We start from the raw sequence: 70,832 nt of genomic DNA on the forward strand, positions 1-70,832 counted from the left end.
TTTTAAATATATATGAATCACAAAAAATATGGGAAAAAAATTATGGTTTAAAATTTTTGTGTGTCAAATAAAAATTGAGGACCGTTATTTATAAGCCAAAAATTCTAACCTTTATTTAAAAATATAGTTGTTGGAGTATGGATAGCAGTTGATGATTCAGGAAAAAAGTATAGAAAAAATAATGAAAAGTAGTTGTATTTTGTAAGCTCGAGAGGGAACTGATGGGCTGAAAAAAGAACGGATGCATAATCAACTTTTTTTTGCATGTACGTATGGTCTAACACCCCCTTACACTTTGCACTGCTCGTACCCTTCCAGAATATCCACTTCACATTTTTATTAGCAAAATTACTCGAGCTATAACAAAAAAATATTGATCATACGCTTGATCTCAATATATAAGGATGTTCATAGCAAAAAACAAGACATGCAATAGTCTGGAATCGATTTAATAACATTTTTATAACTAGTTTACCTCCTTAAAAACATCTCCAATAGGGCACCCTCTAGGGATGTCAAGACTTGCCAACTCACTAAAAATAATAGTTTTTTATTTTATTTTCCTTCCATATCAAATGCAGCAACTTTTATCTCCAATAGTTAGAACCTCTTCAAGTTGCCTAAATGGTTCCCACATTTGATAAATAAATGAATATGATACAATAAAAGAGGAAGTTGTAATTTACACACATCTAGTACAAAATGTATTTTAGCTATTAAGAGGGGTGTCAATAGGTTGCCAAAAGTTGGCAATTTCTCTCGGCAACCTTTGAGCACTATTGCCTCTCCAATAGGAAGGCACGCAAAGGTGCTTGACACATAGATATTGACACATATGCAAGCACCCTTGGAGATACTCTAAGAAAATCAAAAGATGTCAGTGCAATAAGTCAAAACGTAATTCCTCAAAAAAAAGTCAAAACGTAACTCAAAATTTAATAAAAAAAAATAGCCTATAAGAGTTGATACTGGTTACTTTTTTGAAATAATCTAATTCTTTTGTAATTTTATTTATTATTTATATGTACAACCTATATTAATTATTTCATTTTATCTTTTTAATAACTTACAATTAATGGTGTTCTAAAAATCCCCGATTCAACATATTAATCCCCGATTAATCCCCCGCAAAGTACTCAACTGATTCGATTTTGAAATCGGATTAATTATTACGGAATTTCCTTTATTGGAGTATATATAATTATTTATTAAAATTAAAATATTATATTAATTTAAATATAAATAATTATAGAAATTATGATATAATAAATATATATTCGTTAATAAATAACTAATATAATCATAATGGGGTTCTTGGCCTGACAACAGTTTTCCAGGGAGTTGTTATACAAAAAACAACTTATATCGCTTAGGTTGACGTGGTTTGCAGGCTATTACGTGAGCCCGTAGGGTTTACTCAGTACGGCCCCGAAGAGTAGTGGCTGCGGGTTACCTACGATAAAAAAAAAACAACTTCTAAACCCTTGGATGAAAGATTGAACGGTCTGGATTTAAAAAAAATCTATCGACAGCTGACATTGTCCGCGGTCTCTAAAACTTTTTTAAACGTATCGCGCACAATGTTGGCGGTTGTTAAGTTAAGAAATGTAACAAGTGATTATCTGACCCACATTTTTTTATCAAATTAGTTTTTTTGTTAATTACATTTAAAATGTAATTAAAATCACACCTCAAGTTTTTTACTAAAATTTAAAAAGAGTACACATAAAAATTTGATAACACTCATTACAAATAAAATCTTACAACATAATTTATATTATCATTTGTAACAGTAGTATATATTAATATTTTTTAAATTAATAAAATTTAAATAAAAATGGGTTGCTTAAAATTATATAAAACTATCTTGTCCTTAATCAAATAAATTCAAAATGACGAAATATGATCGAAATATGATCACAGTTTTAAAAGTGATTACTTTAATTTCAATTTTGTATACACGGTTAGGTAAAACAAAATAAAATTTGAAGATACAATAAATAATAATGATTAAATCTCAAATTTCTTGGTATAATTTGAAAATACTATACACGGAAATTTTATTTGGATAGTTTTAAAAAATTAACTTTATTTTTTTAAAATAAATAAATTAATAGCATAAAATAACATTTAATATAAGAGATAAAAAATAATTTATAAAAGAATGCAAGAATGCAGATTAGATAATCACATGTTACATTAACCCTAGCAACCGCTGACATTGTTTGCGGTAGGTTAAAAAAAGTTTTAGGACCGCGGATAATATCGGTGGTTGGTAGAAGAGAAATTTTAAATCTAGATCATTCGGTCTTTAATTCAAGAGTTTACAAGATGTTTGTTGTATAACAGTCTCAGGCAAATCAGACCCCAATCATGCATATAATTTGATATTATAATATATTCGATTTTTACTCCGAATAATTCTTCCAATTAATCTCCAATTTTTAATTAATCCCAAATCGATAGATCGACCGATTTTCTCCAATTTCTGATTTTTAGAAAGCTGACAATTAATACAAAATATTAAAATTACCGAATAGTAAAATTTGAGTTTTAACTTTTCGTACAAGCCAAAAGAGCTCTTGCATGTACAAAAAGAACGGACGACAAAACATTGTACTAGTTGAGTGAGCGAGAACATGGCGAAACGCAACATATCACTTGTCAATTTTCACCGCCACTGTAAATTCATTTGTACATCCTCCCGATCAGATCAGCAGCGGCATCAACAAGTAAAAAACTTAACAATTCTCATTCAACAAAATCAAACAGAAACTGCTAAAAGACAGTTACGATCTCTTGTTACATCAAAATCTCTTTTCAGTTCTTCCTCTGAACTTTACACTCTTTTTCCGCTCTCTCCGCCTAGGTTAAAATTTACAATCTCTGATTTACTTTTAACCGTCTGTTCCGAAACTAAATTACCCAATGAAGCAACAGACGTTTACATGTTAATGAGAAGAGATTGTATGTTTCCTTGTGTTGCAACGTTTAATTTGTTTCTCGAGTGTTTAGTTTCGTCTCGTCAGTATGGTAAAACTTTAGAGATTTTTAATCAACTTGTTGGTTTAGGAGTGAATGTTGATGAGTTTACTTATGGTAAGGCTGTGCAATCAGCGGTGAAAATGGGTGATTTGAGAAAGGGGTTTGAGTTGATGAAGTGTATGAGAAGTAGTGGGATGAGTGTTAGTGGGTTTGTTTATAATGTTATGATTGGAGGGTTGTGTAAAGAGAGAAGAGTTGAGGAAGCTCGGAAGGTGTTCGATGAAATGACCGAGAGAGGGGTGGTGGGGAATAGTGTTTGTCATAATGCTTTGATTGATGGGTATTGTAAGGTGGGAGATGTGGAAGCTGCTTTTGGTGTTTTTGAGAGGATGAAGATTGGTAATGTGAGACCGAGTATTATAACGTTTAATTCGTTGGTTGGGGGTCTTTGTCGGGAGAAGCGGATGGTGGAGGCGAAGGAAATGGTGGGAAAAATGAGGCGTTGTGGGTTTTTTCCTGACGGATATACTTATAGTATACTGTTTGATGGACATTTGAGATGTAATGATGCGGATGCTGCATTGGATTTGTATGATGAAACGGTTAGGGAGGGCGTTCGACTTAATAGTTTTACTTGTAGTGTATTGTTGAATGTTTTGTGCAAGGGCGGGAAGGTGGATAAGGCGGAGGAGATTTTAAATGTGCTGATGGAGAATGGGGTTGTTCCAACAGAGGTGATATTTAATACAATTTTGGATGGGTATTGTCGGGTTGGTGACGTAGCAAAGTTGATCTCTATTTTTGAGAAGATGGAGTTATATGCTTTAAAGCCAAGCTGTGTAACTTTCAATACGCTGATTAATAAGTTCAGTGACTTGGGTGATATGGACAAGGCAGAGATATGGTTAAAGAAAATGCTTCAGAAGGGCCCTCCTCCAGATCAGTGGACATACAACATCCTAATGGAAGGTTATGGGAGGATTGGCAATTTTAACAAATGTTTCCAAATACTTGAAGAAATGGAAACCAGCGGATTAAATCCTAATGTAGTTAGCTACGGTTCGCTAGTAAATGCTTTATGCAAGGGTGGAAGGCTACTTGAAGCTGAACTAATGCGTGGGGATATGGTTAGTAGAGGAGTTATGCCAAATGCTCAAATTTATAATATACTCATAGATGGATATTGCGAGGTTGGAATGATGAAAGATGCTTTTAGGTGCTTTAAAGAGATGTTTGAAGTAAACATAGTTCCAACAGTTGTAACATACAATGCACTTATAAACGGGCTCTGCAAGGTTGGCAAAGTAGTGGAGGCTGAAGAAATGATTAATCAAATTACGAGTGCAGGTTTGAGTCCTGACGTTATCACATACAATACCCTAATTTCAGGATTTGCAAAGACCGGAAACAGCCTCAATTGTTTAAAGTTGTACAATAATATGAAAACTTGTGGCATTAAACCTACACTGAATACTTACCATCCTCTGATTAGTGTGTGTTACAAGGATGGTATGGAAATAGTAGAGAAACTCATCCAAGAATTGTTGGAGAATAAATTGATTCCTGATCGAGTCACCTACAATGAACTCATTCGTCGTTATTCTGAACAGGGAAATGTTGAGAAATCTTTGGCCTTGCATCAGGAGATGGTGTGTCGGGGAGTTCCTCCCGATTCGATGACTTACAACAGCTTGATTGTAGGACAGTTGAAGGACGGGAAAACCCAGGAAGCCAAAGAGCTTGTGAATGATATGAAAACTAGGGGATTAATACCCAAAGCTGTTACTTATATGACACTTATTGAGGGGCATTGCAAACTTGAAGATTATTTTGGAGCATATAATTGGTACACTGAAATGTTTGACAATGGGTTTTTCCCAAGTGTAGGTATTTGTAAGGAGCTTATGGCTGGCCTAATAAAGGAGGAAAGATGGGAAGAGGCCGGCTTTATTTTATCAGAAATGAGTAGTGTTAAAGGATTAGATAATTGGAGCCCTGATAACAATGAGGATCTTCCTGCTGTTGCCAAAATGCAGTGAAATATATCTTCAGCGGTTATAATCTAGTATGTCTATTATACGAGAACATGACATTTAGTCCTGAGCAAATTAATTGAGAGTAAAAGACAGTTATAACCCTCCGTGCCTATTTCCGAACCAAATATGCCTTCTCTAAGTCCACATTTACCCATATTGAAATCAGGCTCTATCCACCATCTGTCTTCTGATTTCATCCTCCCGTTTGGACAGGATTTATGGCATGGTTCGGTGCGGCGCCAACGTTTGCTCTGACAGAAGGCTGATTTGCCTCTCTCAACTCTACAAAGGTGCGAAATCTTTTAAGCCATGTCTGCTTGCTCTTACATCAAGATGATAATAAAGATTACCCTTTAATGCTTTATACATGAACAAGCTTTGGGTTTGCAATTTCCAAGCAAGAACAAACTGACATTTTTTCAAAGCTAATGGTGAGCTGAGCACTGATAAAGATTATATCTTACAAGGCTTTATTTTCATGTTTATATATTTTTCATCAAGTATGTGTTGCAAAGAATATTTATATCATATAGAAAAATGTGTGATTGACTGATTGCTAAGAAAATTATATTTTGGCATAAACCTGCCATTTGATATGTAATGTTTCAATCGCCCATTTGGCATCACCATGCTATCATATTAGCGTTATATGTATTCGAATTCCTATTACTCTATTACTGTTAGCGGATTATTGGCTTGGTTTTTCGCCTTGCCAATTTTATTTATTGTATTGTAACTCTCAGAGTGTCCTTTACTACACCAGTTATAAATGAAGCACAATGAAACAGGATGCCAAGCCCCTCATGAAGGACCTATCTTGTGCAGCATTTATATTTGCGGCTTCTTTGAAAGTATGGTCATGATATGTGCTCCAAGTACCACATGGGCGGGATTTTAAAGAAAGGGCAGGCTAAACTTGCTGCAGCATCCATTCTAAACTTTGTTAATGGATCATCAAGTAGTTGTGAGAAAGACCCTGCTGCTGCATACGCTGTGCATATGCAAGTTGATTACCGGAAGTAAAGGTCATCTTGGTTCCATCACTTAATTTTTTCAGAAAAATGTGAAAGAAGGTCCTTGTCGCTGCAGTACTGGCAGGAAACTGGTTGGATTAACTGTATTTGAATGTCGTTACGGTAACCTTTACCTTGGATAGCATGGCTCTTCAAACAAATATGAGTGCTCCTTTGATTACTAAACTGATCAATAGTCAAGGCTAATCCTGGCGGAAAGGCTTGCTAAGATTTGAAGCATGTGGGTAAGTAGTGGTAATTTGAAACTTCTTTAATTAGAAACATCTTGCTTAAACAACTCTATTTTTATGATATGCATATCACAAAAACCGTGTAGGAATTACTATAAAGACACGTGCTACTGATATATTATTGAGCTTTTTGATGACAAATCTTTACATTTCTTTTGTGTTTCCAAAGAGCACTGAATTTAGTGGTTTTTGGTATGATAGGTAGGTATTATTGCAAAGTATGTGATTATCTTTTTGAACATTTTTTAAAAGGATGCCTAAGAATTTACATTGTCGGTTATGGTTATATTGGGATTTCTTTGACAAATCTGAAACATTATAATTGCATCAGTCAAGCCTGCTTATCATATACTGATTTTAAGAAAATAAACTCGTTATTAGCGTCTTAATATCACCTACTAAATATGCTTGATTTTAATAAGAACAAAAATAGGAAAATATGTTCTAAATTTTTTGTTAGTTAGCAATACTGCAATCATCTCGAAAGGAATTCCTTCAGCAGAAAGATGATATATTTCTATCACATGCTCTTATTTGTGGAAATGGTCTAAAATGTGTCCGTTTTGATTCGAAGATGATACCTTATCTGTTAAAGTCTTTTGCATTAATGATATTATTTCTTAACAAGCTTTCGATTTTAGATAGTTAGTTACTCTACCTTTATCATAGGTGATAGTTTATGTGTTGAAAACATTATTTTCTCAATTGAATGACCTTGGGATCGAATTCTCCCGGTGCTTCATTTTTATTTTTGGTTGAATTACAAGTGTTTGATATGTATATTAGCAACTTCAAATTATACATAAGGTCGTCGTAGATTATTACTTTTGTTTTTTGTGTTTCTTCTTTTTGGTTCAGGTTTGCTTGATTGAAATTTTTCACAATTTTATTTTTACTTCCACTTTCTTTAAAGTTCTGGATCCGTCCCAATAATTTTTTTAAGAAATGTAAATGCTACAAGTATTTAGGGAATGTAAATGCTATCCCTTAAGAGCCTCGGCTTCGTCTTTGTATCTGTGCAGAATTCTAGCACTGTCCAACCTCTCCTGTTTTCACACCCCCAAATATCTCGAGTCCAGGTAAGTGACAACACACACATCATATTAGAAACCCAACCTCTCATTAGATATAGACATTGGTTGCTACCCAAATTTGGAAATGTAAATTTAGAAGTGGATCTTAAGTTTATTTTTTCCCAGAAATTTGTAATACTTTATAGTCTTTATTTTAATAAAAACTTCACCTTCGATATTTTTCCCGGAATTATAAATTGTAGATTTAGTAATGTATATGTCATTTTTATAGGTCATTGTTGTATTAGTAGATAAAAGCCGAGGAAAGTGCAGAAGTGCCGATAGAAAATGCAGGTTGAAGTAGAGTATGCAAAAGTATGTTCGGTTTTTGGTGGTGTATCACAGTCATGGCTTGGATATGGTATGTAATATTCTTCTTTCTTTGCTAATCGAACTTGCAATCTTATTATGTTTAGATGCCGGACAACCCTTTTTTTGAGTATTTGTCTTAATATTCAACATCAATGTACAAGTAAAAGAAGTACGGTATAAATCCCTATTACATCGATTCTTGGTAAAGTTGTTTCCAACTTGCTAGAACTTCCCTCCGTTGGAAAATACGCATGTGCACATTAGTTTTTTATTTATTTCTCCAATTATATTAAAATACTGCCAGGCTGCCAGCCCCTCACTATAATACAAACAGATTTTTTAAGAAACATTTTTAAATAATTAAATAATTATTTATTTCTGATACAGTGGGTTAACAACAAAACCAAGCTCCAACCTCCATCTACTTATCGGTCAATAGTTTCCATGAGAATGGGATGATTTGTGTGAGATACGCGAGTTGATACAAGTATGAGAAATTTTAAATAATGGGAAAGTAGTAATTGATCATGAACTTGTTTCATGCTACATTTTTTGAAAGGCCCCTTTCTACATTTTGGGCTCTCCTGACGATGATGTGAGATAACGGGTGATCTTCGCAATACGAATTGTATAAAATGTTCTTTTAATTTATTTGTAAGCTCCAGTTGTCGTGAGTAGGGCTGAGCATCGGGCGGTTTGGCCGGTTTCGGAGTGCCAAACCAAACCAAACCGAAAATCACGGTTTCCTTCACCATGAAACCGTAACCGAACCGAAAGTTAGAAAAACCAAACCAAACCAAACCGATTACTAACGGTTTGGTTCGGTCGGTTTCGGTTTAATACCCAAATTTTAATAATTTTTTATTGAAATATTTTCTAGTTAAATTCTAATTAATTTTATATGTACTAGAAGTCTGGAATATATTTTTGCATATGCTAGCAGATTACCATTCATCATCACACATACATGTATAAATAAAGTAAATAACTTTTATAACTAAAATCCATTACAAAAGGGATTTAATATCTTAAATCTTAATCATAAAAAGATAATATAAAATGAAGTAGCACTTACAAGATTAAGAAGAAGAATGTGTTGTGTAAAGTTATTGAGTTGTCGTCTTGTTAACGTGGATGTTCTATGTACTCCAGTAGCCACCAACCAGTATAAGAGTAATAACTGATATGAGAAGCCGAGGAGACAGGAGAGAAAAAAGAGGTGTACACAGTACACTGTACAGTAGTTTAGAATTGGTAGGGTCACATGTATAAAGGTCTTAAATAATATTTCTGATAATATATATATATATATATATTATATTTTCGGTTCGGTTTGGGTAAAACGGTCGGTTTATTTTCAAAAACCAAAACCAAACCGAAAATTTCGGTTTTTATATATTATAAACCAAAACCAAACCAAACCGGTAAGAAACCGAATTTTTCGGTTTGGACGGTTCGGTTCGGGCGGTTTCGGAAAAATTATGCTCACCCCTAGTCGTGAGTGTTGATGATTCTTATTCATCTGCCTATTTAGAGCTTGCAATAAGGATCAAGTAGATGGTAAGAAGAAATGAATGAGTTATGGAACTTTAGCGGGAAACTTGCAGTTCATAGGGCAATCACGGGACTTGTAATGGTAATTTGTTGTTTCTGACTCATTCATCCTCATCCTCATGCATCAATTATGTTTTGTCAATTACTTATTGCTTTTCGTCATGCTCCTATTCGATATATTTTTGAAGTGGTCATGCAAATTCACACAAAGCTATCATCGAGTTTCACCTTTGTAGCATATGCTTAAGAGCAAGTCCAACAGCTTTTTAAAATGGGCTCTTAAGTTCAAATATAAGGAACTTGGCTTAAATTGGCACTACAACAGTGTCCTTAGTGGTTCCTTAAATCACTAAGACATCACCTTCATGCCTTACCTTCAAAGAACTAGTAGCCCTCCCTTATTTCACTTTTATTAATAAAATATTCATTTCTCACTATTTCTTCCACTTTTTTCTCTCTCTTTCTTCTAATTTTTCTTCGTATCTTTTCAAATTTATTATTATAACAATGATAAGGGATGGGTTTAAAGATCATTGTTGGAGTTGAAATGTAAAATTATGTCCTAACTTACTAAGAGTTGATATTTTATAATATTTCTAAGTAAGCTACTAGCATATTGTTGGACTTTCTCTTATATATTATTGATGTTTGGGTGTTTTGACATTAGAATAGAGGTAGAGCCACTGTAGAGGAGAAAACAAGCAATTGCGCCTTTAAACTAGTGGTTTCTAGGTTTGTTTCATGTACTAAACACAATTATTAAAGTTTAGCCTTAGGAACTTGGAGAAAACATCTAAGACCCCCAATTTATCGGTCATTGCCTGAAGATCTGTTGGAGTTTCTTTTCACCATTCCTTTTTTTTGCCATTGCTCACAAAGAGCTAGCAATGGATCGAGCTTATTATTTGTTTTTATTTCTTGGAGCAGGTTTACTGTTGCTATGCACTTGCAAGGGATTGATATGAAAATAAATTGATGAGCACGTATCTGATCTTTGTATCCCGTTAAACATTGATCACAATGTTGTTGTATTGAAAATCGATTCTTCTGGTCTTGTCACTGCACCTGCCACAACTGAATTTTTTAGTAAGATATCTCTCTGGTTGCTGAATCAATCAATGTGGATGGGCCAAACCAGATAAACAAACAAAATCAGAGTTACCAGAATGAACAAGTAGCTAATAGGAGAAGATCAATGAAGAAGATGAATGTTAAAACTACATTTCTGAATATCAGAGTGTTACAATTAAACTTGTTGTTTACAAAGAGAGATAAAAGCAGATTATATACAACTCAATAGAAGGTTCTACACACTTAATTCTAACTAACTTTCCTAACAGAATATGATGTCGCTGCGATGTAACATTCACTCCGCATCAGCACCTTTGATCAAGCTGGATATAGTACATATTTGTTGATACTGTTTGTTCTCATCATTAACTTCAGTATTACTATCATCCCCCCTCAAGTTGGAAGGTTGAAAGAGATTAAAAACTCCCAACTTGGTACAAAAATTTCGAAGCACAGAAGCACCTAAAGCTTTTGTAAACATATCCGCAGGCTGAAGTCGAGTAGAAATATGAACCAGGTTCAGCATTCCACGTTGAAGCTTTTCACGAACAATGTGACAGTCATTCTCAATGTGCTCCGTACGCTCGTGAAAGACAGAATTGTGAGCAATATGAAGTGCAGATTTACTATCACAATGCAGTGTAATAGGAGTAAGAGAATGGATACCAAACGTTTTGAACAAAGTTAATAACCACACTAACTCACAACAAGTGTCAGCCATGCTGCGATATTCAACCTCAGCAGAAGATTTTGATACTGTAGGTTGCTTTTTGCATTTCCAAGATATAAGAGAAGATCCAAACATGACACAATATCCAGTTAAGGATTGGCGAGTTTCTTTGCAACCACCCCAATCTGAGTCACAATACGCACTCAGAGTTAAAGAGGAAGTAGCTGACATAAGAATTCCTTGACCAGGGGCATTTTTAATATATCTAACAACTCGATGAGATGCAACCAGATGATCATGACGAGGAGTGGCCAGAAATTGACTCAGCACCTGAACAGCATATGCCAAATCAGGACGTGTGACTATAAGATAGATTAAACGTCCTACAAGACGTCTATAAGAGGATGTTGCAGCTTTATGCAGTAAAGGACTGGAATTGTCCTGAAGATTATGATTCTGTTCTATAGGAACCACTGAGGGCTGAGCATTAATAAGACCAGTGTCCTGCAATATATCCAAGGCATACTTACGTTGGCTAAGATAAATGCCTTGTGCAGAACGAGCAACCTCAATACCAAGGAAGTAACGAAGAGGCCCCAAGTCTTTCAGCTGAAACTTACTAGCCAGATAAGCTTTAATAATGTTGATAAGATCAACATGAGTTCCTGTAAGAAGGATGTCATCAACATATACAAGAACAGCAACGAACTTATTGTCTTGAGTCAATGTGAAGAGACTGTTATCAGCATGGGATTGAGAGAAACCATATTCCTTTAGGGCTGAAGAAAATTTAACAAACCAACACCGAGGGGCTGCTTTAACCCTTATAACGACTTCCTTAATTTGCAGACAAAAGCAGATGGATCAGTGATGTGAGAAACAGATGTAAAGGATGACAATTGTAAGTACCCTAGGGGCAATCTCATGTAAATTTCCTCATGAATATCCCCATTGAGAAATGCGTTATTAACATCTAGTTGAGAAATAGACCAGTTTTGAGCTGCTGCTATAGCAATCAATAAACGAACTGTCGTCATCTTAGCCACAGGGGCAAATGTCTCAAAGTAATCGAGACCAAAAGTTTGAGTAAAACCTTTGGCCACAAGACGGGCCTTGTAACGTTCAATAGAGCCATTAGGTAGATACTTCACCTTAAACAACCATTTACAATCAACAATATGTTTGTTTAAGGGTTTTGGGACAATCTCCCAAGTATGGTTGTTTTCCAGAGCATTTAATTCTAGTTTCATGGCTTGAAGCCAGTTGCTATCAGTAGAAGCTTGTCTAAATGTATAAGGAAGTGGAACAGCAGCAGTAGCCACCAAGAATTTAGAGTAAGAAGGAGAAAAATTGTGATATGACAAATAGTTATGTAATAGATAGGTAGAGTTGTGACCTGATAGAGTGGAGGAGCAGCTGGTGGCTATGTTCCTTGGAAGACCTGTATATTCTTTAAACTTTGCAGGCAGTTTTCTGGCTCTAGAAGATCGAACAGGAATAACAATATCACTAGGAGGAGAGGTATTAGTGATTGTAGGAGTAGGTGAATCAGTAGGTGGAGGCTGATCAGTAGTCTCAACATTAAGTTGATCAGGAAGAATCTGAACAGCAGGAGTGTCTGGATCGGAACAGGAGGTTGCAGGAAACAGACATGAATCTGGCATTTTGTTATCAGAAAGAAGAGTAAAAGGAAATACATCTTCAACAAATTTAATATGCCTTGAAACATGTTGTTTACGAGTGATAATATCTAAAACTTTATAACCCTTTTGATTAAATGGGTAACCAATGAACACACATTTTTATGTTCTTGGAGCAAATTTATCACTACTCAAGTCACAACTAGTGATATAACATAAGCAACCAAATGGTTTTAAATGAGTATAGTCGGGTGGTTTTTCAAAAAGTATCTCATAAGGTGATTTGAAATTGAGAATTTTGGAGGGAAGAAGATTTATTATGTGTGTAGCTGCTAAAACACAATCACCCCAGTAGGTGATTGGAAGACGAGACTGAAATTTTAGGGCTCTTGCTACTTTTAGAAGATGTCGATGCTTACGTTCAACAACCCCATTCTGCTGAGGGGTTCGAGGACAACTAGTCTGATGTATGATTCCTAAAGAAGCAAGATAATTTTGCAGAGGTTTATTAACAAACTCAGTGCCATTGTCTGAACGCAGAACCTTTACAGTTTTATGAAATTGAGTGGTAACATATTGTAAGAACTGTTGAATTAATATGAAAACTTGAGTTTTGTCAGAAAACAAAAATAACCACGTACATCTCGAGAAGTCTTCAACAATGGTAAGAAAATAGTGACACTGACCATGTGTGGGATATTTGTAGGGTCCCCACACATCACAGTGAATTAGATCAAAAATGGCCAAGCTATGAGAATGACTATCAGTGAAAGACAATTTATTTTGCTTTGCAAGATGACAAATGTCACAATCATTGAGTACATGATATTTTACAGACTGTAAATCAGGGACATGGCTAAGAACAGTTGCAGAAGGGTGACCTAGTCTATAATGCCATAAATGATATGAATGATCGGAAGTTTTAATGGAAGAAACAAAAGGACCAGATGATTCTTGAACAGATGCACATTGCAGCTTATACAGGCCTTCAGTTAGCTCACCAATCTGCTTCCTCTTCCTCATAGCAAGGTCCTGCATGAAGCACTTATTGGAAGCAAACATAAGTTCACAATTATTATCAGTATTGAACTTAGCTACAGAAATGAGATTGCATTGAAATGTAGGAACAAACAGCACTTGCTTGAGGCAAATATTGGAACTTAAGTGAATATCACCAATATGAGTAACACATGCTCTGATACCATTGAGAGAGAAGATCAAAAGACCTGCTCTGCTACCATGACAAAATCAGAGTTACCAGAATGAACAAGTAGCTAATAGGAGAAGATCAATGAAGAAGATGAATGTTAAAACTACATTTCTGAATATCAGAGTGTTACTATTAAACTTGTTGTTTACAAAGAGAGATAAGAGCAGATTATATACAACTCAATAGAAGGTTCTACACACTTAATTCTAACTAACTTTCCTAACAGAATATGATGTCACTGTGATGTAACATTCACTCCGCATCAGCACCTTTGATCAAGCTGGATATACATATTTGTTGATACTGTGTGTTCTCATCATTAACTTCAGTTTTACTATCACTCCTGGATGAAGATATACTTTAACTGTGTGAAGACCAAGAAGAGACATGCTACTTTGCTGGTCATGGAACAACTCAACAAATCAGAAAGTCAAGGATCATGGACTTGGCCATAATTAAATATATAATTTTTTTTTAAAAAGACCTAATTCTTAATTTATGGTAAAACATAGCTCAAACATCTGAACTGGGTATGGTGATTCTGGCAAAAATACCTCTACAGAGTCATTATAGCAGAACACCGGATGGACTGAATAATATTTTGCTCTTTGATTGTGAATTTTCTCATGCATAACTGCTTGATCCAATTAGTAGTGTCTCCTTATTGATCGTCTTGTGTGCATCAGTACTTAAAATCCAGAATTAATGTATAAATATCTTGTATGTATTTTCAGTATATACTTGGCAGATGTTTACGGCAGGGCTATAAACAATATTGAAATTGCAATGATTGGAAAGGGTGCATGTTTTACTTTAGTTTTGTGTAGTCTTATGACTTCTTGTGATAGCCTTGGCTTTGACAATTAAGTATTTATTTGCAATAATACTGGCATTCTTTACGATTTATTCTACTTCTGCCACTCTTTCCTTGCAGACGTTCCAGCACCTGCACCAGCTTGTTGTACATACCAGGTTGCAGCATTACCAATGGATGCAGAGATAGAGATTGAGTGCACAGCAGGGCTCTAATTGGCTCTCTTTTATTAGCACACCCAAACTCGTTGGCTTTTATAATAATTGGCAATATAAGAGTAAAATATCTCTTGAATGGTAAAAATCCTGCAGAAAATGTCCTACCTTAATTTGCATCTTATATTTGGGTAGCAAGCTACAGACTTGTAATTGTGGAGCATCTTTCAGAAACGATAAGTGTACCACATCTCATTTAGTATTATATTACAATTTGAGTTATGTTTTATCATGAATTTGATAGACTTCTTTCCATCTGTTATATTCTTTTGGCCCCTCCCACATTGTTTTATCACTAGTTTGATAGGCTCCTTGTGTACAAGACTCTTGTACATAATATGCGGATACCACATGGTACCCGTACTTAGCATATGCTCTATCTAATTAAGTTAATTTGTCTGAAGCATTGAAGCTTAATTTTGGTGAACTGACGGGAGTTTTAGCAGACGGACTACTTGCGAGTTTTTTTAGTTGTAGTCGTCTACTTTTTAGGCATTTGTTCAGTTACTGAAACATGTGTAACTGTATTTGAATGTACATGTAAAAGGATGGTGAGTATAAGGATGGTGCACTTAAAGCTCATAGTTTGTACCGAGTTACAACAGTACAACTAAAATTTGTATCTTTGCATATGCCTACAAACACAAAAATTAACATGATTTGCTATGCATTGCAAAGGAGTTTATTGATACAAGGAGAAGATGACATGTAGATATCAGACGTCAAGCATCAACGTTTATACCAGAGTATATTCTTTTGATTCCTTTCCTCAGCTAAGAGCTGTAACTTGTAACTTGTACGTATATGTTTTTGTACTTGTTAATATTAACTTAATGTGCAGCCAGCACTGCCATTCTTTTACCCTGTATCACATTTAGGATGCGAATGCACTTGAATATTAAAAGAAGCCATGCTAGTTGAATAAAAAGTGAGAAGGTAAAAATATCTAAATTGTTATGCCTTCCCTTGTTAACCAACTTTTGAATGTGCAATATGGCAGTTTGAGAAAATATGTAGCATGAACTTATCAAAAAAAAAAAATATGTAGCATGAATGCCTGACTAGTGACTACCCCAGCTTCTCAGAAAGCCTTATCCCAATTGTTCATCACAAGTTAGCCACACAATTGCCCTACCCTATTGAGATTTATATTCACATGACTCCGGTGAACAGAAGAACTCAAACCACATAAATTAGAAACAATCAAATCCACATTATTTACCGCTTCTTACGATGACTAAATATAATCATCAGAAAAAGTGAGATAAGTTCCGAGTCAAGATATGTCTCTCAATATTTATCAGGAGTTGTTAACAAATGATATCAGAGGCAAAGCGAGTTGTTCCTGTATCAGTACAAATAATCGCAAAAATCTTTCCCCTATGCATTAGGTTGAATTATGTCGACAACAGTCAAACAAGTGTTTTTAAAAGCCACTTCAAAGAAACAAAATATTTTCATCCCAGAACTCCAAACATTAAGCAAAGCATGAAACACAAACAATTTAAGCCAGCATTATCTAAAACCAAATTTTATTAAACTCATTGTCGAAACTCAATTTATTCGGAAATAGATAACTAGAACAATCTGAGAATCTGAAACAAAAGCTAGCTCATCATAATCATTTCCATAACTCAACTAAAAGATAACAAACAAAAAGGAGAACTAGTGAACCTCCTCAAAGGTGTTTGAGCATATCCTCGGCACTGCTGGAAGTAAAAGCCCCGCCTTCCTCCAAATTCAACACCTTAACAACTCCATCATCCACAAGCATTGCATATCTCCTGCTCCTCACTCCCAATCCCACAGGCTGATCACTCAAATCAAGCTCAACCCCGATAGCTTTCGTAAAATTCCCATTGCCATCACTCAACATCAACACCTCATCCCCAACTTTCAAATCAGCTTTCCAGGCCTTCATAACAAACGCATCATTAACCGAAACACAGGCAATTGTGTCCACCCCTTTGGATTTTAGTTCAGCAGCTTTTTCAACGAAACCAGGGAGATGTTTCTGGGAACAGGTGGGAGTAAAGGCGCCGGGGACAGCGAAGAAAATGGTTTTCTTGGATTTAGTGAGATCAGAGACGGTGGTGGTTTGGAGTTCACCGGCGGAATCGAAGTAGGAAAAAGTGGAGTCGGGGAGAGTGTCACCGACGGAAATGGTGGCAGAGATTTTGGGGAGGGTGGAGAAATTGAATCGAAGGGGGTGTTTGGGGGGATTGAGTTTGAGAGAAAAGGAAGAGAAGGAAGAAGAGGATGAAATGAGGGAGGATTTGAGGGGGAGGAGAGAGGGTTTGGGGGTAGAGATGAGTCTAGAGAGTGTGAATGTTGCGGATGCTGTGATGCTTGCCATTGATGATGATTATAGTGTGTGTGTGTGTGTGTGTGTGTGTGTGTGTGTTGTTTGGGGGGATGAAGAAGAGGCAAAAAGCAAATGACAGAGAGGGGGTGTTAAAATTAAGGGGGAAATGGGTGAATTGGGTTTTAGGTTGAGGTTGGAGACTTTGGGGTGTTTGGGCGGATGAAACGATGCTGGGGAAAACAACAAACGGATTTGAGGCAACGAACGATGAGCACAAACTACAAAGGGCCTCGGCCCTGTGATAGATACGCAAAAATTGTGGAAATATATACGGTTTGTACGCTCAAAAATCAACTAGCATAATAACTTATGCGAGACCCGGGACATTTTCTAGAGTTTTTATAAATAATGTAATTATAATGTTTGTAAAGCAATTTCAACGATGTCCTTATATAGGCTCTTGAGTCACCAACAAGCTCCATGTCCCTCTATATAACATTAGGAGTTTCGAATGTTTTCTCACTTTTATAAATGAATATCCCCTCAACTATTATTATATTATATTTTTCTTACCAGTTATTTTATATTTAATGAATGAATATTAACATGGTAGTAAGTTTACGTTTAAAATGAAACGATTAAACTTAATCTGTAGAATGTCGTAAGTATGTTTACAAATAAAAATCTACAAATTAACATATATGTTGAATACAAAGTTGACCAAAATCTTGAATTTTATTTAAATAAGCTATATGTACTGCTCTATATTATTACTGAGTTTACTACTAACTTACAATTAACTTACTCAATTTAAAAAGATAAAAAAATGCATAACTGAAGTCAGAATGACTTGCAATCATAATATACAAGAATGTGAAATTTCCATTATTATTAATATTAAAGTTGATTTTAATGAAAAATATTAATTTTTGAAATTCAACGTATGTGTTGGTTATAGGCCCAACAAGGCACATCGAACGAAGGCCCAATGTGCAATTAAGCTACTGGGCCAAAGGTACTTCAGGCCCGCGAGACGAAAGCCCACGGAAGTCCCAGACCAAGGCCCACTCTTCTTCCAGACCGTTGGAAAGGGCAAGGGACATAACGCCCCATTTTCACTCCCTCCTTAATGATTAGAAACGGATGAACATTCATGGCAAAATTGAGTATAAAATCCCTTGTGAAGTAAGACAATACAGACACATTCTCGCATACACTCTGTTTTTCTTGTATTATTACCACACCCTTACAACCAGATTCTTATTCTCACACCGGAGGTGAATCGGGGGTACAAACCCTCGCATTCTCTTCACTTTCAGGTATCAGCCGAAGCCACCTTCAAAGCAGCCGAAGCCTGTTCAAGCTTCCGAAGGAATCTGAGCGTAACATTTGGCGCCGTCTGTGGGAAATACGAGAGTTACAAGCAGAGAACGAGAACATGACAGAAACAATTCACGAACATTCACCGCCGCCTGGTTTCTCCGACAAAGGACAACCATCCACCCTAATGGACGAGGACGGGATCATCACATTGACTCCTGAAGAAGAGGCCTTACTCCTAAATATCCGGGCAGAAAAGGCGGCGGAGAAGGGCAAGGCCAAAACTGATCAAGTTGACAAAGAAGCGGAAGCACGAGCGAAGAAAATAGAGGCTGATGCACTCCGGCTAAAGGCCCTGCAGCTCCAAAGGGAGGAGATTGAACTGCAAGAACAAGCTTTGCGCGAAGCAATGCGGGCCGATAAGCACGGCAGAACCAATAAGGATAGAAGAGAACGTTGGGTGCATGACGAAGAAGATGAGCCAGACTCTGATTCGCATCCCCGAAGGAAAAGGACCAAGCAACCCTTTTCTTCTGATTCGGATGAGGAGCCCGATGGATCCAGCCTCAGGCTCAATCGCCTGAAGAAGGTCCTGTTCGGTGATAGAAGGCCCGATCGAGAACCGGTCGTGACACAATAAATTGAGCAGTATCGACCCCCCCCCCGGGCGAAGAGAGGCAATTCCCTAAGATGAGCGAGTTCAATGGAAAAGGAGACCCCGAGGACCACTGCGAAAAATATGAACTCCTGATGGTTGGGATGGGTCATAATGATATTATGTTGTGCAAAATGTTCAAGACTTATCTCAAGGGGTCGGCTTCGATGTGGTACAGGTCCCTCAAGCCCAGATCCATTGGGTCCTACGAGCAGTTGAAGAGGAAGTTTTTGAAGTACTACTCGCACCTGTACCGAAAGGCGAAGGATACTGAAGCCCTGGTCCACTGCAGACAAAGGGCGAACGAAGAGCTGGGGGATTATCTCGCTCGGTTCAAGGAAGAAGCTGGGATGGTCACTAATCTGGACAAAATCAAGGCGATGGGCTTCTTAACGGCGGGGCTGGACCCCTATAAAGGTAAGAAGCTTCGCTCATCTCTTTAAGATTTTCCCCCGAAATCCATGAATGATATATATGTGAGAGGCGAAAACATTCACCGAAAGATGGAAAACATTGGGGTATAAGGATTCAAGAAGGGATGACCGATCAAAGCGAGCCGACAGATATGAAGGCTCAAGATCAGGTGTTGACCAAAGGGATAGTAGGAAAGAAGGAATGAAAGAAGCGGATTGTGGGGCCGAACGAGGGCGAGATAGAGATTCGGCCGTATTCACCCCATTGAATGCGCCAATCTCCAAGATTCTCCATGAGATTAAGGGCAAACCAGGATTCGTCCGTCCCGCCAAAATGAAGGTCCCAAACCACAAGAAGAACCCCGATAAATATTGCGACTATCACAGGGACAAGGGGCATAACACCGATGAGTGCTACCACCTCAAAAAGCTCATTGAGCGTATGATCAAAGACGGCAAACTTAATCAATTCGTCCGAGATCTGAGAGATAGGCTTGGGCCGAAGGAGAATCAGGAGGAGGAAACAGAGGCCGAGGAGCCAGAGCGAAGGGACAGGATAAGGGGTGAAGTAAAAACTATATTTGGGGGCAGCATTCTGGACAAGGATAGTAAGACAGCAAAGAAGAAATATGCCCGACAAGTGTACAATCTATATTAGTTCGGACAGGCGAAGCCCCATATGCCCATGACCTTCAGCACAGAAGACTATGAGGACGTCATTCGCCCGCACGAGGACCCTTTAATCATCAATCCTATCATCGGGCAAAAAAAGATATGGAAGGTAATGGTGGATACAGGCAGCTCGGCCAACATACTGTTCCACAAAACCTACTGCAAGATGAACTTGGCCGGAGAGCAACTAGAGCCCTGTAATGAGGTTCACCTTTATGCCATTGGAGGGCATCCCATTCAGTTTGAAAGAACAATTACTCTATCGGTCCTCCTAGGCAAATTTCCATATACTGTCGAGAAGCCAGTGAAGTTCTACGTAGTTCGGATCGAAAGCCCGTACAATGTAATATTTGGTAGGCCGTTCTTGTCGACCTTTGAAGCGGTAGAGTCTATACCCCATCTTAAGCTCAAGTTCCCAACTGAGAAAGGGGTAGGAGAAATAAGAGGCGATCAGAAAGCTTCCTGAATCATAATGCTGGAGGATCTCGAGAAGGATCAGGAGTACGAGGGACCGGACGGAACTGGAAAGAGAAAACGGGTTGAGTCCGAGCCCAGCGGAAGCTGAGAAACATTAAACATTGAGTTGGAGAAATTTGGGGCCGACCTCTCGAGCCCGATTGCCGAACCTGTCGCAGAAACCGAAGAAGTGGAATTGTACGCGGGCCATTCGGGAAAGATGGTTCGGATTGGAAAAAACATGAGGACGGATCTGAAGACAAAGGTAATAGCTGTCATTCGGCAATACCATGACGTGTTCGCCTGAGGGCCGGAAGACATGCCCGGATTGGATCCCAAGACGGCAAAGCACTGCTTGTTGGAAGCTAAATTTATCGACGAAATTGAATATCCCGACTGGCTAGCCAACGTGGTGGTCGTCAAGAAGTCGAATGGGAAGTGGAGGATGTGCGTGGATTATACGGATTTCAATAAAGCATGCCCGAAGGATCACTATCCCTCGCCCAGCATCGACCAACTGATAGACGCCATGACAGGATATGAGGTACTTAATTTTTTGGATGCTTTTTTATGGTTATCATAAAATTGCTATGAATGACGAGGATGTGCCCAATACAGCATTCATAACTCTGAAGGGGACTTATGCTTATATTAAAATGCCCTTCGGACTGAAGAACGCTGGAGCCACATTCCAACGAATGGTAAACAAGGTCTTTAAGGAGCAGATCGGAAGGAACATGAAAGCATATGTGGATGACATGATTGTAAAATCGATGTTCCAAGATCATGCCGAAGACTTAAAAGAATGCTTCAAAATGCTCCGAAGGAACAACATGAGGATCAATCCGAACAAATGTACCTTCGGAGTCTCCAGTGGCAAGTTTATGGGTTACATGGTCAGTGCCCGGGGGATAGAGGAGAACCCAGAGAAGATCGAGGCAGTTATTAATATGGAACCTCCCAAATGTATCAGAGACATCCAGAAATTGATAGGCCGGCTCGCCGCCCTTCGGCGCTTCATTTCCCGGTCAGCCGAGAAGGCACTCCCCTTCTTCGCCGTGCTCAAAGGGTAAAAGAATTTTGAGTGGGGGCCCGAGTGTCAAAGGGCATTCGAAGAAGTAAAATAGTATCTTACAAAGGCACCACTCTTGATGAGGCCCGATCCGAAGGAAACCCTCCAGCTTTATCTAGCCGTGTCCGACAGAACTCTGGGGGCGGTACTTGTGAAAAACTACGAAGGCAATCAACATCCCGTGTTCTATGTGTCCCATGTCCTCAAGGATGCAGGGACAAGGTACCCCAATGCCGAAAAATTCGCATATTGGCTGGTTATGACCTCCCGAAAATTGTGACATTATTTCCGAGGCCGGACGATTCAAGTTGTTACTAGCCAACCTCTGAAGAAGATTTTAACAAGGCCCGAAGCCTCTGGAAGAGTCGTGGCATGGTCCATCGAACTCGGGGAATTTGATCGCGAGTACGTTCCCCGAACAACGATTAAGGCTCAAGCTTTGGCCGACTTTGTGGTTGAATGCACATTCTCGGGTCCGAAGGATCTTTCACCTGATCAAAACTAATCCGGATCCCAGGGAAGTCGAAACTTTTTGTAGATGGGTCGGTAGCCGGAAAAAAGTGTGGGGCCGGCTTAATTCTCTCCAGCCCCGAAGGATTCAAGATATGTCAGGCTATAAGATTCGACTTCCCCTTGACGAACAATGAAGCCGAGTACGAGGCACTCCTCGCAGGGATGGAGCTGGCCCGAAGCCTTGAGGCGAAGCATCTAAGGGTCTTTAGCGACTCCATGCTGGTTGTAAAACACTTCACGAGGGAATATGAGCAAAGAGATCCCCGAACGAAAGCCTCTGCTGTCAAGGTAAGAGATGCCTCTTTGTCATTTGAAACCTTTGAGCTAAGTCAAATTGGCAGAGTGAACAATGCTCCGGCATAGGGCTGTCAACGGATCGGAAATCCGGTCCGATCCGATCCGATTCGAAGGCTAATGGAGCGGATATGGATCACTTAAAAAAAATCCGATCCGGTAACGATCCGATCCGGTAAGTACCGGATATGGATTTAGGCCGATCCGATCTGTTAATGATCCGATCCAGATAATTTATTATATTTCAGATATATATATATATATATATTTATATTTTTACATATATATAAGAAATTATATATAAAATATATAATATATTTATATATTATTTTTGTTAACATTTTATGGAGCACTCTCACTTGATAATTCTAATGTGTGTGATGTCTAGCACGTGTTTAGTGGCTGACTAACAGTGAGGACCATTACCTAAGTGTGTGAAGCAGAGAGAAGGTCTATGGAGTGTCAAGGTCCATAAGTTAGAGAAATGTTACACTAATAAAACATGTATACAGAGACCCTTTCTTCAGTATAATAAAAAGCATGTGCATGCCTCACGTGTGGCTATTATGCATGGGAGACTCAATTCCAGGGTCTGAGAAAGAGTTGAAAATCCACTTTCCTCTTTTAATTTTTTCTGAAACAGAATTTTAAACATGGAAGTAGTTATTATTTTTATTCACTGTGCTTGGATTTAATGTAAGAAATTGTGTTCGCATTTCATTTTTTTTAAATATTAATGGATCGGAGCTCTGGTCCGTGATTCGTGATCCTAACGGATCCGGATATGGATCGGGCTATAAAAAAATCCGACAAAAATCCGATCCGGATCCGGTAAAATTAAATGGATCAGGATATGGATCAAGGCTGATCCGATCCAGATCTGATCTATTGACAGCCCTACTCGGGCAGACGCCCTTTCCAGGCTAGCTTCGGCCGAGACACAAAACCTAACTGGTTCTATTTACCTCACCGAAGCCAAGACGCCTTCGATCGAGAAGAAAGAATGTTTGGAGATTCACCAGGGGAACGATTGGATGACCCCGCTCAGGAACTTTCTGGAGAAAGGAATTCTACCTCCAGACCGAAGGGAGGCGCTAAAAATAAAATACAGAGCGTCGAGCTACACAATCATTAATGGGCGGATGTATCGTCGATCATTCAGTCAACCCCTTATGCGATGTTTAAACACCGAAGAACAGCGACAGGCTCTAGAGGCAGTGCACGAAGGAATTTGCGGCGAGCACCTGACCGGTCGGTCCCTCTCCTTTAAAATTCTCCGACAGGGATTCTTCTGGCACACCCCGAAGGCTGACGCCATCAACTATGCAAAAAGGTGTGTACAGTGCCAACTGTTCACCACTGTCCCAAAACACCACCCAGAAGAAATGACTTCAGTGCTAAGTCCCATTCTGTTCGCCGTGTGGGCCGTGGATATTGTGGGCATTCTCCCAAAAAGCACGAGACAAGCAAAATACTGCATAATTGCCATCGATTACATGACCAAGTGGGTCGAAGCCCGACCTCTCTCTGCCATTACCGAAGAGGCAGCGAAGAAGTTTTTCTTGGAACAGATTATTCTCAGGTTCGGGATTCCGAAGATCTGCATATCTAACAATGGGACCCAGTTCATTGGAAATAAATTTTGTAAGTTCCTGCACCACTTCGGAATTGAGCAGAGGTTTAGCTCAGTCTCCCACTCGCAAGGGAATGGAGCAGTAGAAGCGGCGAATAAAGTAATTTTTTAAGGAGTAAAGAAGAGACTGGGAGAAGCTAAAGGAAGATGGGTGGAAGAACTCCCTTGGATCTTATGGGCATACCGAACGACCCCTAGGACATCAACGGGAGAAACTCCCTTCAGAATGGCCTATGGAACCGAAGCCCTGATCCCAGTCGAAGTAGGCTTGGAATTATATCGAACTGAAACCTACAATGTAGAAACTAATAGCTTCGGGCTAAGGGCGAACGTAGACTTATTGGAGGAGGAAAGAGAAGCCGCCCACCAAAGAAACATGAAATACTTGCTACAAGCGGCACAACATTATGACTCCGATGTCAAGAAGAGGTCTTTCGGAGTCGGAGACCTAGTCCTAAGGGAGCTGGCCGCATCTATGTCGGCCAAACAAGGAAAGCTTCAGCCTAACTGGGAGGGGCCCTATAAGGTTATCGAGGTCGTTCGGCCCAGAATATACAAGCTCGAAATATTATCGGGCGAAGCAATCAAAAATACTTGGCATGCCAGTCGCCTTCAGAAATTTTATCAGTAAGAAATTTCTTTAAAGTTCGTACTTGAATTTTATATGAAGAATGTAAGAAGTTCGATTATAAATAAAGACGCATTTTCTATCACATTTCTTTATTTACCAAAGTTGTGACCGCATGAGTATTATCTGAGGGCGATCCCGAAGACGATAAACTCTTCGGCCGCCGCCCTTGTCTAATTTGTTAATGAAGCATGTAACATAAGGGGCAATCACCCAAAACTCAAACATCCTTCACTACACTACTATTATTTAATTTGCATGTGGAAAGGGCACACGAAGGGCCTTAAGGGGCGAACATAAGATAAGCCTGCATCCTTCGCCCTTTCCTTTGTTTGTATGATATTAAAGAAGTCCGAAGGAAACCCTGTCCAGGGGCAATCTTAGAAAGGGACATGATCCCTCGGCCTCAATCACGATTGTATCTACAAAAGAATACAAAATGAAGACGGCCTGGTCCAGGGGCAATCCCGAAGAAGACCAGCCGAAACTTCTTATTGACCGAACGAACAATGACATGTTGATCCAAGGGCAATCACTGAACGATCAGTATCCATGTTCCTTCGCCCAAGAGCAGTAGAAGAATTAACAACCCGAAGTCACCTTCGGCCTTTAACCCTTGGGGCCATAGGGGGTAGTAAGGCATTATTAAAATCGTCAAGGCGAATGGATAAAGCCGAAGATGTGATTCGTTTTATTAGAATTGTTAAGGCAAATGAAGTCGAAGATACAATTGAGGGTGGTAAGGCATTATTAAAATCGTTAAGGCGAATGGATAAAGCTGAAGATGCGATTCGTTTTATTAAAATTGTTAAGGCAAATGAAGCCGAAGATACAATTCATTTTATTAAAATCGTTAAAGGCAAATCAATAATGCCGGAGAGGCGATTCATTTTATTAAAATTGTTATGGCAAATGAAGCCGAAGATACAATTACTAAAATCGTTGACAAATAAAATAAAACAATGCTGACGAAAGATGAAAGATGCATTAAAATATAAAAACCTGAAGGCTAGTTAAATTACAAAAGGCAGGAGTATCGATTACAAAAAATAAAATTACAAGTCAAGAGGATGAACGAAGAAAGCCGCTGCAAGAGTTAGGTACGACCATGAAAATACCAACGACAAACTTCACAATAAGATCATCTTATGTCATGTCAAACACCTCAGTGCTGAAAACTTAGGCCTGAGGGTCTTCATCCGAGAGCTCTTCGTCTTCGCTGGAGGAGACATGAGGGGCTTCAACTGCAGGCCGAACGATAGGATCCTCCAGGCTGTCGTCCAGCAACTGCTTATAGTCCTAGTTTAGGCCATGGGCCTTCTCTGGGACATAGTCAGCGCAGAACTGGAAGCAACGCTCCTCTGTCAGGTCCATCTGCTTTTGCTTCTTCCGAAGCTCCTCACGGGACCTCTTCAGCTGGACGTTCCGGTGGGAGATCCTCTGGTTCGCCTTCTCCAAGTCATTTTCCAGTCGGGACTTGTCCACCTTCAGCTGGGTGGCCTGCCCGTCCAGCTCCTCTTTCTGGGTCTTCACCCTCCCGAGCTCCTCCTCGGCCGCCGTGGCCCTCCTCTCCAGCTCTTTTACCTCGGCCATCCGAGTTTCCATATCCCGAACTTTGTCCTCCACGGCTGCGGCCTAAGGAGCAGCCTGCAAAAAAGACAAGACAAAAGTATTAGAAAAAGGTGCTGAAAGAAAAAAGGGCGAGCGAAAGAAAAATTGAAGAAAAATTAAAAACATACCAGGGACAAAAAGGACAGAAGCTCAGTGCAAGCCTCAGTTGGAGAAACTGAAGAAAAGGCCGGCAGATCGGCCGGGAGCTGGAGGTCGTGGCACTGGTTCGAAGCAACCTCCTTCGTAGATTGCCTCACCGGGTAGACGGTGTGGTCGGACGTCAACACACCCCATCCGGGAAGATAGGACTGAACGATCCCTTCCCGGCTGCGAGTCCTCTTGGAAAGGTTCCCTTCCCTCACCACCACCGGCTCGTCCTCATCAGAGGCCGCTGGAGCCTGACGAAGCGGCGTGACCCTCTCCGCCTCGGGTCTCTCCTCCGACTCCCCGGAAGGATTCGGCGTGGCCTCTCCATCAGCAGCTTTCTTCTTCGCCGCCTCTTCTGCGGCCCTCTTTTCGGCCGCCCTGGCCTTCTTCCTCTCTATCAAGGCCTCTCTTGAAGACACTGAAATGTAACAGGATGCAAGTCAGCACGTGCATAAATAAGAATGCATAAAAAGGATAAATTATGCAGGCGAATAAAACTAATTAAAGAAAGAACGAAGGAAGAAGTTTTGTTACCCCCACCCCACAAGCTGAGGAGCCCGTCTCTATCCCGAAACTCCTCGGGACCCAGCTTGCTCACATTGACGTCTACCAGGGCCGCGTAGTCCTCCTTCTCCCTCTCTGTTAGGCTCGGAGCGAGGAGCAGCGAAGGGTTCACGTCCCTCCAGACGGACAATGGAGCCAATTTTTGACCACTCGCGAAACACCAATGAGTATGGGTCTGCTTGTTACTGGAGTTGGTGGTCGTCCAATCTGCCCAGCCAGCACGACGAGCAATGGTATGAAATCCCGGGCTCCTCGGGTTCTTTCGAAAGTCATAATGCCACCAGAATAGCCTCGGAGTTGGGCAAACTCCGGCATGAAGGCACCTATTCTGGAAGCAGTTGATATAGATGAACCCATTGGGATCCATCTGCCTCAGGGCGATCCCCATCTGTCTGAAGAGATACTTCGCCATCTTCAGAATCGGCACTCTAAATCCGCACTTGAACGCCGCCTCCGAGATCCCGACGGCACAGTCACCGTACCCTTCCGGCACTCCAGGCGTATCGTAAATCCGTTCGTTCTCCTTAGGGTCATAGAGCCAGAAGAAATTTCGAGGGACAAAGAAATCCGAATACATCTGAATTATCCTCCCCTTCGACAATTCCGACCGGTTATTCGCCGCCGGGTAATCCGCCACCGACCCAAAAAGATCCCGACCCGTTCTCTCGGGGGAATAGAAGATGTTCCCACCAAAGTGACCGACCTTGGGTCCCAAGTCTCTGGGGGGCGATTCGTTCGGTCCATGACCCTGTATTCGGAATCAGAGCGACATTAGTCCATGTACTCGGGACAAGACAAAGGAAAAATGAAAAATATTAAGAAGGCCGAGTACATGTCCCAGAACCGAGCGAACAGAAAAAAGATCTGGAGTCTTGCCCCCAGAAAACCCTTCGCCTGCCATCTTTAAACTCCAAACCGCCCATCTGCCCCTGGGTCGGCTCCCGAAGGACGTTCTTAGGCCACAAACCCCCCGAAGAGAGTTCTTGGCCAAAAAACGCCTCGCATGCCATCTTTAAACCCATAGGGGAACCCATAAAAACTTCTATTTCCTACCCAGAAGTAACCAAAAAATTAAAAGACTCCAAAAAACACAACAACGCACGCATAAAACCCAGAAATGTCCCATAAACTCAAAGCCTTGACAAAAGTCATTGAGCCCACATGCAAGCACCGTAAAACACAAAAACTTGCATGCAAATGTAAAAAACTACTGAAAAGCAAGAAAAGGGACTTTCTGATTTGAAGGTGTTCTTGGATTGAGATGGGATAGTCTGGAAAGGCGGAGTTATTATTGCCCGTGATTGAAAAACTCATCGCAGTTCGTTGCTGTGTGTAGAGAAACTGGAAATGATAAAAAGAAAAGGAAATGCACAAATGGGCTTTATATAGGCGCCTAAAATGAATTTGGAAAGACGACGTTTGGGGGGTTTTAAAATAGACGTCCCAGATTAAAACGGTTGAGATTTAACGGCTGAGATTGAGCCATGGAACGACGTGCCAACAGCTGTCACGTTAATGCACTACAAGTTCCCTCAAGCTTGCCACATGTACGACCGAAGATCGAGGTGGAACAAAAGGAGTCGCCCTAGGGTTTCTTCACCCCAATATAGGCCGAGACCGGTGTCCGTCGGCCGGCCCGAAGGCCCAGCCGAAGGACAGGGACATGTTGGTTATAGGCCCATCGAACGAAGGTCCAATGTGCAATTAAGCTACTGAGCCGAAGGTCCTTCAGGCCCGCGAAACAAAGGCCCACGGAAGTCCAAGACCAAGGCCCACTCTTCTTCCAGACCGTTGGAAAGGGCAAGGGACATAACGCCCCATTTTCACTCCCTCCTTAATGATTAGAAACGGATGAGCATTCATGGCATAATTGGGTATAAAAACCCTTGTGAAGTAAGACAAAACAGACACATTCTCGCATACACTCTGCTTTTTTTGTATTATTACCACACCCTTACAACCAGATTCTTATTCTCACACCGGAGGTAAATCAGGGGTACAAACCCTCGCATTCTCTTCACTTTCAGGTATCAGCCGAAACCACCTTCAAAGCAGCCGAAGCATGTTCAAGCTTCCGAAGGAATCTGGGCGTAACAGTATGTATGTATGGGAAATTGTTAGTTTTTTATTTACACTATTGTTAACAAAGTAAGATTAAGTTATATGTATGTGTGTGTTAGTATGTAAATTATTGTATGTTAATCTCTTAGTAAATTATTATGGTTTCAATTATTTATATGCTAAATATCTGATTTATGTACATGTATAATCATTATTAACATCTAGTGAGATAATTGATCACTTAAACAACATGCATTTATAATTATTCAAAAATTAAAATTATGTAATAAATAAATTGCTATAATTTATATATGGTATTCACATTATCACTGACAAACAATCCATATCTATTTTTTACGCAACCGGATATCAATCATGATTGTAACATAAAAATAAATTATATATTTTTAAGACTTATTATTGATATTCATGATTTTTTTCAAGAATTCGAAAGAAAAATTATATTTATATCGTTATTTAAACCGTTTTTAAGTTTCTTTCATTACGACTCTAATATTCCTTCATATAATAATTTGATAAGATTTATACTATTCTTCTAAAATTAAAAAATTTCAGTTCGATAAAGTTTTATAAATATCAGTTGAACTGGTTAATTCCTTCAAATTATTGAACAATATATGTTTTTTCCTTAAATAATATAAAATGCATTGAATCAAATGATATAATATAGTAAAGATATAACTTTTATTTGAATAATTCAAAATATTTTTACAATATTATCTTGATCAATGAATATTGCTGATCTAAAAGATTTTTTTAAAAAAAGTTAGTCTTTTTAAAGTGAAAAATGAAAAATAAATTGATTTAATATATCATCGTAGTTTTAATAAATCTAGTGAGATCTCATTTCAAATTTCAAATATTTTTAAAATTGGGACAAATCCCAAAAATAATAATGCGTTACTTGTGAAATTAGTAATTTTAATATAAATAATCAATTGACTTGATCCTATAAAAACCTCAAACACATTAATTTATATTAACATAAGATATTAAAAAATTTCACATTATTGGTAAGATATTCTCGCCGAGCTTGTAATTTAAATTTACTAAACGTAGAATGTGACGAAGTTTTTCGGCCGGGTCATGTAGTCAAATTTCGAGTATTTTTTGAACAATGGGCCAAGTTCTAAAATGCATTGACTCATTATAATTCGAATTTATCTAAATATGTAATACCAATATAGATTATTTATATACAAGAGATTCTATTTTCAATATTTTTTTTAAAATTATATATGTACATTTTAATTACTTTTTATAATAAAAAATATGTTAAAAGTATATGAGATATATTTTCAAACTAAAAAATGATTAATAAATAAGATAATAATCCATTCCTGTACTATGCCTAATTTTATATCTGGAATTCAATTATTTAAAATTAACCGTACAAATATTCAACTAACTATTCTTTTTTTTTGCGGAATTTAAATAAGTAAATTTAAAGTTAAATAAAATATTCATTTAGCACACTTACATATTATGTGTATGATAAAAAGTACATGTGACAATATGGTGTAGTGGTAAGAGGTTGTATAGTTGAATGAAATAACTTGAGTTCGATTCCCACAAACCACATTTTTTATATAAATATTAAAAACAGGGATAATTTAGTTTTTTCAATGAGACTTTTTAATCTCATGAAATTATACCTTTGTTCTCCTATTATATATAGAAGAGATGTTTAATCATTTTTTTTGAAAAAGAAAAATAATTCAATAATAAAAAATCATACGACATATATACATATAATTGAAATTGAACGAACGCATAATCATATCGCAGTTGAATCCTTCTTTCTTGAATAGGCAACAAAGCAACTTTTTGAAAAGTAATGCTAGGTACCCCGAATATCTTCCCCAAAAAATTTACCAAATGACGTGGCTGACACATGGCTGATTTTAATTCATGGGCGTATATGAATGCACGCGAGGTCTCATATTATTAATAGGAAGGTTGCCAAATATTCATGACACATCAGATTTGGGGAATTTTTTTGGTGTAAAAATTTGGGGTCTCTAGCATTTTCTCCTTTTGAATAGATATATACATGTTATAATCCTTCAATTATTTTTTTGAGCAACCAGTCATAGATGCATTACTATAAAAACCCTTATCACTGAATCAATACCATGAAAATCCCGCAAATCTGTAATTACGAACATGATCAACAACAAGATAAATCAAAATAAAAATCAAACTCTCACGATCACAATTAAGGAGAGATCAAACAAAATCCAAATAAATTGGGAACTTATTAAGAAAAATAAAAACTTAATCAAGAAAGATGAATAAGAAATAAATGTTTGGGGCTTTCCACCGATGAAAATTGATGGAAGCCCCTAGGACATCGATGGAAGCCCCTATAAATTTTTTTGAGACTACTCAATGGGGAGAAAGAAGAGCTAAAGTTTAATGAAATGTTAATTTGTAATCATTTATAAATTTAATTATAGAATATCATGATCTAAATGAGAAAGTCACCAAAATAACAAATACTACTATATAGGCATAGACTGTCCAATATATTGATAGTCGGGAATGGTGTCCTTTTTACCCGCCCAATTTTGCATTCAGGAAATGCGTGTATAATGGTAAATAAAAAAGTTATTTCCTTCTTTTGTATAATTTGGCTTGTGTGCCTTATAATTGAGTATATGTTCTAACATATTTCGGGACTAACCGACAATTGAATCCAAAACTTCCAATGACAAGAGATAAACCCTTGGTCACTAGACATATCTCATCGCGCTCATATTATTTCCTTTCTAAATCTTTGTACCTTGTCTCTGCTTTTTATAATATGGTACATTTTAATCGCCCACCTCTGCAGTGCACATCCAACACCCAGTGTTCTAAAAATTGACCGATTAACCGATTATTCGGCCGATTAATCAGAGTTTGGACAACTTCCATCTCGATTAATCATTAATCGGGTCAAAATATGGGTTTTTTTAAAAATCGGTCAAAATTCAGACAGTTCGGGAAAAATCGGTCGATTCAGGTAAAAAATTGATCAAATCGGTCAAAGTTTGAAACTAATTTAAAGAATTTTTTTAAGAAAAATTTAAGTTTTTGAAAATAATAATTAACATTTAATAATTAATAATAATAATAATTCAAATCTTAAGGTTTGAACTAGTATGTAGTAATTTTTTAGTATAAACTACTTAAATATCAATTATGGACTAGTGATGGTGGTTTTTTTTGTAAATCTTACTATTTAAACATCAATATTAAATTAATGATTTGTGATTTTATTTTTATAAATCCCGATTTTCTCTTTTTAGAATACTGGACTATGAGCATTTATACTATGATCCTATCATCCCATCTCCTTAATTATATGAATCCATTTCATTCATATACATAAATGAATAATCATAAGCATTGATAGGTCATTTTGATAATGGCCCAAGGAAATTCCAGTAAGAGGAGCTAAAGGCCCAAAATACAACAGAGGACACCTAGACACGTGTCCTCAACCCGACCCTCCAGATTTCCAGGATCTGGAACCTTCCAACGGTCCGGATCCAGGGACACGTGAGCCCATCACGAACGTCCACGTGCTCCATAATCTAGATTATTTCAATGGCCTAGATTTAAGGTACAAGCCCCCAAACCCTAAGGGGAAACCTATAAAAGGTCTCCCAAAAGGTGTTTTGGGGTTACTAATTCTATTCAATTACACACCTATACACACACCACATATATTTAAGTAATTCATATTCTACCATTCTTCTCCAAAATCCGTCCCATTCTCACGCTGGAGGTGTCGCGGGGCCGCCACCCCCCTCCGGTTCTGTTTTGCAGGAGCCCCACCTACAGCTCAACCACTTACACTCCCATTCATGCACAAATGGAGTTTAAGTCCGAATAGAGTGAGGAGAGAAGCTCGGGGAACGATTGGAGTTATTATTGGCGCTAGAAGGAGAGACCGAACCTCCGTTCAGTGGTGTTGTTGATTTCAGTCTCGTTACTCCGCCCAGGAGGTCAGAATCCCGTACCTCAATAAGATTATCGCTTTGATTTTCCCATATCTATTTTGTTTAGCATTCATACATTTAAGGCATCGCTTGTAGATCTAGTATGACAGTAGCTATTGTATTTTGTGAACACATATTTTGGTTATTACCGTGATTATCACAAATTTAGATCTATTCTTACTTGGTATTGAGCCTAATGATTATAAGAAAAAGCAAGGTTACCGCCTCTGGACCAGTTCTGATTGCCACCGTCCCACCCAGGGACGGAGATGTTGAGGAGACTGGAGATGGGCTCTGTGACGCCCTCAAACTCGGGGTTAGGAATGAGGACCCACAATACCACTAATACCAATATAATAACAACAGAAATATAATAAACCCCGAAACTAACAGGATCTAACAGGATAAAGTATGAGACAAGATTACAACTACCAACCAGAATAATATTATTACAACCCAAAACATAATTAAAACCAAATTATCCGATTCCGACTTGGAATCGATAGATAACCCAAAAGTATCTGATTCAGCTAATACATTTCCCGCCATCTTAGTATCGCTTGCTCACATAGCATCTACCTGATCTGGCATCTGAAATCCCACAATACGGTAGGGACTGCCAGGAACGCTCTTGCGAGTGGTGCGCCTAAGTCCGGCTATCTTCTTGCTTAACTGTCATGGTTAGATCAAAGCAAATAAATGAACAAAAGAAGCTCAGCAAGTAACTATATAAACATTTCTAAATTTTAACATAAGAAACAACATTTGAGGCATTCTATCTCAAAATAAAAATTAACTAGGTGGAAGCTTTCTATCAATTTATGGGAAGGGTGGGTTCCAAGGAAATGTTTCAAAGCTTTTAGGATTCAAGCTGGAATAACCAATGATTCTCAAGATCAAACGATATGGTTCTCGGTGAGTTTCACACTTTGAGATATAAATCGCTCTAAGCTATGAGCATCAATTTTAAAAGTATAGTGACAGGGTTCTCAACAAAATTCTCAAGACTTTAAAGGAGATTTGATTCAAACTATTCAATTTCAAATTAAATAAAAGCATAACGCTTGTTGTAATATTTATAAAACTTTTACTTTCATTACTTAATAACGAAGAACCCTTGATTGAAATATCCATCTTTTAAATATAATACGGGTGATCAACCCATACTGACCTCCATCCGGTCATTAAGGTACCTATGGCATTATTTCAGCCTTATATTGGACTAGCCCCGCTAGTCTCTTACGTGACTGGACTAGTCCCACTAGCCTCTTACGTCTCTATCCAATCCTTCAGGAATTCATGTGGAAAACCTCTATGTTAGAAGCATAGAATATTTGACTAAGTTCATTTTAACATTACCAAATATGTGAAATCATTTGGACTCAATCAAGTCAAAAGTCATTCTTAAGTTAACTTCAAGAATTCAAGGAAAGTGAACAAATTGAAAGTAAACGAAGATCGCAAGTCAAAGTTATTGATCAAATGTTAAACAGAGTATAACAAGGCCGTGATCAGAATAGTTCCAGATAACAACGCATAAGCATGGCACACTGATTATCAAAGGAATCTGGATTAACAAGATTTGATATACGAAAGGTTCGTTATGACTCTTTTTAGGGTCAAAGGATCATAGGTTAACAAAATACGAGAACAAGGTATAAATAATTGGAATAAGGGACTACTATTATGGTTTATCACGAAGATCAATAACGAGTTTATCGCAATGATCAATAACAGGGTTATCACAAGGATCAATAACAATTCTACGAATACTCTTTATTCTATCAGTGCATATCATCAACAATCTCTCTATAAGCAATTCATAATAGAAGGCAAAGTTACTTGCCTCAAAAAGCTTTCCTATTTTACAGAACCTGAGCTACTGCCACCTAGGACTTCTTTCCCTTTTCTAGCCTGAATGCTTCCGCTTTCCAAATATACAATTCAAATCAAAACCCAAATTAGAAACTTGATCGATTCTCGACGTTTCTCAGAACGTCTAACTTCTACCCCAAAAGCAATATTTGCTTATCTTATATACACATGCATAACACGTAGCACATAATATAATATACCTTTATACTCTATGTATCACCGACTATCTCGATATTTTACACTTAGCAAATAATCATGAATTCATATTATCTGACACCAAATCAAATAGAATATATACCTTATAAAACCTATTACCTTCTTTTCGAGAATCAGGCATGACATACTTATAATTACGCTTACCCTTCTAATACAATCAACCACAATAATCAAAATCGAGTATCCACAACACTTATCACGTAACGTACAATTTCGTTTTATATAATTCCAACTAATTACTTCACATACCATAAATAAACTATGACATGCAACTCCCTTTTCCTAGATTACTACTCTAATCTTCACTTAACCAACATGCAACCATTAAAATCAACATGCATGATCATGAATCAAGAACTGAACTTAATTCAAATCAAAACTAGTGAATAAAAGTCATACCAATCGAATTTATCAAATAATTCGAACCAAATTCTTTTAAAATCAAAAGTTTTATTCGGGCTTTTCATACCAAAAACGACATGCATCAACCTTTTTAGTATTCGATCACTAAACCTAGAACCAAATATCAAATTCAAATCATTCCCAAGAAATTAAATCTTAAAACCTTAAACACACACATGCATGTAAAGATACAAGTTTAAAACAAAGTGTTTGTGAAATTTTCAGACTCAAATAACATTATTGTCCCCGTCGGCTAACCGGAGGTTCACCGCCGACGGCGGCAAAGCACGGTGGTGCCCCGTTTCGGGGTTTCCAACCGAATACTCCACCAATTACTTGCTTTTAATCATCAATTACTCACATAATCATAGTAACATCAGCAAAATCGTGATTCAATTAATTATATCCCAAAACCGAACAAAACCCGAAGGTGGGTTTCAAAGAAATCGAAAAATCAACCACATGCAACCATGTATAGTCGTAGAGGAGGCAAAGGCCATCAAAATGATGGTCTCGAAATCGAAAACCACCCACACACGGGGTGAACGGAGAGAAGAGAGAGATTTTACCGAGATGAGAGAGAGAATGAAGAGAGTTCGAGAAAGAGAGTGAGAGACACGGGGAAAGGAAAAGATAGAGAGGGGAGAAGAGTATATATACACATGGCAAGGGTACAATGGTAATTTGGCAATTTAAATTCCCGAATTTTCAAGTAAAAACGATTTGTAACTTGTTAAATAAACAGCAAACAAGGAATTTAATGGTGAAACTTCTTTTTAAAAAAGATTCATAAAAATATATGTCCGTTGATATTTTAGATTAATATTTGAGCGAACAATTTACTTTTTATATATTTTACAAATAAATCCCCAATATTAGAAATAAACTTTGAAAAATCACTTAAAAATATAAAAACATCAAATTAAATCCAACTATCATTTTTAAAAAGTGTGTGAGATTATTGTAGAGATAATAAAATAAATTTCGCACCTTGATCATATTTTAATAATTTTATAAAAATGTATAAGGATCAAATAATCCTTATTTTAATCAAATAAATCCTCTGAAAAATATTATAAAACTTACGAATCACAGATTCATACACGTAATTTCAAAATAACATATATTCAATCAATAACATCAAATATATTTCACATTGGTATGCTCAAACACATTAATCCCTTTTTTAATAACTGATTACGCACATAACATTTACTCGATAAATCAAATAACAAAATAACTTTTCAGTTATAAACCCATATCACATAAACACACAGAGCACTCCACATTTATCATAACTTATTATAATCCTCAATTTTTATTATCTTATTCCTTCTCATTTAATCTATCATTTGAGTAACGGGTCCCGTTCTACTCGACGGACAGACAATCATAACTTAACCCTTTTTGCTGACTCATCAAACTGGAATGAGACTTTACCCGTTTCTTATTAGTATTTCACATAAATTCACATAAATCACAAAATCATATAACTTCATATAAAATAAGTCGTAGAAATAGAAAATAATACAAAATCATATAACTTTATCACAATGATCTTCAAATAAGAAATAGAAAATAATACAATATACATATTTTTAATTCATAGTTTAAATAAAAATAATATCTAGAATTTTTAAATAAATTAACATATATCACATTACATATTTATTTTATTAGATAAAATTTATAAACCCTAATTACAGAGTGGCTCAAGTGTTCATGACTGTGCAGCACTTGTCCCATTTCATATGATTCCTGAGTTGCCAAGTTTAAATGGGCGAGGATTCGTCATTGTCTCACCAATCATACATAAAAAAAATGTTTTTTTTGGAAGTAAAGTAAGATTGTGACTGTGAATGTTATTTATTAAACAAAAAATAAAGGAAGGGGTGGAAATTTTCAGGCAGATATCCGGTCACAGAGCGAAGAGGCAGTATTGTTTAATGTTTTAAAGAGTCACGCCCTCAGTGCCCCAAATTACGTATAACGTCAAGAAACACGCTCGAGGCCACAAGCTTCATGCCATTTCATCGTTGAGTTGTAGCATTTTTGTTATATATATATATACATGTCTTTATTCCGTGGAGAATCGAGAACGGTGAAAATCATTGTTTATCACCAATTGTAAAATTTTAATTTAAAAAATATAAAATTCGATACTAATATAAAATAATAAATATAATAAAAAATTTAAAAATTAAAATTTGATAAAATTACTTGATTTTAAATTTAATTCTACAGTGAAATAATTTTTAATAAGTGTGATTCTGCTATAAAACCAATTTAAACTTTTTTAATAATATCAATAATTTTTTAAATAAAAAATTGTGTAATTCCGATTTTTAACTTGATAATTAAAATTTATAACTGTATATGATGAAAAATAAAATAAAATATATATATTATATTTTTTAAATAATGATTCTCCATGATTCTATATATAAATGGGTAACCGGTGGAGTGCTAACATATATATGTATATATATACTACATAAGAGTATAGTATAATTGATACAAAACGATTCTTGTTTTTTTATCGTATTTACATGATATTTGTTTGGTCAGGATTTAGTTTTTAATTATTTGCATTTTGGTAGAGTCCATGAAATTCATAAAATTTAGCCACCAAACTTACTGTAATGATCCGAATTTTATATTAGGATGTTGTATTTAAAATAACAATCCTGTTAGATTAGTTTAGTGTCCTCTTCTCAGATTCAGGTTTTAATTAATTTCTTTGATTTAATATTCATGTAAAAAAATTTATTACAGTAATACAGGACGCAAACATTAGAAGTGATCCAAGTCAAAGCAAAAAAAAGGCTTTAGTTCTGCATGTTTTTGAATGTTCAATTTTCTTCCCTACTTTTCCATGTTCTCACCTTTTTCTTGGTACGGACTTTTTTTTTTTTTTTTTTTTTTTTTTTTTTTTTTTTTTTTTTTTTTTTTTTTGCCAAAATCTTGGTACGGACTTGATGAAAAAGCAAAACTAAAAACAGTTAACTTCGCCCACAGCTTTTTTCTAAACATAAATCAGGCTGCCTCTTGTTTTTCGTACTTAAATTATACAATCCAACATTATTCACTTTTGTATTTTAAAGTCAAAATTTCAATTTTGTATATCAGTGATTAAATATTATTTTTATATTTTGAAAAAGTGTTCAACGACAATTTTTTTAAGAAACAAATTATTATTTATTTTTTAAAAAGTGACCCTTAAATATATTTTTTAAATAATTAAAGCAATATTTGGACATTATTTTTAAAATTTTAAATTTCGGACATCAAAATTTAAAAACAGTTAAAATTTAATTATAATTTACTCTTAAACAGTCTATGAAATCAATAAACGATTTGTAGCTTTGTTTAAAAAAAAAAACGATTTGTAGCTTTTTATACAAGTCAGCCAAAAACTTCACTTATTTCACTAATTTGTATACATTAGATTCCTGCAGGAGAAGTTATCGAGAAGAAAAGGAAAGGACACAAATATTATTCCATAAATACTAATAATACTGCTCAAATTGTTATTAGCTAGCTAGCTTTTCGTAAAAAACATTTCCAAATTTAATATTTAGCTTAATATTGATGCGAAGTCCTCGAGATTTACAATGCAAAACCGCCACGTTATTTACTAAAACACCCCTGATTAATAAAATCAGACGGCTATAAATTAACCTAACCCCCACCACACCACCTCTACAAATACCAATTGCCCACCTTCACTCACTCTCTCTCAAATCAAATCTCTCTCGAAACACAAATCTCTCTCGTTTTCATCTCTCAGATCCAAAAACTTAGTCATGGCTACTATTCAATCAATCAAGGCTCGTCAGATCTTCGATAGCAGAGGCAATCCTACCGTCGAGGTTTGTTCAAATCTTTCTAATTATCGCATCACTTCTCCCATTTTGTGTAATTGGTTCTGTTCTAATGATAATTGCTGCTTTAGTTTTTCTGATTCACTCTAGTTAGTTTTAGCGATTCGTTGATTAAAATATGTTGCAGTATTATTGTTAGTAGATATTGTATGTAATTGCGATTTATATATGGACTACTAATACTTTCTCAATACGGTTTTCAATCGGCCATGATGATGTTTGAGTATGTTTTTACTGTGTTTTTAAGAGTCTGTTTGATTTGTTTGCAGGTCGATGTTGGTTTGTCAAATGGAACCTGGTGCAGAGCTGCTGTTCCCAGTGGTGCATCCACTGGTAAGATCAGAATTGTCTTGTATGATCGAGTAATTTGGAGACGAATTTTTATCGTATTGTAAAAGAGATCTTTTTTTTGCGCTATAGCTTTCACTATATAGTTTATATCTACAACTCCAGTGCTTTTTATTAGACATGTAGGGGTAACTCAATTACAGTAATTTTTGAAATTTAAAGTATAGAGTTGGGAGCGATATTTTTCAGGCACTAGCATAGTTTAATAGTTCAACTACTAATTTGCGAATTGCATATCCCTTGTTTTAGGTGTTTACGAGGCTCTTGAACTTAGAGATGGAGGATCGGACTACCTAGGAAAAGGTGTTTCCAAGGTGAGAGCAGCTCACACTTAATTGACGTTTAATATATATGTCTCATGTGCTAATATGTTTGCTCTCTGTTTATCTAGGCTGTTGGAAACGTAAACTCAATTATTGGACCTGCTTTGATAGGCAAGGTTTGTGGGATTTAAAATTATTGAAGTCATTTTTGTTTTCACTTTTTAGGTCTCTTTCGTAGTTCTTGGTGCTTTAGAATACTGTACTGTATAGTAGCTCACCCGTAATGATTGTTTGATCATAGGATCCAACTGACCAGACCGGTATTGATAACTTCATGGTTCAAGAGCTCGATGGGACTGTTAATGAGTGGGGATGGTGCAAGCAGAAGGTATTTAACATTTTGTTTACGATGTAGTCCTAATTAAACAGGTATAGAGGTACTTATAGTATAATGTGTATATTTATATGTTCAGCTTGGAGCAAACGCAATATTGGCAGTGTCTCTTGCTGTGTGCAAAGCTGGGGCCAGTGTCTTGAATATTCCTCTTTACAAGGTACAGCCTTTACGAAGTTTGTTTTTGCTGTGTGCCACGCATTGTGGAATAAATTCTTTCATAATGTAAAAAAATGAGGCTGTTTTTCCCATGGAATTCTGGATATTATATTGAATATAGTGATTCTTATAGTTATGTATGTCGATCATTATTTAATGTGAAGTAAAGATGATTTTATATTTTTGTCAAAAACCATTCTAGGGACCTATTATCTGACTGTAATCTTCTCATATGTCAACTCAAAACAGTGTTTTGAAAAAAATATATTAATATGTTCAATTAATGATTAAGTTTTTGCTAATGGATTGAATCTGATATTAGTCATTTCCAACTGCAGCATATTGCTAATCTTGCTGGTAACAAGAAGTTAGTTTTGCCGGTTCCTGCTTTTAATGTTATCAATGGTGGATCCCATGCAGGGAATAAACTTGCGATGCAGGCATGTCTTTATCTCTTCTGGTTTATAATTCATGTTATCAAGTTTTTGGTTCTCAAATATGTCTTTGCTTGCAGGAGTTTATGATTCTTCCAGTAGGTGCCTCTTCATTCTCAGAGGCAATGAAAATGGGAGTTGAAGTATACCACAACTTGAAGGCAAGTAACACATAGTTACATTTCCTCTCTTTATATATAATTTATTTGTGTGCCCCTTTCTGTATCTTTTTTCTAGTTCAATCTTTATATGAATATCAATCTTTAAAGTAACCTGATTTTATTATATGTTGGTTGGTTTAAGTTCCTTTCGCCTATAAATGCGTGCCTTTTTTCCTGGAAGTTGATTTATGTTTTGTTCTCTTGAAATTTTCTAATAGTGAATACCAGTTACTAAGAATTGGTCAGTATTCCCATATTGACCGTTACCAAGATGCTACATCTTTTGATGTGTTCCTCCTTGTACTGATAACATTTTAATACTGCAGTCTGTGATCAAAAAGAAATACGGTCAGGATGCCACTAATGTTGGTGACGAGGGTGGCTTTGCTCCTAACATTCAGGTTAAGAATAATTAACTTTGAAGTGACAGTTAATACTTATTTCTGTACAAGTAATGATTTCAATAATCTAAACACTCCATATTGCTTTTTAAACTTTCAGCAAAACAAGGAGGGTCTTGAGTTACTTAAGACGGCCATTGAGAAAGCTGGTTACACCGGCAAAGTGAGTCATTTATATCCAATATTTTCTCTCTTAATCTCTTTCGTGCAATTATAATTAAAATATTACTCTTGCCAATATTCCTTGAAGGTTGTCATTGGTATGGATGTTGCTGCATCTGAGTTCTATGGAACGGACAAGACATATGATCTGAACTTTAAGGAAGAGGTTGGTTTCTCGAACATGTTTAATATTATTGTTGTAAATAAGTTTATATTATGACTCAAAATGCATATAACAACAGTATATGTATTGACAAAGAAAGATATGTCATTAAAATGTTTATGCCAATTTCTGTAGTTTGTGTATTTATTTTCCCTGTTACTTTAATTGCAGAACAACAATGGTTCAGAGAAGATATCAGGAGAACAGCTCAAAGATCTTTACAAGTCATTTGTATCCGAGTATCCTATTGTCTCCATTGAGGATCCATTTGATCAGGATGACTGGGAACACTATGGTAAAATGACAGCTGAATGTGGAGTTCAAGTACAGATTGTGGGTGATGATCTTTTGGTCACAAATCCCAAGGTTAGACTCGAAGTCTATCTCGTTGCCACTTATAGTTCCCTGTCCCTTCAAATGCTTATTAGTGCTTTTTAGTAATCCATCTTTTTTGTTCTATGCACAGAGAGTTGAGAAGGCAATCAAGGAAAAGTCTTGCAATGCCCTTCTTCTTAAGGTAATATATTGACCCTGCCTCCGTGGCGGCTTGGTTGTAAAACCATATTAGTATCCTAAAATTCATTCATTGTTTGTTGACAGGTTAACCAAATTGGCTCAGTCACTGAGAGTATAGAAGCTGTGAAAATGTCCAAGAGGGCTGGTTGGGGAGTAATGACCAGTCACCGCAGGTTTGATAAACAACCCAGCTCAATAGTTTTATTTACCATCAATTATATAATTCTATTCATGTAAATATGTTGCTCATTATACTCTTTTTGGGGTTGTAGTGGAGAGACCGAGGACACTTTCATTGCTGATTTGGCTGTCGGTTTGTCAACCGTGAGTACACATTATATGAGTTATCACAACAGACTTGCAATATGATCCTGATTATATATATTTTTAATCTTACAGGGACAAATTAAAACTGGAGCACCATGCAGGTCAGAGCGTCTTGCTAAATACAATCAGATTTTGCGAATTGAGGAGGAGCTCGGTTCAGAGGCAGTTTATGCAGGAGCCAACTTCCGTATGCCCGTTGAGCCCTACTAGACTTGTGAGGCTATGAATGCATAGAAGCTTTTTCGTTAGTGCGGGCATTCTGAATGCAAAATGGGTTGAACCTTAATTAGTTTCTTGAAGGCTTTTATTAAATAATTGTAACCCAGGTTTTATTATGGGATTTGAAGACTCAAGTGGATTTTTTTTGAAGGCAGAGTATGTTATTTTGCATTTAGCGACTCAATGAGAAATTTTTGAATGTTTTTTGGTTGAAGTGGCAGCGCAGTGCTGGATTCATCTTTTATGTGAACAGTTACGTCCAGGCAGTATTTATCTGTACTTTAATTGTTTTGAAAAAAGTTGGACATGTTAATTTTCTGCATTCAAAAAGTTGTGGCAAGATATTCAAGCAACCTTTTGCAGCTCATGTTTATTGATTAAATGGTTAATTTTTAATACGTTTAGCCCGGTTCTGACCATGGTATCATCATTTAGCCAGTAAGTTGAATCAACTATCCTTAATAAAAACGTCAGCTCAGCTGCTCCGGTGAACACGTGAACACCATAATGACCCGTTTGGAAAACTGGATTTAATTTGAAATTCTGGATTTGATCAAATTTGGGGATTTTGATTTGGATTTAGATTTCATTTGAAATCTAGGACATTCAAATATTAGTATAAATATGAGAATTTGAAATGACAATTTAAATCTTGTTATTTAAAATTTCTCATTTGAAATAAAATGTAAATTTTCAAACGTCCTCTAACAGAACTCTGATCCAAGGACAGTAAGAGATAGTACAAAGAGCTAAACGTGAAGCCACTGAGAGACAACGAGGTATAAATTAAGGTATGCTATTTCTACCAGTCGAGGTCAAGAAAGGCCCTTTTGGCCGGCTCTCTAACTTGTATAAATCAAGAATTCTGATTGAAAATATTTTCAGTCACAATTTTAAGCCTGTATGATTCAGTGCTTACTTTAATTGTTGTTTTCCAAGCTTGTGCCCCTGAAATTTACCAGCCTGAGAAATTTCCCTGCTAAGCACGAGCGTACTATTTCGCTAAATGAATCAGCATTTTCTTCATATGTGATCCTACTTTTTTCCTCATCTTCAATGGAAATCATGCCGAATTCCTCATCTATTTGTTGTATTGTATTACGTTGCCCAACCATTTGAAAAACAAGAGAAAACATTACAAAGAACTATAATATATGCAGTATTTAACAAGATAAACAATCACACCATATCATAAAGTAAGACTCTATTTTTTCATTTTTAACAAACATAATTATCGCTTTTGAATATTAAATATATAAAAAAGATATATGCATCGTATCGCTGCCATTCATATGCTCTTATCATATTAATGTCATTGAAGTTTAATCTATCCGGAACAAATAAATTTAACAAAAATTTATAATCATTATGGAACTCACAAATCACATTCCACTAACAGGCACATACATACATTATACATATATACCTAATAATCCATTTTTTCTTGGAAAATGTTAAATCTGTTTTTGACATCCAGTAAGTTATGAAAAAATTAAACTACCCTCCTATATGTATATCAATAAATTCCGAAAAATTTAATGCAAGAATAATATTGTCTTTTGAGAGCATATTTGTTCTGAAAAGTTAAAAAAAGAGATCCGAATTTAACATTTTTCTTTAAAAAAAAAAAAAAACTCATATCAATATTCCATTATTCACCCTGAATATGCTATTTAGATGCGATTTCCCCGAGATTTAATTTACAATGGCCGCTGGCTTTTTAATCACGAAGAGTCTAAAACCCATACCCCACCTGCCTTTTTTTAATAAAATCCGACTGCTATAAATTAAACTAACCGAAACCGCTTCTACTAACTATCATTCTGAAAAAAACGTAAAGCTCTTTTATACTTCTCCAACACTCAGTTCCTAAAGCTTAGACATGGCTACAATCCAATCGATCAAGGCCCGTCAGATCTTTGATAGCAGAGGCAATCCTACGGTTGAGGTTTGTTTTCATCTCTATTTTTTATTTTTCTGTATTGTTTTTATCAGTATATTTGTTGCTCTAGGTTTATCTGCTAGACTGTAATTACAATTATTGTTTTGATGTATTGTATAGATTAATTTATGTAATTGTGTGTACTTTATGGACTGATACTTTACATTTGTAAGTTTGATTGTGTTTATTTTAGTTTAAATTAAACTGGAACTCAATTTATTTGAAATTTTTATTGAACCGGTTAGTTTTGTTGGTAGGTTGATGTTGGTTTATCTAATGGAACCTGGTGCAGAGCTGCTGTTCCTAGTGGTGCATCAACCGGTAAGATCATCCATGTATTTTACGATACAAGATATATAATATATATATATATGTGTGTGTGTGTGTCAGTGTGTGAGTGTGTTTGTTTTTATGTTTCCAGCACTAGTTTTGATTTGTTTGCATTTATCAAGTGTAGAAACTCTGAACACAAATTTTATGAGAATATATAACGATATTTCGTATACTAATTTTAAAATGGCAAAAGATTCTGGATATCTATACTATACTATAGTCAGTGTTACAGATTTCGGAAATCGGAACTATACGGTTGAGGTACCGATTTACGACTTATCGGACGATATTTAAAAAATCATCCGATTTATCGGCGATTTATCGGAAATCGGTCAAATCGTACAAATTTTTTTGACCGATTTTTGAGCGATTTATCGGCGATTTTTGAAAAATCGGTCGATTTTTATAACAGAGACTATAGTATAATTTGGTTCAACGGTTATTTCCTAATTTTGGTTATTAGAAAAATAAATAAATAGTGTTATATATCCGCTAAATTACTGAATTATTAAACTACTACACAAATAGTCTACTTATCCTACTAAACTACAACCACAGCTTATCCTATTATTAAAAATATAAATAAATAGTGTTATATATCCGCTAAACTACTAAATTGTTAAACTACTCGATATAGTATATTTATCCTATTAAACTACGACCATAGTTTATCCTATTATTTTTATTATAAATTTATAATTATTATATATTTATATAAATATTTTAAAATTATAATCTGACAAAATAAATAAATTTTTTAAATATTAATGGGAACCCGTGCATCGCACGGGATTTAAGCTAGTATGCATAAAGGCAAGATGTCATTTACTGATTATTAGCCTCTTCTTTTGACTTCTTTCACTTTTTATCAATCCACTTTGTATGATATGACATTATGTTTTGTTCAGCAAATTTTTTTTACGATGTGTATTATCTTGTTTTAGGAATTTATGAAGCTCTTGAACTTAGAGACGGAGGATCAGACTACCTTGGGAAAGGTGTTTCTAAGGCGAGCAGTTTAGCTTTACACAGAGTTTATCAGTTTAACATGTATGTTTCTTGTGCTAATATTGTTTTTTCTGTTTATCCAGGCTGTTGGAAATGTGAACTCGATCATCGGCCCTGCTTTGATTGGCAAGGTTTGTGGGGTTCAATTATTCTTGTAATTTTCAGTTCACTTGTTTATATCTCTTAATTGTTACTTAGTGGTTTAGAATTCTGTATCTTATTTCACTCATGACAATTTTGTAACTGTAGGACCCCACTGACCAAACCGGAATCGATAACTTTATGGTCCAAGAGCTCGATGGAACTGTTAATGAGTGGGGATGGTGCAAACAGAAGGTAATATACGTTTGTTTGTGATATAGTACGGATTTAACAGTTAACAGGTGCTCATAATTGTACATGTACTTTTTCAGCTAGGAGCAAACGCTATATTGGCGGTGTCTCTTGCTGTTTGCAAAGCTGGGGCTAGTGTCCTGAATATTCCTCTTTACAAGGTAGGTTATTTTCCTTTTACCAAATTACTAGGTACATTATTGTTGTGTACAATGCATGTTGCAATAATTTCCTCTCACATTGGGCTGTTTCGCACATGGAATCATACAGTCTTATCTTCGCAATTATTTTGTCAGATCTTTCTAAATAATTAACTCATTCAAATAAGATACACACGTGTGTATGTCTCTTATATTAAATGTCAAGTATAATTAAATTTTTGTCGGTCTCTACCTTCTCTTCACAGTCCAGGCTTGTTTGTAGTTAACAGAAATGTGGCCTGCTGTTTTCTTAGTTGTTCACTAAAAACAGTATTTTATTCACCTTGGCAAACTAGAACTGATTATATTCATCTTATCAATTGCAGCATATCGCAAATTTAGCTGGTAACAAGAAGTTGGTGTTGCCAGTTCCTGCTTTTAATGTCATCAATGGTGGATCACATGCAGGAAACAAACTTGCTATGCAGGCATGTTTCCAACCCTTAAAATTATAAGGACTGTCAAGTAGTTTGTGGTTCTCATTGGAGTTTTTTGCTTGTAGGAGTTTATGATTCTTCCAGTAGGCGCCTCGTCATTTTCAGAGGCAATGAAGATGGGAGTTGAAGTATACCACAACTTGAAGGCAAGTTGCATCAGGCTGTATCTTATTTTTCTCCTCTTTCAGACACTCTCTAAATACCTTCCATTCTTCTTGTATAGTCATGGGCTCGTGGTATCAATTAGCATAAAACCCTCGGTAGATGTGGTCTATGTAATATTTTTACCATGGCATTGTTTTTTATAAATTAAGTTATTCTATGTTTGCATACTAGTATGGATGTGGTCCCAGTGACATGTTTGAATTTTGCAAGAGAATCCTGATTTGGACAAGTTCCAGGGCACGGCCAAGTTTGAGAAATAGAAATGATAATTCAATCCCTCATTCAAATGATAATTCAATATGTTTATATTGCACCATTGACTTTACTCACAATGTTGTCTTATTGCAGTCTGTAATTAAGAAGAAATATGGCCAGGATGCAACTAATGTTGGTGATGAGGGTGGCTTTGCTCCTAATATTCAGGTCAGGAATTTCCAGTTATCAGTGAGAGTTTGTTGTGCCTTTCTTTATAATTTATATGCAATTAATGATTTCAATTGTCTATTCCCTCAAACTGCTCTGTTAAATTTCAGCAAAACAAGGAGGGTTTGGAGCTACTCAAGACTGCCATTGAGAAAGCTGGTTACACCGGCAAAGTAAGTAATTTATTCCTTAAATATGACCTCTTCCCAGTTCTTCTCTTTTGTGCAATTTGTTGTGACAAAAGGCTCTTGATATATTTCTTAAAGGTTGTTATTGGAATGGATGTTGCTGCATCTGAGTTCTATGGAACAGACAAGACCTATGATCTGAATTTTAAGGAGGAGGTTTGTTTCTTAAACTTGTGTAGTTAACATAAGACCTTCATCATCAATTTATATGTATGGATTACAGATTTGTATTGTTAGTTGAAGTTATAGCATTGTGTAATAACTTAATTTTTTACTCCAATAAGATATGAAGACAATTTGTTGGTAAAGCAAGATATCTTATTTCAAATTTCATGCAGACCGTTCATATTTTATTTTTCCTTGACTTGATGTGCAGAACAACAATGGCTCAGAAAAGATATCAGGAGATCAACTAAAAGATCTTTACAAGTCATTTGTGTCTGAGTACCCTATTGTGTCAATTGAGGATCCGTTTGATCAGGATGACTGGGAGCACTATGGTAAAATGACAGCTGAATGTGGAGTGCAAGTGCAGATTGTGGGAGATGACCTTTTGGTCACAAACCCAAAGGTTAGAAGCCTGTTAGTAGCATTATTTCTGTTGTCAATCTAGAACTTAACCCCTCTTTTCATTATGGTTGGTATTTACATGGTTCTTCTATTGCCATGGCTAAATTTGTTTGCTTGGATTGACAACCTACGTTGTTTATCATAAATAATCTCTTGTTTGGGTAGTGATCCATTTTTATTCTTCCCTTGCACAGAGAGTAGAGAAAGCAATCAAAGAAAAAACTTGCAATGCTCTTCTTCTCAAGGTATTCATTGACACTTATGTCAGAGCTGGATGATTTTAATGTAAAAACATTCAGCATGTTTGCTTATATCTCAGTTCTTTGTTTGTAGGTTAACCAAATTGGTTCAGTTACTGAGAGTATCGAAGCTGTGAAAATGTCCAAACGGGCTGGTTGGGGAGTAATGACCAGTCACCGCAGGTTTGATGATAACCTAAATGCTAATGCTAAATGTTATTGTGTATCTCTATTCTGTATGATATTATTCATGTAATCCCACTACATAATAAACTCTCGTGTGCGTGTGCGTTGCAGTGGAGAGACTGAAGATACTTTCATTGCTGATTTGGCCGTGGGTTTGTCGACTGTAAGAACCCAGAATAATCGCAGTTATTGATATTTATAGTTATCAAATAAACTTGCAATTTGATCCTGTTAATATCTCATCTTAAAACTTACAGGGACAAATCAAGACTGGAGCCCCATGTAGGTCTGAACGTCTTGCAAAATATAATCAGGTTTCATATATAACTTGACCATTGTTCATATGGATTTGTGTCAGACTCATGAAAACTAACATATTATATTTTATGTAGATTCTGCGAATTGAAGAGGAACTAGGGTCAGAAGCAGTGTATGCTGGAGCAAACTTCCGTATGCCCGTTGAGCCCTACTAGTCCGAGGCTAAGAAGTGAAGAAGATTACTTGTGATGCACTTGGATTCTGGTTAACTTGTGCCAAATAATATTCTGAGTTTCAAATTTGTCAACTTTAATTAGTATCACGAAGGTTAATCGAGACCTAGTTTTTTGTTTCCCGGATCTAAACACCGAACCGGAACTTTTTAATGGCAGTTTTTTTTGAATGTAGTGACCAAATGAAAGGTTTTGTGACGTTAGTTTTTCATTTTTCTCTATCGCCGTACATTTTGTGAGTTTATATTTTCGTTTTTGTGTCTAGTTTGCAAAGCTAAATTCATACTACAAGGTCTGTGTGTAATCATGTCCACTGTGCGTGAGGCTTTTGAACTATTTTTTGTTTGCAATAATATTGGCGTCCAGTAACCAATGAGCGTTCATTCTGATAACTGAATTAGCCGGTTCTTTTTAGATATCTTTCTTACCTTAATTTCCCCCCACAAATGCATTTTACCTTTACAATAGATATTAGTCTGAACTTGGTTATACGCAGTTGTATGTAAAACTATTTTTAACCTGTGAACTAGAAAACGTTATTTTGAAACTATGAACTACAGTATATACTGACTTTTCCCAAGTAATAATATTACATGAATAACATAGCGACATCCATCCAACACTACAACTATAAAATTGTAGAGTATAAGTTTTAGTTTAAAATTAGCTCCACTGTGTTTGTTAACAAATATTTTTTTTTGTGGGAAAGTTGATACCGTGTCTTTTTTAACAAAAAAAAAAGTTACTACATTTTAGTGTAAGATAAATTATAAATAAAATAGAGTTGATTTTGTGAATAATTTAATTTTATACGGAGATAAAGTGTATATAGATGAGTTGATTTTGTAAATAATAGTATAATTTTATACTAAAAAAATATATGCAACTTTTATGGCATAATTTGCAGTGCAGTGCAATGGAGATGGTACTGGCTGTTTATCACCAAGAAAAATAAAAATGGGACAAAATCTGCATTTCATAAAGTGTTTACTCCTCTAATGTCTGCTGAGGACTGCGCAGATGTTTTAATTAATTAAAAAAATATTTTGCTGGCTATGGGGTTCGAACCCATGCGCACTTATGTGCAGAAGATCTTAAGTCTTCCCCCTTAACCTCTCGGGCAAACCAGCGTTTGATTAAGTGTACACAAATCAAAATAAAAATCTAAACACATACGCACACTTATTTTCACACACTATATAACCCAACATCCTTCACTCCAAGCCCCCCTTTCTCACTTTTCCCCAAACAAGTCGGCAGAAGAGCTTTGGAAACCCTAGATCGAGGAGGATGGCTGAACATCTAGCTTCAATTTTTGGTACGGAGAAGGACAGAGTGAACTGCCCTTTCTACTTCAAGATCGGTGCTTGTCGACACGGAGATCGATGTTCTAGGCTTCACACCAAGCCTAGTATTAGCCCTACTCTCCTTCTCTCTAATATGTATCAGCGCCCTGATATGATTACTCCTGGTGTTGATCCTCAGGGCCAGCCTCTCGATCCTCGCAAAATCCAAGACCACTTCGAGGTTTATCTCTCTCTCTCTCTCTCTCTCTCTCTCTCTCTCTCTCTCTCTCTCTCTCTCTCTCTCTCTCTCTCTCCCTCCCTCGCTCTCCCTCTCTCTCCCTCCCTCCCTCTCGCTCGCTCCCCTCCCTCCCTCCCCCTCCCTCTCTCCCTCCCTCCCTCTCTCTATCTCGCTCCCTCTCTCCCTCTATCCCCTCTCTCTTCCCCCCTCCTCCTCTCTCTCTCTCTCTGATTTAATTAATTGATTTGGTTGTTTTATATATGTGTTAATTGAGCTATAAGCCTATAACTTTAATTCATTGAATTTTATTAGCCTGCACATAATTGCATCCGTGCGTATGTATGTTTGGCCGTGTCTATACTTAATTGATTAGTACCTTTCTGTACTTCAACTGATGCTTATATCTCTGTTATGTATGTATATGTATACAGTTGTGTGTTTAATTGTTTTATAATGTGTCTGTTTAGTGTGTCTCTGTTGTTTTTTATAATTAAATAGACATCAAATTGGATATTTTAATTGGATACAGGATTTTTATGAGGACTTGTTTGAGGAGCTAAGCAAGTATGGTGAACTTGAGAGCTTGAACATTTGTGACAATCTCGCTGACCACATGGTATGTGTCTGTACGATGTTCTATTATGTATATATCTATATATGGTTAAATTTATTTTAAAAAATTTGTGTGAGCTTAATGACTTTACTTTTAACCAGGTGGGGAATGTTTATGCTCAGTTTAGAGAGGAGGAACATGCTGCAGCTGCTGTGCAGAGCCTCACTGGAAGATTCTATGCAGGCTAGTAATTTTAACCATGTTTTTGTTGTTTGCTATGTGCAACACTTTTCAATATTCTAATACACTTTTAGGCCGTACTTAATCACTTTGCAGTCATGAGGCCACGTTTTTTTTAATGCTTTGATGAATAATGTTCGAACTCCGTATCCGGAGTATGTATTGTGTTTACTACTAGTTTGTGCATAAAATATTGAGCTGCTACAAGTTTTAAAATCAAACTTGCCTAGTCGTCTTTTCTTTTTATTTGGGTGGTGTCTCTCTTTGGCACCAGATAGATGTCTTATATGGTTTATTTCCAATAAGTAGGAATGATCCAGCTTTGACCCTAGTTGATCCAAGTTGTTTGTTTAGCGATCAACTTGTTCATTCTGAAATTCACTGTTAAGTCTTTTAGACCTTTTTTTATTGGGTTACAGCATTGGCTATTTTTTAGGTGCATAATTTGGCATGCATGCTGTTTGCTTGATATATGAGTAATATGACAATATTCTGATTATCTTTTTACTATTTCAATAAGTTATTGCTATATGACAATGCTTAACATAACAGATCTTATCGTCACTTTCAGGGCGTCCCATCATTGTTGACTTCTCTCCTGTGACGGACTTTCGTGAAGCTACCTGTAGGCAGTACGAGGAAAATGTATGTAATCGAGGTGGCTACTGCAACTTCATGCATCTAAAAAAGATTAGCAGGTTAGTTATTGTGTATTATCTCTGTCTTGATCTTCAACACATTTTACGTGTTGCACATTATTAATTTATTCATCTCTTTTTAGGGAGCTGCGAAGACAGCTATTTGGAAAGAACAGAAGGGGACGAAGTCGTAGCAGAAGCCGCAGCCCTCAGCATAACCGAGGCTATGATGAACGTCCGCATGGTGGTGGTGGTGGCGGCCGTGGTTATGGTCGAAGAGGTGATTATGCTGATCACCGTCAAAATGATCGAGGCAGGAGACCTAGAAGTAGGAGCCCCGGGAGAAGAGGTGGAAGGAGTAGGAGTCCTGGGGGCAAAAGAAATAGGAGTCCTGTTAGGGAAGGCAGTGCTGAGAGAAGGGCAAAAATTGAGCAGTGGAACAGGGAAAGGGATCAAGCAGAAACTGGAAACAAGAGTGGTAATGATTACAGTAATGATGACCACAATAGTGACGGCGGCAATGGAAATGCCCATAACAAAGAGCAATACTATGACCCCCACCAGAAGCGACAGAATGGACCAGATGATGGAGGTTACAGCAACTGATGCAAATGGTTGGTTTGTGAATGCTCTCTTTAAACTTTCTGTTTGACGTGCTTTAAAAGAAAACATAAAAATTTTAGTGGAACAGCCCATTTACAAAACTTGGCTTACTGCATTTTCCACTGTGCAGGTGGAGTACAGGTTGACTGTTCTAAGAATTTGAAAGCAAAACCTTTTTTTTCTTCGTTTGTTACTCGTATATATGTATGAGAGTCCTGCAAGAAACTAATAGGTTGCCTTTTAACCTAACATCACTCCGCTCCCTCATTCTCCAAGATACACTTAACATTATTTATGGAGGACTCGTGCCTTGTGTTTTCATTACAATGTTATTAGTTAGTGTTTTTCAGCAAGGCGAAATTGTTTTTACAATCTGGTGTCATCGTTTGTTCATATTTTTTTTCTATTCAAATTTGTTAAACTCCGAGAGTAAGTAACATATGCATAGAGGCTAAGAAACATATTTATTTGGAAATAATTTCCTTCTAGGAATACCTTCTGATGAGTCTTCTCTTCCCCCAAAAGTGTGCATATTTCCATTGTCTGCCCACCAGGAATATTAGCTTTTCCAAAGTATGTTTCGAGCTACTATTCTCATAAGGAGAAATGGTATGTGATCTCAGATTGTTTTGGTCCAGATTTTTTCTAGAATGTGTTTCTTTAGTATCTAGTTTGAAGTGTTGAAGTCTAAATTCTAGAGAGGTGTAGAGTTCATACAGGGATACAGTTGCGTGTGTTTTGTCATTATAGGGTTATCTTACATAGTTTACGAGTTTTGCAGGTTCAGGTATTCCCAGGATCTGGTCTCTTCAATTTAGCAGCTTACGTTAATATTTGTATACAGGTTGGACATTGTCTGCAGAATATACAGGCTGCAGATATTTACATGCCGGAGTGTCTGATACTTGCCTGGCCGGTGAAAACCATTTGCTTGTGAGGTGTTTTTTTCTGTCTTTATTTAGAAAAACAGCGGAGGAACTGGAGCTACCTGGAAGCAGCAAGGTTTCTCTTACATTATGTTCAGCAGCGATGTATTTTCAAATTTCTCTGGTGTAACATTTGCATTTTATAGGATTTCTTTCTGAGAGAATGTTGCTTCAGTTTTTTAGTTTTTTTTACTGGTTCAGTGTTTTTTAAATTTGGGAAACTGATATTAGACTTGGTTCAGGTTGGCTTTATTGAGGTGGTTAACTGTTTTTTGTTTCTCTTCCAAATTAAGGCCCTCTTTACTTGACCTCATTCCTTGGAAAGTTCTCAAACGTATTCATTTTGATTAATTACAATACCTTAGACCAAACCAAACATACTTAATGGTTAATACATCTCACTTATGAGCTTAAGTTGTTCGAGGCCCTAAAATGACAGTAAAGGAAAGGTATTGTGGACAACCTTCGTCTTGTTGCAGTCGTCGATGATCGTCCACAATACCTGTTGAGATGTATGTTGGTGGTGTCACATGTGGATGTAGCTCCTACTCGTAACAAGGAGTGCACTAGTATTGTATGGCTCGTGAGTGTGTTGGGCCTAAAATGGGAGAGTCAAAGTCCGTTCCGTGGGCGGATTGCATTTCTAGGCATCCTATATTAGAACTTTCTCTTTCCATTCTCTTACGACCAACGATTTTATCACCTATTTGCAGACGTGATTATAGTGTAATTGTGTAACTATAGGTTGAATATGGAGTACCCTGCCGAGGAGAGTTCTCTGAGGTCAAATGGTGTAATGATTTTCGGCGATAGACAAAAAAACTTTTGGCAGTGTGTAAAGATTATTTGTTGAAAGATTCGCCGACAGTAATTGAAGAATTCAGTTGCTAGCAGTTGTTAAGACTCCATTCCCAATTTAACCCTCTATTTGGTTTTAGCTGAGCACTAGGGGTGTACAGATAAACCGCTCAACCGCATCCAACCGCTCGCAACCGAACCGTATTTGCGGATAATCGCGAAATGTGGGTTGGTTGTGGATTTAAATTTTAAAAACCGCTCATTCGCGGTTTGGATGCGGTTTTAAATTCTTGAAAATCGCAAAATCGCAATTCGCAACCGCAACTCGCAACATATATTTATAATAAAATATATTTCCAAAAATATAGTTGATATCATATAGATTAATAAGTATACACATTTATCAACTAATCTTAGGTTAATGATAAGACTTTGTTAATAAGATTCACTTGATTATAAGATATATACCAAACAAATGAAAAATATAATCAACATGTAAATTTTTTTATCCTTTTTTTTTCTTTTCTCTCGCCTTCACATTTTTTGTATGTTTTTAATATCCTTACTCCATACGGAGCATTAGTTTATATTTTACTTTTGAATGTAATTTATCACGTAACTTTAATTTCAATTTATTAATATTCTGAATTTATTTTTTTGTAAATTATTAATTATTTTAAAATAAGTGGTTGAACCGCAAACCGATCCGCAATAACCGCAAATTCGCAACCGCAAATAACGCGGTTAACCGCAACCGCATTTGCGGTTGCGGATGACAATTTTTTAAAACCGCTCTTCGCGGTTTGGTTCGACTTTTACCCCAAAACCGATCCGATCCGAACCGCGTACACCCCTACTGAGCACTACCTCTTTTTTTTATATGTCGTTTGACTTTTGTGCACACGTTTCTAAGTCTATTGACCACATAGTTAACATAATAATTTTTTAAAATTTCTTTTTCTGAATTAAAATTTTAGTTATATATTTTTATTCACAAAAAGAAAATTTTAAAAATTATTATTTTAACTACGTGGTCAAAACACTTAGAAGTGTGTAAACAAAAGTCAAACGTCATATAAAAGAAAATAGAGGGAGTAATTTCTTTACCTAAAAATTAAAAATTGGGCAAACGTGTTTCTTGTGTTTACTTGGTTTTCCAAATTATAACTGGCTTTTGAAAATTTGGGAAAATATTCTGGATTATTTTCAATCAAAATTCAAAATCAGTCTCCAGAAGAAGCAACCTTAACCTTTGTTAGGTTTGGAGATATAGTTGCAATCTTTTAGACTATGAATCTTTGCTTGTAAATTACTAAATTGTAATCTCCTAAATCCTAATGTTGCTACTTTTTACAAACTACCAAGTATAGTGGTTGCTTGTAACAATTCTCACTCCGGTTCATAATATTTAGAAATGTCGGAAGTTCTTTCACTTTATTCATAAATTTAAGTTAAGATTTACCCGTGCTCAAGTTTCTTGTTCATAAAATTTAGGAATACGGAATTTTTTTTCGGCAGTGTAACTTAAAATTTAGCAATGCTTAAATTCTTCCCACCCTGTTCACATGAAAATACGGAACTTTTTTCGGCATTGTAACTTAAATTTAGGGGTGCTCAAGTTCTTCTCACCTTGTTCACACGAAAAGAATCCATTTTGGTACAAAAATGGGATGGATGTCGACCAAAGAAGTAGCTTCGTCCCTAATTTTGATTTTTTATATCTGATACGTGAACAATTTAATCCAACATTACTATAAGTGCAAACCATGGTCACATGCTAAGGAGTGCAGCTAAATAATATTTCTGATTTTGCGATGGTCATCAGATCTTTTCAGGAAAATAAGCTGAATCGTCACTCAACTATTACTATTTTATTGTTTGGGTTCCTAAACTAAAAATGTCGTATTTCGGGTCATTTAATTTTTAATTTTTTTCATTTAAGTTCTTCTGTTTAAAAGATTCTAACGGCCGTTCGAATGTTGCTTTGAAAAATCCGGTCACCGGAATTTTAACGAGAGCCTAAAACGTCTCGAAAATATTAAATAAAAAAAGCACTAGGTCCACAATCAACAGATCTGTACATATGCATCAACGAAATCAAAAAATGGGCTCGATTTAAGCTTTTTCTGCCAAAACTCAAAAATTCGGGTGAATATTACAATTCCAGCAGAAATTTGAAATGACACCAATCGTAAAATTTGAGGTTAAAAATAGGTAGAGATTTTTTGAGCCTCAATTTGATTACTAGAACTTGTGATTTGGAGCTCATTCACAATTTCAACCGGACCTTCGATTCTCATAACAGTTCATTAACTCAGCGAAATATAACGTCTGTTACTCATTTAGTAACCGAAGGACTTGAACCAGAAAAATTGAAAAATAAATAATATAAAATATAAAATCTTTAATTCAGGATCCAAACAATAAAATAGTAATAGTTGAAGGACAGTTTAATTTATTTTTTTCGATCATTTCCCAACTTATTATTATTTAGCATAAACATAAACTTTTGAAGACAGAATAAAGAGAAAATAAGTCTAATCAAGTACTGCTCAACGCAATTATAAAAAAAATTGAATATTTTAGATACCAAATGATGATAGTTTAAAAACTTTTTCAATTGAGATTGAAAATTTTTCAAAGTACGATGGCAGGCCCAGATCTTCTTCGGACTGAATGAACGGTCTTCAGTCTCCCAGGAACTTCTTTCGGCTGCTACCTGAAAGGGAAGAAAATGCGAGGGATTGTCACCCCGATTCACATCCGGTGTGAGAATAAGAATCTGGATATAATGCAGGTTTTAGAGATACAAGAAAGTAGATAGGTAGTGAGATAGTGAGTGTGTCCTTATGTATGTCTTACTTTCCTGGGGTTTTTATACCTGATCCTGTCATTAATGTTCCGTTCGTTACACCTTATTATTGTAGAGGAGGAGAAAAGGGGCGTTGGGATTGCACAATCCCAACGGTTGGAGGAAAGATGGGCATCAGCCTGTGGTGCTCTGTGGGTTTCGGTACATGGTCCCGGTGGGCCTTCGGCCCAGCAACGTGGTTGTGTATTGGGCCTTCGTTCGTTGGGCCTTATTGGGCCCATACTAACATGTCCCTGTTCTTCGGTGGGACCTTTGGTCGGGTTGATGGACATCGATCTCGGCCCATCTTAGGCTGAAGAAACCCTAGGACGATGGTTTCGGTCTTGCCGTGAATTCTGTCTGTACACGTGGCGACGTTGTGGTGCATTAATGGGACAACTGTCTATCACGTCGTTCCATAACTTTATCTCAGGCGTTGAATTTCAACCGTTTTCATATGGACCGTCTATTTCAAAAGAGCCCCAAATGTCGCCCTTTTTGGCACCCAAACACATTTAGGCGCAAATATAAAGAGCCACAGTACACTCGTGTATTTTTTTGTCTTTTTCCGATAACCAAACACAAACAACAACAGTTCTCTCAAGTTTTTCAATCACGGGCATCAACAATTCTACTTTTCCCGACAATCCCATCTCAGTCAAACAACATCTTCAAATTAGTAAGTACATTGTGGGATAATGCCAGCCGGTTTCGTGTCCCCACCTTCAGACCTCTTGCCATTGTGGGATAATACCATCAGCATGCGTGTCCCCACCTCCGGCAACTTGACGCATCAAACTTTCGAGAGTCGGCTCTGATAGCATATGTGACAACCCGAGTCAAATCCCGAGCCTTTTTCGAAAACCAGGTCAAGTCCCGATTACGAGTCCGAAATAAGTCGAAGCCTACTGTCCCAAATGCAGCCAACTTGGGTAAGGACTAGCCCTATTTAATACACGTAATTCTTTATATATTTTAGATTAGATTTTAGATATGTAGTAACAATGATGATAAAAATAATAATAATAAAAGAGTTAGGTATTTAATATAAAATTAGAAAATAAATTGGAATGATAATGAAGAGATTAATTAAATATAATAATTCTAATAATTTGAAGAAAAAAAATTAGAGACATATATATTATAAGCTCGGGTCTCTCCTTAATGTTATAAAGGGAACCCTAATATAACAATTTCTGGGAAGAGAGTGAGCCGCAGAGGAACAAGAATAGAGCACAAACAAGAAAAACACAATCTGGTAAACACCCCTCCTTGTCCATTGTCATCTAATTTGTCCCATTAATACACATATATACAATATTATAATAGTTCATACAATCGGCATAATAAAGATTTCAAAGTTTTAAACTTTAATTTTATTTAAAATATATATGATATATCATGCGTTTTATTTAGCCATACTAGTATGTGATGGCATTGATTTCATCATCATGTACTCTAGTTAGGATTCATCAACATGGGTCATAAATTGTTAAACAAATAGGTTTACTTCCGGGCCAATACCCCCAAATAGATTTCATCTTTTCCTTTATTAAACATTAATAATATACTATTATTTAATTAAGTAGCTCGCATGGTACGATGGTGATAGTTATAACTCATGTACATTATTTACTAATAATATATAAAAAACATTAATAATGTGTTATTAGGGGTCAATGCCATTCATTACCAATAAAATCAGTGCATGCATTGGGAATATTCGAAATTTTGTAAAGCAGCAGTCGAGAAATCAAAGTATCAAAATAGATATTATAATAAAAATATCGTGTATTAATAATAAGTTGAATTTATACAATTAGATCGAAATCCTTGAGGGTAGCCGATTGTTCGCGAATTTATTTGAAATAAAGAATTTTAAGGTACGGATTTTGTCCCCTTTTTATTCAGCGCTACTACTCTTAGCATTTAGAAATATTTGATTCGTTCAGTTCTTCTGTATCCTGCTCATTCAATATTTGATTTGACTTTTTCTGACTTCCGAAAATTGTTTTAAAATTGATTTGGAAATTTTAAATATCTGTTTATGCGGTTTTCAAAAATTATCTATGACACACTCTGTTTTGAAAATTTAAATTAATTGTCTCAGGTGATTTTAAATTTGCGAGATTATTTTTATTTGAACACATAGAGCTATAGGGTATACCGAGTTAACCCGCACAACCCGCCGAAATAAGCGAACCGAATACGAATTTAATTTTAAAAAACCGGAACCGGCACTAACCCGCACGACCCGCACAGGCGAAGCCCGCGTGAGCCGCACGAACTGTGCAACCCGCACAGCCCGCACAGCCCGCACGGCTGTAGCCTGTAGTCTGTAGATGACTAAATGGAATCATGTCTTCCATGTGGATTATTTCAAAAGTAAAAGATAACCATGGAAGAAAAGAGGGACAAAGTTGTAATTTCACGTAGAGAGACTTTGCACACATTGAAATACAGCAGTGGGAAATGAAAAAGAAAGAAAGAAAAGGACATGAAAATCACAGTCAAAAACAGAAAGAGGGGTAGAAGAAGAAACAAACCATAGAAAACCTCATCATCATCCAAAAAAACAAACAACACTCCATACCATTCTCAACTATAATATCCTATCTATTCTTAATGGCACAGCTGGAGAAGAAAAATAAAATATCAGAAAAAGCAATAAAACAACAACACCAACAAAAGAAAAGACCATGTCTTGAATTTTGTCATCATGTTTCCACTTTTACCCTTCTGCAACCCCCCAAAATATTCCCACCTTGATCAATTTCTTGTTCCCTAAACATACAATGTATTTGAAGTCTTTGTGGGCTTTTTGGGCTTTTGTTTTTTCCACATCAAAGCTAATTACAAGAACCTTCTCACAACCCGCACAACCCGCCTGTTCAACCCGCCAGCGAACCGCCCGCGAACCGCCCGCGAACCACCCGCGAACCGCCCGCAAACCGCCCGCGAACCGAGCCGAATACGGGTTACCGTATGTCAGCTCAACCCAGCCCGGCCCGATTCGCTCGCCTCCCAGTGTCGGTTAAGTGTTCAATTTTTCCGGTTCCAACCCGCTTTTAACCCGGCCCGGACCGCCCGACCCGCACGGTTGGCCACCTCCCGTAGGGGTACTACATGCATGTCATTGCGGCACCAGTGACATGACACATCCGTGATAGTGTGATTGGTCACGACGTATCCTTCAGTTAGCTCTTGGGAGGAGCTTTTGCGCATTTGATATTTGTTCAGGATACGTGGGTGCACCCAGAGTTTGATTTGTGATTTGATTTATGTGACGTTGTATATTCCGTACACGTTATCCATTCTGTTGCACGCATTAGGTAACCTATGATGTGTGTATTTGTATCCGTTCTGATCTCGGTATGAAATATCCTAAGCTCTCGTTGTTTCAGCCTTACTTGTTTTTAAAATTATTGTTTTATTGTAAACTACAAATTATATAATTTTGATCTCCTATTTTATAAATTGTATTCCAAATCCGTATTAGGCGTTTGGCTCATGCCGTATTCTTTTTCTGGCAGGTGGTTAGGGGGATCTAAGACTGTATGATGGAGAGTTACCCCATTTATCGATTAGGGTTTCAGACTTTATCATTATCTAGACTTAATTATTTAATTAGAGATTTCTACATTTATATTATTGGTTTTGACAGTTTGGAGATTTAATATTATTTTTGGAGATTTTTAGACCATTTAATTATTGTTTAGAAAATATATTAGTGTTCTGTTTGCAGGTTTATGCATTTTAAGTAATATCTTTTTCAATTTGAAGAATGGGGTGTTACATCAGAGTTTAGGTTCTTTTTTATAGTAAACCTATTTAGATTGACCTGTGAGTTTGGGTAGAACTTAGGATGGGTAGCTTGCTTTGAAGTTTTATTTGGTCAATTTAATTTGATATATATAATACTCGTGTTATTTTTTTTGTGATATTTGTAAACTGCTTCAACTTATTTCTCTTTGTGATTTCATTCGTGTTTGTATTTGATATCCTTTCTATACGTGAAACTTGGTGTTATTTGATCAAAATTTTGATTTCATCTATCATTTTTTTCTTTTATTCCAAATCTTAGAGTTCTTCATTTTGTCGTGATCAAATCCTTTTACTTTTCATTTTATTCTTAACGAAAATTTGATTATATACTTATTTAATATCAAGAGTATTTAGGTAGTTTAAGATATAGTTAATATAAGATAATTTGATCATTTAGAGCGATGTACCTTATTTTTAATAATAATAGTTATTAATTGGCTAGTTTAGCATTTAGCAGAGCTCAGGTTAATAGACAAAAAAAAATAGTAATGGAAGATTTTATAATGGAAAGAAAAACAATTGGTTATCATGATTATTAGCCAAGGGAAGTATTAGTTTACGAGCTATGATAGGTATAGATTTGTTGGTGATTTAGGATTTAACTAATGATACGATGGACTAAGTTAGCAGGAGTATCTAGTTATCTATGAGCTATATATATTTTTCATGAAGTTATTAGCTTTTCCATATGACAAAAGGTGAAGTTATATTTATGAAAATTGTGGTATGCGAAAAGCTGAATTAGTTAAAGGAGTATATGTCGTGTCTATGCCGTCTTTATATCTTAAGAAGGTTTATTTAAATTTCATTATAGTCACACATTGACATACTAATAATCATGTCAAAAGTTGTTAAGGTGGTTACTTGGTTCTAGTATTTGAGGAAATTTATTATATATTAAAAATGACATTTAACAATGATTTCACTGATATATTATAATTTTCTTAAATGTTAAAGTTATGTTATTGTTTAAATCTGCATGCAAGTTATACATGTTGACAAAGATCTACCGCCATCAAATTTATTAATGCGCACATCATTATTTGTTTTCATTTTATTTCGTTGATATTGTTATAATTTGTATTAGTTTTGATAATACATATTATAAATTTAACTTTTCTGAATAATTTAAGTGAATACTAATTTTATGATTTTTTTTTGATTTACTAAAATTGTTGACAATGCAATGAATTATAAAATTGTGTTAATTCTTGGAGTAGGTTTTAGATAATAAAACATTAATTTTATTCTATTCAAATTATATTTTGTGAGTTAAGTAGTTAACTTTTTTTAAAAAAAATAATCAAATTTGATATGTTGATTTATAGGTGGTTCACTTGATTTATATTATTAGTTTTAGTTTGATACTAGTGCTACTATTTGTGTTTACAAAGATAGCTAACAGGTGCATGAATCATGATGCATCCATATTAAGAATGACAATACTGCTTACACATGTTATTTTGATTATGTTCAAAAGCCAATTGGTTATGTCTGAAAGTGAATGATGGTTGTACCTGGTGTCCTTACTCGTTTGATATGAATTTTATTTTAACACTGCTTTTTTTTCATGGCTATGTATTTTAATATATAATATTTAATTCATATTTTTATTTAATCAAATAAATGGAATATTTTTTAGATCATTAGAAAGTAGTAGAACAATATATGTAAATGATACTTTTTTTTTATTTTATGTACAAATTTGAAAGTTAGTATTTTAATTTATATATTTAGACTATGGTTACTCCGATTAGTATTTTACTTTTTAAGCATTATTTGCGTACATATTGGTATAAATCTACTTTGTTTAACTTTTTATTTACTCTCAACTAACTCAAACAGTGGTGTCCTACTTGATAACTTTTGTAATTAATTATATTTGTTAACTATTAATTATGCATTTGTATAATTATTTTAATACAATCTTCATGTATTTCGAGTTACCTTTTCGAGCTATTTTGATTATATTATTTTATTAATATGATGTGTATATTCGTGAGTGAGTGTAGGGTCGGACGTTTGCTAATATATGTTCATTGATTTTTAGAGGTAATTAAAATTATTATACTTTGGCTTGATTTTAATTTTAATACTAATTTTTATTTTGAAGTTTACTTTTTATGAAAGTTTATTAAAATATAAATTTAGGTTAATACTATTAGCCGTTTTCTTGAAAATTTTGTAGCTAACTTAACATATACAGCATATATAAATTTAGTATTAGCTCTGTCTCTATATTTAAGGTGTAAATATTAGTTAAAATTAATACCCATTAATTTTCTAAAAGTTTAAATAAATTTATAATATATTTGTCGGACTTTAGCTACAGTGATCTTGATTTAAAATTTTGGAGATCTTATTGTATGGAAACACATGTGATATATAAATTGATTAAAGTACTTGGAAATTTGGGATTATATTATAATAAGTTAAATGTGCTTGATGATAAGAAAGCATATATTTTCCGGTTCAGGGTGGTGATATAATGAAGTAACTGTTGCCCATATGATTGGTGGTTAATAGATCTTACGGATGTCAATAATTTTATATAGGTATAGGAGGTTTACATGACTTTTTGGAAGGGACTTTAATAGGTATTGAAAATGAAACTTCATTATTCTAGAACTTTGAGAAACCGTTGCGTTGAGATTTTATGCTTTGGAATGGTGCTATAAATTGAATCAATATTTGTTTATTGGTTTAAATAGATATTGGCTTGTGGTCACTTAAGATATTATAGGGCAAAAAGTATTTACCAGTTAGAATGAGGTTGGAATGAAAATAGGGGATATATTTGATTAGAGTCGTTAAGGAGATGACAGAGAAAATTAAATTAAACTTGAAAAGAAGCTCAAAAATGCAAACACATCAAAATATATAGTGCTGATAAAAAAACAAAGTTTAGTCGGTTTGGACTTAGATCACGTAATGTTGTAAGTATCTTTTTAGAAAGGTATTAAATATTTTAGTATGTATTGTTTTTTTTTAAATATAAAGATAAGTTAATATAATATTTATCTTTTGATATTTTGGAATGAGAAAGATATGTGTAGGATAGTATTCCATGTCAGTTTAGATGGGGGCGTTCACGTTTCAATAATATTTATTCAATATAAGATTTGAGGGAGTGTATCATGTAATAACTCATAAGGATGTAAATTCTATTTGGGTCTGCAGAGAAAAGTTAGGATAGAAAATCATTCCCTTGGCAATGATTTGTGAAAAAGAAAAAGGAAATATTTAAAGAGTAGTTACACGCAAATTAAAAGAATCTATCCGTAAGTAATGTCTATATTTATTTGTTTCAAGCATGAGTTTTAGTTTTATATAATTACGGGGATATAATTTTTTTTAAGTAGGGATATACGTAATATATATGTAATTTTTTATATATTTTAGATTAGATTTTAGATATGTAGTAATAATGATGATAAAAATAATAATAATAAAAGAGTTAGGTATTTAATATAAAATTAGAAAATAAATCGAAATAATAATTAAGAGATTGACTAAATATAATAGTTCTAATAATTTGAAGAAAAAAATTTTAGTGACATATATATTATAAGCCCAACAGAGCACAAACAAAAAAACACAATCAGGTAAACACCCTTCCTTGTCCATTGTCATCTAATTTGTCTCACTAATACACATATATACAATATTATAATAGTTCATACGATCGACATAATAAAGATTTCAAAGTTTTAAACTTTAATTTTATTTAAAATATATATGATATATCATGCGTTTTATTTAGCCATACTAGTACGTGATATCATTGATTTCATAATCATGTACTCTAGTTAGGATTCACTAACATGGGTCATAAGTCGTTAAACAAATAGGTTTATTTCCGGGGCCAATACCCCAACTAGATTTCAGCTTTTCCTTTATTAAATATTAATAATATACTATTATTTAATTAAGTAGTCCGCATGGTACGATGGTGATAGTTATAACTCATGTACATTATTTACTAATAATGATATATAAAGAAAACACTAATGTTACGAATATGTTGTGAACTCGATGATAAGTTAAACAAAACACCCTTGTAGATTTAACTTAGTGAATTTTGTAGCTCTCAACGGATGTTCTAATATAGTCCTGACGGATTGAACTTTATAGTCCCGACAGATAACAATTTGACATCCATCGAGAGTGTAGCTTATGTAACAATAAGTATTGTAGCACATTTCTGCAAATAACATGTTTTTGTTAAGTAGATGTTGTAGGATTCTGTAAGTCATGATGACTACTAGATTGATGTACATAATAGGTTGGCTAATTGTAAATATAAGATGTCTTGTAATTCTGTACAAGTGAAATAGAGTCAAGTGGCAGAAAGACTCCCAACGAATAATCTACAAAGGCTCCCGACGAATGATCACCGAAGTTCCCAACAGATAATCAACATGACTCCCGACGGATGATCATATTCAAAATAGCTGTTGATAGTTACAACACAGTCACATGCGTCAGGTGTTTGCAAAAGGAATGTGGCAGCCTGTTAAGCAGGATTTTGAGAACAAAGAAGCATTACCATTTCCATGCAAATGTGAAGATATTCAAAGATGCTGGACAGAGTGATGTAGAAGCATGATATTAGACTAGATTTATTTTGTTTTATTATCTTTTCTTACTGTCATGTAACTTGGTGATATATAAACCAAGTGTAGCAAGTAGAATAACTAACTAAGCAAGCACATTTTTCAGAGAGATAGATAAAGCTGTACTTATTAATAATTTCTCTGTAGTAGTTTGTTTATTCACTTGTAAAGCAGCTGTGTGCTATTCAAAGCATCACAGAGTTCTCAATCTGATATATATATATAGTGGATACATTCAAATCCACCAGAAAGTTTTAAAACTTGTGTTTTATTACTTAGTGTTTTGATTTCTATTATACTTTTATTCCGCATTACTGCAAATCAAACACTACTATATATATTTAGTTAGAACATTTTTAAAAATCTCAAAAAGAAGCCAGAATTACATTCAACCCCCCTTCTGTAATTCTTGTTGTATTGTTAGGGAATAACATTTGGTATCAGAGCAAGCTCCTGAAGTACAAAGAAAGTAAATATCACAACAATCAACAAGATGAACAAAAAGGATGTTAGAGTTAAAATTCCATTTCTGGATAAAGATAACTATCACCACTGGAAGGTGAAGATGCATCTATATCTTCTTTCTCAAGATGAAGCTTATGGGGATTGCATTGAAAGAGGTCCCCATGTCCCTATGAGAGCTGCTACAGGGAATGAACCATCAGTTCCAAAACCTAGGCATGAATGGTTTGATCCAGACATTGAACAAGTCAGGAAAGATAAGAAGGCCATGAACATACTATTTAATGGTGTTGATGGTGATATGTTTGACAACATCATTAACTGTAAATCAACCAAAGAGGTTTGGGACACAATACGGATTATTTGTGATGGTACTGAGCAAGTAAGGGAGAATAAGATGCAACTCCTGATTCAACAATATGAGCATTTTCACTATGAAGAAAGTGAGTCACTCACTGATATTTTCAGTAGGTTTCAAAAACTACTGAATGCTCTTAAACTGCATGGAAGAGTCTATCAGACAAAAGACTCTAACCTCAAGTTCCTTAGATCTCTCCCAAAGGAGTGGAAGCCAATGACAATCTCATTGAGAAATTCACAAGATTACAAGGAGTTCACCTTGGAGAGACTGTATGGCATCTTGAAGACCTATGAGCTTGAAATAGAGCAAGATGAAAGGATGGAGAAAGGAAGGAAGAAGGGAGGATCCACTGCACTTGTTGCTGAGTTGGAAAAAGAGAAAGAGATGAATGTGGAAGCTGTTGAGTCTACATCAAAGGTTTTTGAAAGCAATGGTAAAGGGCTGGTAGCTGAAAATAAAAAACATTTGAGCCAAGATGAAATGGATGATATAGATGAGCATCTAGCATTCTTATCCAGAAGGTTTGCCAAGCTCAAATTCAAGAAGAATTATGGAGTGGCCAAGCCAAATAGAAACATGGTTGATAAGTCAAAATTCAAGTGTTTCAAATGTGGCTTAGCAGGGCATTTTTCCAGTGAGTGCAGAAAGCCTAATTCTAGTAAAAATAAATTTGAGCCTGTTGATTATAAACAGAAATACTTTGAGTTACTCAAGCAGAAAGAAAGGGCTTTCAAAACTCAGGAGAATGACTGGGCTGCAGATGAATTGGATGAAGATGAAGAAATCAACTATGTCAATCTAGTCCTAATGGCCAAGTCAGATGAAACAGAGACAAGTTCATCAAGCAATCAGGTAATCACAACTAACCTAGCTCATTTGTCCAAAGCTGAGTGTAATGATGCAATAAATGACATGTCTACTGAATTATATCACCTGCGTGTTACACTCAAGTCTCTCACTAAAGAAAACAATGAGATCAAAGAGAACAATGTGTTTTTAAGTGAAAGAAACAATGTGCTAGAGACTCAATTTATTGAGTTTGAAAAATTGAAATTAGAATGCAAGGTTGCTAAGGATGAACTAACAGAATCCTTAAAGAAAGAAGAGATTTTAAGGAAGCAGTTTGAGCGAGAACAAGAAGTAATTAAAGCATGGAAATCATCTAGAGATGTTCATGCTCAAATTACTAAAGTTCAAGGTATATAATCCTTTTGTGATGCAGCCTGGAAAAAGAGCAAAGAGAAGCTTGATTCCAATCTGGTTGAAGGACTCTTTACAGATGTGGACTCGACGGATGATGAAAATCATCCGTCGGATAATCAAGAGGATTATCCGTCGAGAGACAAGGAGCCACATCTGTCAGTTGCGAGTAAACCAGTTAGCAATGCTAAGTTAGTTAAATTGAATGAGAAATATGGACCAGTTTCTAAGAACTTTGTTCCAGGAGAATCAAGTCAAGTTAGAAAAGAAAAGAAAGCTAATGTTGGTCATATGTCTATCAAGCAATTGAATGATAGACTGGAAAAGATTGAGGTTAAAACAGAAGTTAAAAGGAAAAATAATAGAAATGGGAAGGTAGGGATTAACAAACATAACAACTACACACCTGATAAATATGCACCAAGAAAAATATGTGTTAACTGTGGTAGTGTTAATCATTTGTCTGTTAATTGCAAGCTTGCTATTCCTACTCCCATGTATGCACCTTCTTCTTTTCCCAACATGACTACCATGTCTGCCATGCCTATGAGTGCTATGCCTGCTCAGAGTATGAATGCATAATTTTCTACTATGCCATTTGCACCTAATCCTTATTATGCTGCATTTAATATGCCACAAATGCCATTTAGCATGCCTTAATGGAATAACATGTTTGCAAATAGCATACCTTTTCATGTAAACCAAAATGTGCATGATGATCCGGTTTCAATGACTGGTTTCAAAGGTCCAACTCAAATGACTAAGGATGAATTTGAGATCCCCAAGTCAAATGAGATCAAACCTAAGAAACTAAAGAAAAGAGCTAACAAGGCAGGACCCAAGGAAACTTGGGTACCAAAATCAACTTGATTTGGTTTTGATGTGTGCAGAGAACAGAAAGAATCTTTGGTATCTAGACAGTGATTTCTCAAGGCACATGACTGGAGATTCTACCCTGCTCACTAGGTTCAAGGAAAGAGCTAGCTCAAGTATCACCTTTAGAGATGACAACAAGGGTTCTACTGTGGGATATGGCTTGATTTCAAAGGATAATGTCATCATTGAAGAGGTTGCCCTAGTGGATGGACTCAAGCATAATTTGTTGAGTATCAGCCAGCTGTGTGATAAGGGCAACTCAGTTACTTTCAATTCAGAAGCCTGTGTTGTAATCAACAAAAATAACAACAAATTGGTTCTCACTGGAGTGAGAAAAGGGAATGTGTATCTAGATGATTTCAACTCATCAAATACAAACTCAGTAACTTGTCTTCTCAGTAAAGCAAGTCAAGTTGAAAGTTGGCTATGGCACAAGAAGCTGTCCCATCTAAACTTCAAGACCATGAATGAGCTAGTCAAGAAAGAATTGGTTAGAGGTATTCCTCAAGTGAAGTTTACTAAGGATGAATTGTGCGATGCCTGCCAGGATGGAAAGCAGATTAAAGCATCATTTAGAAAGAAGCTTGATTCAATAATTGAAGAACCTTTGCAACTGTTGCACATGGATTTATTTGGACCAGTCAATGTGTTGTCCATCTCAAGGAAAAGATATTGCCTAGTAATTGTAGATGATTTCTCAAAGTTCTCTTGGATATATTTTCTAAAGTCTAAAGATGAAGCTAGTGAAATCATCATTAATCACATAAGGCAATTCAACGATCATCCTGACTTCAAAGTAAGAAGAATCAGGAGTGACAATGGAACTGAGTTCAAGAATTCTGTGATAAGATCATTTTATGAAGAGAATGGGATTATGCATGAGTTTTCGGTAGCTAGAACTCCATAACAAAATTTTGTGGTGAAAAGGAAAAACAGATCTCTTATTGAAGCTGCAAGAATAATGCTACAAGAATCAAAGTTACCAACATATTTTTGGGCTGAAGCTGTGAATACTGCATGCTACACTCAGAATATTTCTTTGGTTAATCAAGTAAAATGCATGACACCCTACCAATTGTTCAAGAATAGGAAGCCAACTCTAAATTTCTTACATGTCTTTGGATGCAAATGCTATATCTTAAGGAATCAAACTGATCAAAATGGAAAATTTGATTCCAAAGGAGATGAAGGAATTTTTGTTGGATATGCTGTGGGAAAAGCATATAGAGTCTAGAATCTAAGAACCAACATTATTATGGAATCTGTACATGTTGTGTTTGATGATATAAAGATTGAATGACTACAAGATGGAGATTTCCATGAAAGCCTCAAATTTGATAATGTTGAGATGGTTAGTGATAATGAAAATGATCAAGAAATAGTGGCTAAGGATACTGCAGAAAAATCTACAACTAATGAAGCACATAATTAAACATCCGTCGAGTTATATAATGCTTCATCCTTCGGTAGACAATCTGCTTCATCCGTCGGAAGACAATCAGCTTCATCCATCGAGATACAAAATGCATCATCCGTCGGAACAATAAGAGAAGCTGAGAGTCAAGACAGATCACTTACAGAAAGAAACCCTTCTTCAAATCAAAGATTCACTAACTCAGGGGGAGTTTCTTATAATCAAAACTCAGTCACACATCAAGACAAAAATGAGGCCTCTTCATCAAGAGCTAATCTACCACAACAGATAAAATGGACTAGAGATCA

At 36.0% G+C, this 70,832-nt stretch overlaps 8 protein-coding genes and 1 non-coding gene across 26 annotated transcripts; 7 read left to right on the forward strand and 2 right to left on the reverse strand.

The window, feature by feature from the left end:
- The first annotated feature begins 2,614 nt into the window (after positions 1–2,614).
- On the forward strand, positions 2,615–15,569 carry LOC141690329 (uncharacterized). Of its 16 annotated transcripts, XM_074495091.1 has the most exons (6): positions 2,615–5,311; positions 5,785–6,279; positions 7,591–7,719; positions 9,205–9,306; positions 10,152–10,310; positions 14,750–15,569. In XM_074495091.1, the coding sequence occupies exon 1, from the start codon at positions 2,640–2,642 to the stop codon at positions 5,022–5,024; it is 2,385 nt and encodes a 794-aa protein (XP_074351192.1). In that variant the 5' UTR covers positions 2,615–2,639; the 3' UTR covers positions 5,025–5,311; positions 5,785–6,279; positions 7,591–7,719; positions 9,205–9,306; positions 10,152–10,310; positions 14,750–15,569. The 16 variants fall into 16 exon arrangements, with proteins under 16 accessions (XP_074351192.1, XP_074351193.1, XP_074351191.1 ...); XM_074495092.1 differs by lacking the exon at positions 9,205–9,306 and having other exon boundaries at positions 14,750–15,567; XM_074495090.1 differs by lacking the exon at positions 10,152–10,310 and having other exon boundaries at positions 14,750–15,566.
- Positions 15,570–16,359: 790 nt separating this feature from the next.
- LOC141690311 (peroxiredoxin-2E, chloroplastic) lies at positions 16,360–17,456 on the reverse strand. The gene has a single exon (XM_074495044.1). The coding sequence runs from the start codon at positions 17,198–17,200 to the stop codon at positions 16,523–16,525; it is 678 nt and encodes a 225-aa protein (XP_074351145.1). The 5' UTR covers positions 17,201–17,456; the 3' UTR covers positions 16,360–16,522.
- A 1,703-nt stretch (positions 17,457–19,159) lies between these two features.
- Positions 19,160–20,195, forward strand: LOC141691747 (uncharacterized). Its single transcript, XM_074496504.1, has 2 exons — positions 19,160–19,541; positions 19,606–20,195. Exons 1-2 carry the CDS (start codon positions 19,160–19,162, stop codon positions 20,193–20,195), a joined length of 972 nt encoding a protein of 323 aa, XP_074352605.1.
- Positions 20,196–20,222: 27 nt separating this feature from the next.
- Positions 20,223–20,675, forward strand: LOC141691748 (uncharacterized). The gene has a single exon (XM_074496506.1). The coding sequence runs from the start codon at positions 20,223–20,225 to the stop codon at positions 20,673–20,675; it is 453 nt and encodes a 150-aa protein (XP_074352607.1).
- Positions 20,676–24,403: 3,728 nt separating this feature from the next.
- Positions 24,404–24,808, forward strand: LOC141691749 (uncharacterized). Its single transcript, XM_074496507.1, has one exon. The coding sequence runs from the start codon at positions 24,404–24,406 to the stop codon at positions 24,806–24,808; it is 405 nt and encodes a 134-aa protein (XP_074352608.1).
- Positions 24,809–39,391: 14,583 nt separating this feature from the next.
- LOC141689918 (enolase-like) lies at positions 39,392–43,336 on the forward strand. The gene is made up of 16 exons (XM_074494442.1): positions 39,392–39,563; positions 39,845–39,908; positions 40,173–40,237; positions 40,315–40,362; positions 40,488–40,574; positions 40,660–40,740; positions 41,078–41,179; positions 41,254–41,334; positions 41,661–41,735; positions 41,836–41,898; positions 41,986–42,063; positions 42,232–42,426; positions 42,527–42,577; positions 42,661–42,749; positions 42,849–42,900; positions 42,976–43,336. Exons 1-16 carry the CDS (start codon positions 39,498–39,500, stop codon positions 43,111–43,113), a joined length of 1,335 nt encoding a protein of 444 aa, XP_074350543.1. The 5' UTR covers positions 39,392–39,497; the 3' UTR covers positions 43,114–43,336.
- A 1,543-nt stretch (positions 43,337–44,879) lies between these two features.
- On the forward strand, positions 44,880–49,848 carry LOC141690321 (enolase). Its single transcript, XM_074495068.1, has 17 exons — positions 44,880–45,070; positions 45,322–45,385; positions 46,342–46,406; positions 46,489–46,536; positions 46,655–46,741; positions 46,819–46,899; positions 47,265–47,366; positions 47,441–47,521; positions 47,889–47,963; positions 48,074–48,136; positions 48,230–48,307; positions 48,528–48,722; positions 48,916–48,966; positions 49,055–49,143; positions 49,258–49,309; positions 49,404–49,460; positions 49,539–49,848. The coding sequence occupies exons 1-17, from the start codon at positions 45,005–45,007 to the stop codon at positions 49,617–49,619; spliced, it is 1,335 nt and encodes a 444-aa protein (XP_074351169.1). The 5' UTR covers positions 44,880–45,004; the 3' UTR covers positions 49,620–49,848.
- Positions 49,849–50,684: 836 nt separating this feature from the next.
- Positions 50,685–50,767, reverse strand: TRNAL-UAA (transfer RNA leucine (anticodon UAA)). The gene has a single exon. It is a non-coding gene; the product is annotated as a tRNA-Leu (tRNA).
- Positions 50,768–50,853: 86 nt separating this feature from the next.
- Positions 50,854–54,373, forward strand: LOC141689624 (splicing factor U2af small subunit B-like). 3 transcript variants are annotated; one of them, XR_012562453.1, is made up of 7 exons: positions 50,854–51,164; positions 51,691–51,777; positions 51,876–51,957; positions 52,526–52,652; positions 52,736–53,206; positions 53,685–53,804; positions 54,040–54,373. XR_012562453.1 is itself a non-coding variant. In XM_074493969.1 (6 exons), the coding sequence occupies exons 1-5, from the start codon at positions 50,928–50,930 to the stop codon at positions 53,196–53,198; spliced, it is 996 nt and encodes a 331-aa protein (XP_074350070.1). In that variant the 5' UTR covers positions 50,854–50,927; the 3' UTR covers positions 53,199–53,206; positions 53,326–53,676. The 3 variants fall into 3 exon arrangements, 2 of the variants coding, with proteins under 2 accessions (XP_074350070.1, XP_074350069.1); XM_074493969.1 differs by lacking the exons at positions 53,685–53,804; positions 54,040–54,373 and adding an exon at positions 53,326–53,676; XM_074493968.1 differs by lacking the exon at positions 53,685–53,804 and having other exon boundaries at positions 50,855–51,164.
- The last annotated feature ends 16,459 nt before the right edge of the window (positions 54,374–70,832 follow it).

The sequence above is a fragment of the Apium graveolens genome, chromosome 10, assembly GCF_009905375.1.
Source record: "Apium graveolens cultivar Ventura chromosome 10, ASM990537v1, whole genome shotgun sequence".
Classification (NCBI taxonomy): domain Eukaryota; kingdom Viridiplantae; phylum Streptophyta; class Magnoliopsida; order Apiales; family Apiaceae; genus Apium; species Apium graveolens.

Coding starts and splice junctions, on each gene's coding strand:
- LOC141690329 (XM_074495091.1), top strand. CDS start 2,640: ATGGCGAAACGCAACATATCACTTGTCAATTTTCACCGCCACTGTAAA.
- LOC141690311 (XM_074495044.1), bottom strand. CDS start 17,200: ATGGCAAGCATCACAGCATCCGCAACATTCACACTCTCTAGACTCATC.
- LOC141691747 (XM_074496504.1), top strand. CDS start 19,160: ATGAGCGAGTTCAATGGAAAAGGAGACCCCGAGGACCACTGCGAAAAA. Junction 19,542..19,605: donor GGGGCTGGACCCCTATAAAG/GTAAGAAGCTTC, acceptor TATATATGTGAG/AGGCGAAAACATTCACCGAA.
- LOC141691748 (XM_074496506.1), top strand. CDS start 20,223: ATGACCTTCAGCACAGAAGACTATGAGGACGTCATTCGCCCGCACGAG.
- LOC141691749 (XM_074496507.1), top strand. CDS start 24,404: ATGGCCTATGGAACCGAAGCCCTGATCCCAGTCGAAGTAGGCTTGGAA.
- LOC141689918 (XM_074494442.1), top strand. CDS start 39,498: ATGGCTACTATTCAATCAATCAAGGCTCGTCAGATCTTCGATAGCAGA. Junction 40,363..40,487: donor GACCTGCTTTGATAGGCAAG/GTTTGTGGGATT, acceptor GTTTGATCATAG/GATCCAACTGACCAGACCGG. Junction 41,899..41,985: donor AAGCTGGTTACACCGGCAAA/GTGAGTCATTTA, acceptor TATTCCTTGAAG/GTTGTCATTGGTATGGATGT.
- LOC141690321 (XM_074495068.1), top strand. CDS start 45,005: ATGGCTACAATCCAATCGATCAAGGCCCGTCAGATCTTTGATAGCAGA. Junction 45,071..45,321: donor GAGGCAATCCTACGGTTGAG/GTTTGTTTTCAT, acceptor TTTTGTTGGTAG/GTTGATGTTGGTTTATCTAA. Junction 47,522..47,888: donor AAGTATACCACAACTTGAAG/GCAAGTTGCATC, acceptor GTCTTATTGCAG/TCTGTAATTAAGAAGAAATA.
- LOC141689624 (XM_074493969.1), top strand. CDS start 50,928: ATGGCTGAACATCTAGCTTCAATTTTTGGTACGGAGAAGGACAGAGTG. Junction 51,165..51,690: donor AAATCCAAGACCACTTCGAG/GTTTATCTCTCT, acceptor AATTGGATACAG/GATTTTTATGAGGACTTGTT. Junction 52,653..52,735: donor CATCTAAAAAAGATTAGCAG/GTTAGTTATTGT, acceptor ATCTCTTTTTAG/GGAGCTGCGAAGACAGCTAT.